Genomic DNA, 72089 nt, shown 5'->3' on the forward strand with positions numbered 1-72089 from the left:
CATTCTAGAGTTTTTGGGCCTCTAGAGTCTTCTTTTTAGTCACATGTAATCTAGAGAATTCTTTCTCTAGAATTCTCTTAAGGCATAGTAGATCATAGTCTCTAGAATTTTCATTTCTAGAGTTTTCTTCACTAGGCCTATAAATAGGCACTCCATGGTTTCATTTTGATCATCAAAAACTCAAGTGAGTAACCAAGTAGTAGAGTGAGAGCTAGAGTTAGAGTAAGAGCCAAAGTGCCTCTTTGTAAACAACTAGTGGAAGCCAAAGTTGCTACACAAACCTCTTGTAACATTTTCATTTTCATATTAATCAAAGCCTCACTTTCCAATTAACCAACCTCTCTTTCAAAATCATTTCCATAACCCATCACATTTCCGCATTGCGCCAACAAATTTGGTATCAGAGCAAAAACCAGTAATCCTAAAACTCTACTCATGGCAATTAACCAAATATTCAAGGTTTCAACTATGCCCAAAGTCTAATTCCAATTTTTGATGGTGAGAGTTACGATTATTGGAGTCTACAAATGAAGACACTATTCATTTCACAAGACCTATGGGATTTTATAGAAGAAGGTTATAAAGTACCAGAGTCGGCAGAAACTCTGTCGTCATGGACGGACGCAGAGAAAAGGAGTATAAGGAAAATAAGAAGAAAGATGCTAAAGCATTACTGTTTCTACAACAGGGCGTAAGCAAAGCTATTTTCCTCGAATTTCGGTGGCAAAAACTTCACAGGAGGCCTGGAATATTCTCAAAGTAGCATTCCAAGGATCAGAAAAGGTAATCTCCATTAAACTACAAAATTTATGGCGAGATTTTGATAATTTACTTATGAAATAAAATGAAACTATCCAGAACTTCTTCTCAAGAGTTACTGGCATAGTAAATCAAATCAGTAGTTATGGAGATACCATTGAAAATAAAGAGTGGTAGAAAAGATATAAGAAGCTTACCATTCAAATTTGATCATATCGTCGCTGCCATTGAAGAATCAAAAAATTTATCGACTCTCTCGGTACATGAATTAATGGGTTCACTCGAGGCGCACGAGAAAAGAATAAATAGGTTCGCGGAGCAACCATTGGAGCAGGCATTTCAATCAAATAAATTTCAGTGAGAAGAAAAATAGAAGCCAAATACAGAAAGCTCTAGAGGGGGATCATCATCCAACTCGCAGTATGAGAAAGGGTCGACGTCAAATCAAGGACCCAGAAATTACTCCCGCGGACGTGGAAAAGGAAAAGGAGGTTATAGAAACAACAATCAAAGGTACGGAAAAAATAACTCCTCAAATCTCCGATGCAATGTTTGCAAAAATTTTGGACATGCAACTGAAGATTGCAAGTATAAGTGCACCAAGTGTGATAAATTAAATCACATGGAGAAAGATTGTTGGCTTAATGAAGCAAACTATTCCGAGAAAAACAATTCTCAGAATCAAGTATTCTATTCCTGCCTCACCTCGCAACAAGAATCGCAAGGTATATGGTACGTCGACAGCGGATGCAGCAGCCATATGACAGGAAACAAAGAATATTTCGTAAAATTGGAGGAACAAGAGATTCCGCCAGTCAAACTTGGAGATGGAAAGTTCCAGAATGTTGAAGGAAGAGGAGTCATATCCGTACGTACAAGGTCAGGTAAAACTCGATACATATCTGATGTTCTTTATGTTCCTGGCCTAGCTCAAAATTTATTAAGTGTTGGACAACTTATAAGAAAAGGGTACTCACTACATTTCGAAGACGGAGAATGCACAATTTACGATAAAATTAATAATCAATTGGTGGCAAAAGTAAAAATGTCAGGAAATTTTGTCTTTCCCCTATCTATGCCATCAATTGAAAATTGTGCAATGAGTACCAACCATATTGACGAAGGAAAGCTATGGCATTTGAGATACGGGCATCTCAACTACAGATCCTTAAAGGTTCTAAAATCAAAAGGCATGGTAATTGGTCTTCCCAATATCGACGGTGGAGATAAAGTATGTGAAGGTTGTATTCTAGGGAAGTTTCATAGACTTCCATTTACGAAGACATCGTGGAGAGCAAGAAGGCCCCTCGAATTGGTGCACGCTGATATATGCGGTCCGACAAGAACAACTTCACTCAACAACAGAAGATATTTTCTCTTATTCGTGGACGATTATACCAGGATGATGTGGGTGTACATTCTTGAGCAAAAGTCCGAGGCATTCACTAAATTCCTAGAATTCAAGGCGCTGGCAGAGAAGCAAAGTGGCCATCAATTGAAAGTTTTCCGTACAGACCGTGGTGGAGAATTTACTTCAAAAGAGTTTATCAACTACTGCAAAGAAAATGGAATTAAAAAGGAGCTCACCGTCCGATACACTCCACAACAAAACGGCGTTGCGGAAAGGAAAAATCGTACGATCGTGGAAATGGCTCGCAGTATGCTAAAAGCAAGGAAGCTACCCAACACCTACTGGGCGGAAGCAGTCAACACAGCAGTGTACATCCTTAATCGCTCGCCAACAAAAGCGGTTCACAATAAAACTCCATACGAGGGATGGCATAAGAAAAAGCCTGAGGTAACTTCTTTCAGAATTTTTGGTTGTGTAGCATACTCACATATTCCATCCCAACATAGAGAAAAGTTCGATGAAAAAGGAGAAAAGCTTATATTCATCGGATATAGCGAGGAGTCTAAAGCCTATAGACTTCTAAATCCAGATACAAAGGAACTGGTAATATCAAGAGATGTTATCTTTGATGAATTCAAAGCTTGGGATTGGAATGATGAACCAGATAACCACGAGTCTCCACTACTCATCGAAGAAGAGCCATATCTGTCACACCAAGAAGAAAACACTCCACCAGCAAGCCCGAGATCTCCTAGTCCAACACAACAAAGTCCAAGCTCATCTGACTCAAGTGCCCCACCTAGAAAGGTGCGTTCCCTAAGAGATATTTATAATGTATCTAATTGTGCTTTTATAGCACTAGAACCTCAAAAATATGAGGAGCGGCAAAAGAAGAAAAATGGAGAAACGCCATGGACGAAGAAATGCGAGTAATTGAGAAAAATAAGACATGGGAGCTCGTCAATCAGCCAGTTGATAAAGAAATAATTGGTCTGAAATGGGTCTACAAGACAAAATATAATGAAGATGGGTCAATTCAAAAGCACAAAGCAAGGCTAGTTGCAAAAGGATATTCCCAGCAACCAGGAATTGACTACAACGAGACATTCGCCCCAGTCGCTCGCATGGAAACAATTCGGATGGTGTTAGCTTTGGCAGCTCAACTCAAAATGAAAGTCTACCAATTAGACGTAAAGTCGGCGTTCCTAAACGGAGAACTAGAAGAAGAGGTGTACGTTGAACAACCTCAAGGATATATCCGAAAAGGAAAAGAAAAAATGGGTATATCGTCTCCGCAAAGCACTATACGGTCTTAAGCAAGCACCGCGTGCATGGAACAGCAAAATCGACAAGTATTTCCGAGATAATGGATTTGAGAAAAGTCCAAGTGAGCCATCACTCTACATCAGAAAACAAGGTACGGACTTCCTAATTGTCTGTCTCTATGTTGATGATTTAATTTATGCCAGTACAAAACAAGAGATGACAGAAAAATTTAAGAAGGAGATGATGAAAGAATATGAGATGACAGACTTAGGACTTATGCGATATTTTCTTGGGATTCAAGTAAAACAATCTCCAGAAGAAATATTCATTTCTCAAGAAAAATATGCGGAAGACTTACTGAAAAGGTTCAACATGATGGATTGCAAACCAATTGCAACTCCAATGGGTACCAATGAGAAATTGGTAAAAAATGATGGAGCGACAAAAGTTGATCCAACCTTATTCAGAAGTCTAGTCGGCTCACTGATCTACTTAACAAATACAAGGCCAGACATCGTCAATGCAACCAGTATTGTTTCTCGGTTTATGAGCGAGCCAAGCAAGTTACACTATGCAGCCGCAAAGAGAATTCTTCGGTATATCAAGGGAACGAAGGATTTTGGCATCAAGTATACAAAAGAAAAAGATAATGATTTAATTGGCTTCACAGATAGCGATTGGGCAGGTTCTATTGAAGACCGAAAGAGCACATCAGGCTATGTTTTCTGTATGGGAACAAAAGTTATCTCTTGGAGTTCTAAAAAGCAAAGCACGGTGGCATTATCGTCAGCCGAAGCAGAGTACATAGCATCAACAAGTGCAGCATGTGAAGCAGTGTGGCTAAGAAGAATAATGACCGACCTACAACAAAGGCAAATGCAGCCGACGACTATCTACTGTGACAATATGTCTACAATTGCAATGACAAAAAATCCAGTCTTCCACGGAAGGACGAAGCACATAGAGCTACGACACCACTTCATCAGAGAGCTTGTAGAAGACAAGGAAATCGAGCTCCAATTCTGTCCAACACAAGAACAAAATGCAGACATTTTCACGAAAGCAGTCACGGTGGATAAGTTCAATCATTTCAGAGAAAAGCTCAACATCACAAATTAAGAGGGAGTGTTAAAAATAAAAATTAATTTGTGATCATTATTCTAGAATAATCTTGAAGTTCCCTAGACTAGGTAAAGCCCAATACATTCTAGAGTTTTTGGGCCTCTAGAGTCTTCTTTTTAGTCACATGTAATCTAGAGAATTCTTTCTCTAGAATTCTCTTAAGGCATAGTAGATCATAGTCTCTAGAATTTTCATTTCTAGAGTTTTCTTCACTAGGCCTATAAATAGGCACTCCATGGTTTCATTTTGATCATCAAAAACTCAAGTGAGTAACCAAGTAGTAGAGTGAGAGCTAGAGTTAGAGTAAGAGCCAAAGTGCCTCTTTGTAAACAACTAGTGGAAGTCAAAGTTGCTACACAAACCTCTTGTAACATTTTCATTTTCATATTAATCAAAGCCTCACTTTCCAATTAACCAACCTCTCTTTCAAAATCATTTCCATAAACCCATCACATTTCCGCATTGCGCCAACAGAGAGTACAGATGCGAAAGACGGCAAGAGTGGATTATAACAGTACTACTGCTGCAAACTTGTTGAGAGCAGTTCAAGCGCGAGAGTTCACTAGGGAGGAAATGGAGGAGAAGGAAAAGAAGAAAGAAGAGAATGATGGGAAGAGGTATTGTATTCTATATTTACCTAAAGATTGCATCTATAAAACTCTTATTAAACTTCCCATTGAGTCACTTAGGAGATCAAGTTTGGTTTGCAAGCCATGGTACAAGATGATCAACAACTCTATTTTCATCCAAAACCATCTTCGTCGATCTGAAATGGGTTTGATCTATCTAAGTCGCCTGGAACAGAAACTAATTCAGATGAGATCGTTTTTCATGTCGACAAACATTATCTCCCGAGTAAAACCAACTGGGAGTCTCGAATTGACCAGTATGAAGTAGAGTTGAATTTGCAATTTATGGAGATTAAAGATGGGAAAAGCATGGTTAGGTCTTTGAAGTTAAGCTCTTATGGAGAAATACGAGCTGCGTGCAACGGCTTGGTTCTACTCGGAAACAGCAGAATTTGTGGTCCAATTGTCATCAATCCTGTGACTCGAGAATACACTGTTCTTTCTCGTGGTACAATAGCTCTCCCGCAGGATGAATCTTATGGATTTGCATTCAGTTATGGAACTGGAGTGTACAAAGTTGTACATTTGTTTCGAGATCATCTGCCGTATTTTGGATGTGAGGTTGTAGAAGTTGGTTCTCATACCTGGGGGTCAGTTGATGGTCCTAGTTTTGGACTTATAAGTCAGATGGGAAAGGCTCCAATTGTTTCCCTTGGAGCTTTTCACTGGATGCCTCATATTGAGAACAATGAATACATAGTGTCAATGGGCATTGATGATGAAAAATTTCGCGAAATCCAGTTACCGAAAACTAGTGGAAGATATGATGGTGTTGATATGGTGGATTGCTTATCGATTGTGAGTCAAGCCGATTATAATCAACTTGATGTTTGGATTTTGGAGGATTTGGATGCAAGTAAGTGGATCTTCAAACAGAGGATTATTGCGGGACTAACTCTGTGTATGGTGCCCTTTGGTTATAGTTCAAGAACCAAGTTAGTTCTGAAGAGAGACATAAATCAAACATTGTTTACTTATGATTTTGAGCACAGGGAGATGAAGGAGATTGAAATGAATGAAGACTGTTCTCCATGTCTGGGATCTAATGTTCCTCATTTTAACAGCTTAGTCTCTTGGAAAAACCGTGTAGGTCAGCGACTGGAACGCTAAGATACATCAAGCTACTATTCTTATGTAAATCACATTTTTAACAACTGCTTCGAAAAGAAACTATAACAACCTTTATCAAAAGATCTTAAAAAGCAGATTGAAAAAGAACGAAAGAAATATAAGTAAATCACATAGAAAGCTATTGTTGCCTGCTGTTTAATCCTTAAGATATCTGTAACTTAGAGAAGTAATTAGGAAGAAAAATGGCAATTAAGAACCCTTCTGCAAAAATATGTGCATCTGGCAAACCCTGTCAGATGACTTTGGAGGAGTACAAGGTATGGTTGAAGAAATTTGATTTGAGACTCATCCACGAAATTTATCACAAAAAATAAGGAGGCAACAGTAGCTTGCAGCTGCAGGTCAGTATGGTTGCAGAAGCTTCAAATAACAGCAACAAATATCAGGCAATTTTTGAACCTTCTGCTTAAAACAACTAAAAACCTCTGACTGAGTCACTGTTTCTTGAGTGCATTCTTTCTATCCCTGAGATGGTAAGGCTTGGCCCTCCTGGTTTTATTCTTGTTCAGCACTTGCATATCCTTTATGTTTGGAGAGTATCTGTTCATTCACAAATTCAGATAGTTTTCCTGAGAGGAGGATCCATAACAATTGACAAAAACAAAGATAATACCAAAAACTTGTTACGGTAAGTCTGTAAGATTAAAATTTATTGCAAATATTTATTGCAGCATGGAATAAATATTCTGGAATCAAATGAAATTTCCCACTCAGTATGCCAAGCTTAAAAAAAAAAGAATATTCTGGAATCAAATGAAATCGTTTTGGTGTGTTCCCCAATAACAGATTGTGGCAGGATATTTTGCAGGGCAAGCTTTGATGCACTTATTTCTTCTAGCAACAGCTTGCCAAGGAAACAAACAATAACCGAGTACTGAATCTTGACAACCCAACAAAAAAAGTTTGATACTTACAGAGGGAAAAGAGATTCTATCCCAACACCAGCTATCATCCTTCTTATTCTAAATGTTGATTGTAGGCCAGCATTCCTTCTTGCAATAACAGTGCCTTTCAGAGTAGAAACTCGTCGTTTGTTCTCTGGAACTTCCTGTTCATTTCTGGGGTCAGAATGTTTCCCCTATTTTTCAATCAAGTGGTGTCTTCAGCAAACAAAACAGATATTTTTTTTGGATAAAGACTAACCTAATAACATTAATTAAGACAACTAAGCTTAATTATACCACAAATTACAAACATTTGGGCTGACATTATTCACTTCCGGCTCACCTTTAGGGTAGGGGAAGGAGATTCAAGTAACTTTTACTGGTTCCAGGAGCAACCCCCATACTTCAGCTCACATCATCTGAAGCAATAACCACCTGCATTTTCCCTGCCCAAATCTCCCTGAGTGTCTTGCTGCAAATAAGGGACAAAAAGTAACAATTTATTCAGGAGATTCTAGGATTAAACTGACTAGAGCAGTCTGAATGTAACATTATTAGGTAAGCAAGTACAAATGAATTAGAAGTCTGGGTTCGGAATAACACTTAAGAACCCGTTAACTTTTGGGATGTAAAGTTTCTTTGCAGTGCCAGAGGCAACCCCTGTTAGTGAACCACATGTTACCTTCATAAACTCACCTCTTATCACTCTATAATGATTCTCAGACTCAAAAGAACATTGTGGATGAAAGCAATTTCCTGGATATCAGACCTTCCTGCAACAAGAGACTGTCCATTTTTTTCTATCGTTTTTTATTTTTGGTATATCATGGATCTATAGTTGACATTAGTTAGCAGGTAGTGTATCCACGGCGCTTATGGTGTGCTGGTGGTGACACCATGTTGGCACTCACTAATTCAAGCAATTGGTTCCAGGAATATTCCTCTGGGTTTTAAACACTTGTAAACAGGTGATTGTCAGAGACTCCTGCCACTGGACTAGTTATTTGTTTCGGTCTACTATGTTCCAATTTTTCCAGCAACTCAACTTTCTAGAACTCCTAGAACATACTCTTTTATAAACTTCATTGAAATAAACACTCATCAGTCATATTTAAAGGTGACTACATTGTAAAATGATGCTTAATAAGACCCTTAGAGATTGGAACTCTGTAAAATGAACACCAAGGTATAAACCTCTTCTCCAAGCTATACTTAAAATTCGTTAGGCATATTAGGCACAAAAGAAGAGAGATTCTTAATATTATTCTCGGATATCTTGAATTAAACATATCAAAATGTATACACATTATCCCTTTAGTCATATATAACTAACATTATGAAAGCATAAATTATCATTAACAAAAAAGATGGCAAGTTTAATACCTTAGCTACAACGTATGTATCTCTGAACATCCTCCAGAAGTATTACTAGGTAGCTCTAGATTTAACTGCACCTGGGTATAGCTTCAACAGTTCCGGAGCTTGTACTTCAAACTTGATCACAAACTCCTCCAAAAAGGCTCATCACCAATTTTCATAAGCGAAGATAAGGGAATCTGATCCGTAACCAAACCTTTGGAGGTTAAAATTTTGTAAGCAGAACACCTAGGTATAATCCTCTTCTTCAAGCTACAACTAAAAATAGCTGGCCATTCAGCTGGATTGCAACCCATTTGATTCACAAGGTAATCCATTACGGAGGTAATCTTTTTCTCAGATTGCATCATGCACTGAGGATATGACCTAAATGCTCTATGAATTTCTTCTTCAGACCAACCCAATCTTCTGTAAAAGTTCACCCTTGACTCCATGGTGGATTTGCTCAACCCTGCAAATAACTGGATAGCTTTAAGATATGTTGTTTTATAAGGATCAATACCCAACCCCTTAATCTCTTTTACAATCTCCTTCAATCTGCCAGTTCTTATTGTAAGTGCCCTTGGTTGATAGATTAGAAAGTTAATAATGTTGGGTTGAGGGACTCCTTCATCTCTCAGAATATCAATATTTACCATCATAGCTTTTATTCCCAAATTTGACATGAGAAGCCATGAATTCCATTTAATGATGGTGACTACATTCTTATTCTTGTCACGATGAACAATGTTCTCGAGGGTATTACAGCAACGGATTATTGAATCTTGTAAGCTTCTATTAAGGATGCTTGGGCTACCAGATATGAACTTGGCTAGGTCAAGTCCAGAAATCCCTTTGGATTTGAAAAAATCTAATTTGGGTTGGAGGGTTTTCTGAGGATTGTTTAAGAGTAATGAAGGAAGCTTAGAAATGGTTTTGGAGATGTGAGGTTGAGTAAATCCGTAGTTTTCAAGTAGGTTTAAGACTGAATCTGGTTTTGTTGTTGTTGTGAAATTGAGCTTTCTAGAGGCAGTAATTGCTTGATTCTCTGTTAACCCACATGAACTGATTAAGTAATTGATTACGAATGAAGAAGATGATGAAGAAGGCTCCTCGTGTTTTGGGGGTGAGGAACTAAACCTAATACCAATTGAAAAAGATGGGTTCTTTTGATTATAAAGAAAAGGAAGCAAATTTATGGTTGCTGAGTTACCTCCATTGAAGCTTGTTGTTTGAGATAAGATACGGCGGAGAGAAGACAGCATCGTTTGAAGGTGAAGAAGAAGACTGGAGCAGGAAGTAGGTTTTTCAAATGGAACTGCTGTCCTGGGTGCAAATGCTGATATGTAATCAGGTCCTGTGGTGTCCCGCCATCCGACCCTGGGACCGGGTGTTATGGCTCTGCTAATCGAAAATCATCGGAATCAAATTCCCTGCAATTACGGTGGGGTTGGTGGGTTTGTCCGTACAATTCACTTTTTACAGGGATTTATAATTTTATGGGATTACAAATTTTGGAATTCATGTAAAGTTTTTGTGTGTTTGATGACTCAATTGAAATTTCTATGATTTATAGAGTTTTTTTTTTTTTTTTTTCTGTTAAAGTCTTTGTATCGTTTGGCATTACCCATAAATCTAAAAATCGTACATATATGGGATTTACAGTTAAGAAAAAAAATGGGTCCATAAGTCTCTTGATAATTTTCCCAACAAATCTTAGGGGTTTGGGGTTAGACTCCAAATGGAGAATTTGCTGGAAAACTGAATCCCATAGGAAATGTGATTCCAAAGATTCGGACAACCAAACGTACAGAGGGAAACGTAATCCTACCAAATCCCCTGAACCCATAAATTCCACCTTTAAAATTCTATATCCAAGTAAATAAATAATATAGTATTTTTTATTGGTTTTGCTATGATATTTTAATAACAGAACTAGTGACCAAACACCAAGGTGACCAAATTTGGAGTACAAAAACTCCGTTCAAATATTGAGATCCATTAAAACTCCATATTAAACAAAATTGATACAAAAACCCAATTTTTGAAAAATTGATACAAAAATCCCAAATTTCAAAATTAGTTTCATCAAATTCTTTGGGGTTTTTATGTTATTTTTGTTTTGATGGGTTTTTGTGGATGGATAGTGACACCTTTGGGGTTATAACCCGCGGACCGTTATGCCTAAAATATCCACAATTTGTGTTAGTGAATCGACGAAGGGCATATGCCACGCTCGCTTTTTCGTTTTCCAGGGTATCCTACGGTTAAGAATCATCTATTATTCGTCATATGTTCCATGGATAGGAAAACATTGTTTACGGCTATAAACTGTGAAGCGGAAATTTTATACTCACTTCGTCCTTAAACAGATGATTTACTTCAAGTTTACACAATTCTTAAGGCAATGAGGAAAGAGGAGTATTTTCAAGTATTTTTTACAATTATATCCTTATGGATAATAACTAGTAAAAATTAAGAATTGGTTTCTCTCTAAACTATACCATGAATATTCGTAACCTTTATACTCTCAAAAAGTATTTTAAAACACCTAATTAACGAATATAAATATGGCTATGAAATTATACATATATCTTTTACAAACAATAATCATCTAAAAATGTGATTTTAGAAATACTCATTTGTTTAGTGATATAGGTTATCTATTAGTGGGATAAAATTTAAAAATGGTTAGGTCATCTATTTAGGGACGGATGGGGTATTTTCAAAGTCATTTACGATTATGAATTCGTCATTTCTCAACGTAAAAAACAAAAAATCACTAGCCTACGGCTGGGAAATGATCAATTCCTAGTCGTAGATGAACTACTTACGATCAGGAACAAATGAACTCCTAGTTGTAGGAAGTGTTTACGGTTAGAATTCAGTTCTTCGTAGCGTAAGTAATTCTTGAAACCGAATCCTAATTTGATCATTCTAACCTATTTAAGCAATTAGAAACAACAACAAAAATAGTGGATTTGCCGACACTTACCTAGTAGAAGTTATGGATGGAAAATTCTCTGGGTGTTGAGGTGTTTAACCATATTGATTTATTAATCCTATTTTTCTTCTTCAAAGTTTATCATCTTCATGATAAATATGAAGAGGAAGAGAAGGAAAGAGTAATAGATTTAGGTTTTTTTCTTAATCAATAATTGTTAAATTAGATTTGTTTCCATTAGGGATTTTTGTTATACATTAGGTTTTCCCAATCCACATTCAAATCATTAGAATTTTGTGCACCCCTCAAAGTTCAATTTCTACAATCCCAGGTTCTTTAGATGATAACTAAATGGAATATGTCCCAAGAAAAAATGTGTCAAATTATGTTCAAAATACAAAATTTGTTTGTAAGTGCAATGTTAAACCAAATTTATTTTACCTTATTTCTTTACTTATAAACTACGGGTCTGCTACATTAATAAATACCACCTTCCGTCCAAAAAAAAATGGTATGTTCACTTTTCCAATTTGAACGGAAAGTACTTCTTTTCATTCTCGGGACACTTTACCTGGTAGAACTGAGGGAGTAAAAACTTAAAACCTTAAACAATCTCCCGCGGAGGTTCCGCACCCCAAGACTTGTTTCACTTGCAGTATTCAATGTATTGTCAACAATATGATTACTGTCTCTAAAATGATGATTCATGTCATTCAAGATCGTAAACTCAACTAATTCTCGAAAATATGTGATTTAGTGAACCAAACTTCTCAATCACTGAAATCACTGCATCAGATTGTCATAAGCTATAGGCTTTTTAGATACCTGTTTCATGCTAAAAAAAATTCAAATTTTATATCAACCTAACCTAATTCATCAAAACACCAAAAACCCGAAACTCGTACATACAACAGTGAGTCAATAAAATCAAAAAATTAAATATTCTATATAACCCAGAGTCAGTAAACTTAATTCATGATGAACTGCAAGAATAAATGTATTTGGAAACAAAAAAACCAAATTTATACAGTGATTATGAACGCAAAACCCTAAGAGATTGAATCGAGTAATACCCGTATCCTTTGATGAAATATAACCCGCAACTGTGAAATTTAAATGAAAAATCGGAAAGAATCAAGAATGAAAGATTATAACTTGTTTTGCTTTGTTGAGTGTTCAGGATCTGGATTGTGAATACATACCTTAAGAGTGTTCAGCATATCATAATTCAAAAGCTACGTCATAACCCTATTTTCACCGAATAAATTTCAAATATAATCATCAAAAAGATAATTAGATGCAAAAGCATAGCGATGCCCTCTTATGGGATAAGGAGGAGGAGATTCGAGAGATGTTGCAGACACAGAGGAATAGAGATATATGGATGAAAGGTTTTTTACAGGAGGAGGGGATAGAGACGATTGAAAAGCATAAGCTTTTTTTCCTATTACTCTTATGTATCTCCCTTCGAAGTTGAGGCGATTGAGTGTCCCTACAGATATCAAAAACTAAGGGCAATTTCATGGCAATCAAGAACTTTATTATTTTGTTGAGCCACGTGGATGAAAAAACTGCATTTTCTACTATGTTAAACAAGGTAAAATGAACAAATCTGATATTTTGGGATCCCACTAGTGATTTTATTAATATAAACTAACAACAGTTGGGTCCCACTAATGATTTTATTTACATAAACTAATAAGAGTTTGGGTCCCACGAATTATTTAACTGATAAAATAAATAATAAAAAATAAATCCTAAATATAAAAACGGGTTTGGGAGAGAGAAAAGCAAAGAGCGTTTTTTCTTCAATCTCCATCGATCTTCCTTCCAACTCCAGCGTCTCTAACATGCTCGCCCGCTCTTACATCAAGCGCGCGCTAGATGATCCAACTTTATGGACAAACCAACAAATTTGTTGGTTTGTCCATCCAATTTTCATGTTTGTTGAGTTCATAGTGGGAGAAAAATCAATCCATAAGAACTGCTCTAAGACGATTGAGTATTTTGGGTAGCTATAGAAAACGACTCGGGGACCATGGTTAATCTTTCATCTACCAAAAGCAAAGGCACACGTGCAGAGAAAGGGTGTGATCTGGACAACCATGGCCTGGGATTTATCTTTCCCAGCGGCAAACCTGACCACTTTTTATCTAGGATAGCTTATCCAAATTATGCTATATATTATAGATTGCAGGTACTTTTAACCTTGCTAATCCTTTTGATTTTTTTTGTAACAACTTCATCGTCGCTAATATCGACAAGAAATGTGACGCATGCTGAAATGTTAACCATATATAAGGCTCTTTGGTGGATATTTCCTTCTCAACTCTTAAATACAATTGTCAAATTTGATTGTAAAAGTTAGTCCATGGTTTGTATGGGTCTAAAATTAATGTGCCTAGGCTTGACAAATCTTTGTTATTTGAGTGTATCGAAATGTTAAATAATTTGTCGAATTTGATTGTTCATCACATTCGTAGAGTCCACAATAAAGCAGATGATCAGCTGTTTAAGTTTGTGAGGTCTCGGACTTGTAATATAATGGTGGTTTACTCCACTGTTTGTGAGGTCTCAGACTTGTAATCTGTTGTCAAATGATGTTGTCTATTTTCCAAAATAAAAGAAAAACTTATTTAAAAGAAAATCGTAATATAATAAATAAGGAGGATTCCTTCACTCTATCTTACACTTTGAGGGATATTTTTCTTGAAATTTTTTCAAGGGTGATGGATTTGAAGTTAAAATTTTGAGGATATGTTCCTCTTACAAGGGTTTACATATCCACAAAAAATGGGCACGTTCGGAAATACCGAATTTCACTATCTATCAATCTTAATTTCAACGATTGAGAATCCGCTAATTTTCGACGGTTTATTTTTAATATAATAGATTGTAATGTTATAAGTACCTAAACGTGTTCATTTTTTATAGGAACATCGATCTTTATCATAGAAACATACCTAAAAATATTAGTTTCAAATTCGGTTTAGGTTGTATTAAAAGAATTATCTCCCAAGGTGTGAAATAATGTGAATACAACCATGTAAGTGGATACATCATCCAGAATAAAGCCCATTTGACCAATAAGAGCAAGTCTTATGGTGGAATCCATCCATCTTCCATCTTCCACGCCACCTCACCATTTGGAATTGTTGATGGAAGCGCAAATGTAATGGTGGAATAGTAGAAACACTATTCTTAATGGAACTAAAAAAACGCAATTAAGAATGGAGCTAAAAAAACGCAATTAAGAATGAAGCTTTTTTTTTTCCAGCCGTTAGATTTCAACAACTCATTTTAAATCTACGGATAAAAAAAACGCAATTAAGAATGGAGCTAAAAAAACGCGAATGGAGCTTTTTTTTCAGCCGTTCGATTTCAACAACTCATTTTAAATCTACGGATAAAAGAAAACGCAATTTTTAATTGCGGTTTTTTAGCTTCATTCTTAATTGCGTTTAACGCTATTCTTATTGTCGTTTAGATGGATTTCACGGACCCTTCCACCATCATGAAACCTTACTTGGATTTTCGGTAGAATACCCAACTTAGGAACCACTAGACTTACATTTCATGAATTTTTCACACTTGGAATAAGTTGGATTCCACCGTAAGACTTGGTCTAAGTCAAAGTATTAACGAGAAAGAAAAACTATTTAGACTTTGTCGACGTCCATTTTAACTACACTTCATCATATTTTCCATCAAAAAATACAAAAATCTAGATGATTGACTTAAGAGCAAGTCTTGCGAAACTCCAAATCTTCTCTAATAAGGTGTAGAAAGGCGTTATAAGTTCCGAACCCTTGAACCATCATTCAAGGTGTAGAAAGGCGTTATAAGCCAATAAGGTTTTCAGACAGAGGCTGTGGAAGGAATTCCAGGAGAAAATACAATCAAAAGAGAGTGAGACGGACAAGAAAGAGTATCTCAGTTACTCACTGGACTGAACCCCCATCAAGAACTTCTTCTATCGGTGAAATTTGGGTTGTAAAGAGTTGGTTCATCCTGAAGCTTAATTTTTATGGAGTTTGACAGATCCATTGGTATGTATTTCCTAATCACTTGTTTCTGTTTTTCTCATTTCTTTTTTGACATTGTTTTTTCCCATTATTAATTATTTTTGCTAGTATCATCAAGCTGCAAGATTTGTGGAAATTGAAAATCCCGACCTCTAGAATTAGTGATTTTGGAACATTCAGCCACTTGAAAGTTGAAAAATTAGAATCTGGGTCTTACCCCTTTCCCTAATTTGTTTAAGGTTTGTGCAATTCGGTGTAAAAAAGAGGAACTTGTCCTTCAGTGTTCTTGATGTCAACGACATAATAAGTAACCAGCAGCATCTGTTAAAATAGACTATGAACAAATTTTGCACTACTTTAATTTTGTAGCCCATAATAGAGAGGTTTGGAATTGCAGTACTTTGTTTAGAATGATTTATATGGTTGTTGATATATTTATTCCCTTAATCCAAGCAGATTAAAGATGTGAAAGACGGCAAGAGTTGATTATAACAGTACTACTGCTGCAAACTTGTTGCAAGTTGTTCAAGCGCAAGAATTCATGAAGGAGGAAATGGAGAAGAAGGAAAAGAAGGATGGGAGGAGATATTGTATTCTGGATTTACCCAAAGATTGCATCTACAAAACTCTTATTAAACTTCCCATTGAGTCACTTAGGAGATCAAGTTTGGTTTGCAAGCAATGGTACAAGATGATCAACAACTCTATTTTCATCCAAAACCATCTTCGTCGATCTGAAATGGGTTTGATCTATCTAAGTCGCCTGGAACAGAAACTAATTCAGATGAGAACGTTTTTCATGTGGACAAACATTATCTCCCGAGTAAAACCACCTGGGAGTCTCGAATTGACCAGTATGAAGTAGAGTTGAATTTGCAATTTATGGAGATTAAAGATGGGAAAAGCATGGTTAGGTCTTTGAAGTTAAGCTCTTATGGAGAAATACGAGCTGCGTGCAACGGCTTGGTTCTACTCGAAAACAGCAGAATTTGTGGTCCAATTGTCATCAATCCTGTGACTCGAGAATACACTGTTCTTTCTCGTGGTACAATAGCTCTCCCACAGGATGAATCTTATGGATTTGCATTCAGTTATGGAACTGGAGTGTACAAAGTTGTACATTTGTTTCGAGATCATCTGCCGTATTTTGGATGTGAGGTTGTAGAACTGGACTTACAAGTCAGATGGGAAAGGCTCCAATTGTTTCCCTTGGAGCTTTTCACTGGATGCCTCATATTGAGAACAATGAATACATAGTGTCAATGGGCATTGATGATGAAAAATTTCGCAAAATCCAGTTACCGAAAACTAGTGGAAGATATGATGGTTTAGTTGATATGGGTGGATGCTTATCGTTTGTGAGTCACGCCGATTATAATCAACTTGATGTTTGGATTTTGGAGGATTTGGATGCAAGTAAGTGGATCTTCAAACAGAGGATTATTGCGGGACTAACTCTGTGTATGGTGCCCTTTGGTTATAGTTCAAGAACCAAGTTAGTTCTGAAGAGAGACATAAATCAAACATTGTTTACTTATGATTTTGAGCACAGGGAGATGAAGGAGATTGAAATGAATGAAGACTGTTCTCCATGTCTGGGATCTAATGTTCCTCATTTTAACAGCTTAGTCTCTTGGAAAAACCGTGTAGGTCAGCGACTAGAAGACGTCTGACGTTAAAATGCATCAAGGATACTATTCTTATGTTGTAAGGGATGGCAAAACATATGCAAGTATCAACAAATACTACATTTTACTATGGGATAGAATCAAGGATGTTGTTAGCTTTGCCACTATTGGGATAGGCTGTTGTTAATTGTCATAAATAAAACAAGTCATTTTTAACAACTGCTTCTAAAAGTTACCTGTACAGTTTCCTGAAACAATAACAACCTTTACTAAGAGATCTTACAAAGCAGATAGAAAAAGAAGGAAAAAAATACAAGTAAAACACATAGAAAGCTATTGTTGCCTGCTGTTCAATCTTGCCAAAACTATATATTCAGACTCATCAACAAAATTTATTACAGAAAATGAGGAGGTAACGCTAGCTTGCAGGTCACAGTGGTTACAGAAGCTTCAAATAACTGCAACAAACATCGGGCAACTGTTGAAGTGTTGAACCTTCTGACTGGGTTACTTCTTGAGTGCATTCTTTCTATCCCTGAGATTGTAAGGCTTCGCCCTCCTGGTTTTATTCTTGTTCAGCACTTGCATCTCCTTTATGTTTGGAGAGTATCTGTTCATTCACAAAGTCAGATAGTTTCCCCGAGAAGAGGATCCATAACAATTGAAGAAAACAAGGATAATACCAAAAACTTGTTACGGTAAGTCTGTAAGATTAAAATTTATTGCAAATATTTATTGCAGCAAGGAATAAATATTCTGGAATCAAATGAAATATTCCCACTCAGTATGCCAAGCTAACAAAAAAAAAAAAAGAATCTGGAATCAAATGATATCGTTTTGGTGTGTTTCACAATAACAGATTGTGGCAGGATATTTTGTTGGGCAAGCTTTGATGCACTTATTTTTCTAGCAACAGCTTGCCAAGGATACAAACAATAACCGAGTACTGAATCTTGACAACATAACATAAAAAATTTGATACTTACAGAGGGAGAACAGATTCTATCCCAACACCTGCAACCATCCTTCTTATTCTAAATGTTGAATTTAGGCCAGCGTTCCTTTTGCAATAACAGTGCCTTTCAGAGGTGAAAGGCGGTGTTTGTTCTCTGGAACTTCCTGTTCGTTTCTGGGGTCAGCCATGTAAGAACTTCACCTACCACTTTGAGCTGAACGGTATAACCAGGTTGTATATCAGGAAAATCTATGTGCTCTTTCACTGCTTGCACTTGTTCTTTACTGATAATCTCTGTATAAGAAATGTAGATTACATTCTCTGAAGCAATGAAATGCATGCCTGCATATATGTCTGGCTGTTTTATCGAGCCTCTTGAATTTTATACGCAGACGAGCTATGTCAGAGTGTATAAGCAACCCCCAGTATTCTCTGCTATAGTAGTCCAGCCTGTGCGGTGCTTATATGTCCGAACAAGGGCAGGCATGGCATAGTTAATTGCATTCCTCACCCTTCCAACATCCGTATTTTCCCTGCCCAAAACTCTCTGAGTGTCTTGCTGCAAATAAGGGACAAAAATTAACAATTTATTCAGGAGAATTTCTAGCATTAAACAGACTAGAGCAGTCAAAATGTAACATTATCAGGTAAGCAACTAGAGCAGTCTGAATGTAACATTATCAGGTAAGCAACTAAACTGAGATATTGTGGTTCATAGACCCTACATTTAATATTCCTCTGGGATTTAAACACTTGTGCATAGGTGACTCTGTCAGACACTACTTAGTTCCAATTTTTCCAGCAACTCAACTTTTTGGAACTCTACAACATACTCTTTTCCAAACTTCATTGGAGAAAAGACTCATCAGTTACTTATCAGTCATTTTTGAAAGTGAGTACAGAGTAAATTGATGCTTAATCAAACTTTTGGAGACTGATATTATGTAAAGTGAACACCTAAATATAAACCTCTAATCCTAGCTATAATTATAATTCATTGGGCATATTTGGCACAAAAGACGAAAGGTTCTTAATATTATTTTCCGAGATCTTAAATTCACTCTACAGACCTGTCAAAATGTGTAATATGACCCCTTTAGTCATATAACTAACAACAGGAAAGTATGAATTTTCTTTAACAAAAAAAGAACTCAAGTTTAATACCTTAACTGAGACATGCTACAACATATTTATCTCTGAGCATCCTCCAGAAGCACTACTAGGTAGCTCTAGATTTAACTGCACTTGGATATAGCTCCAATAGTTTTGGAGCTTCTAGCTCACTTCCCGAAAAAGAATCATCGCCCATTTGTATAAGCGAAAATAAGGACATTGATCCTTTGACCGACCTTTGGAAATTAATTTTTTTTTAAAGGAACACCTAGGTATAATCCTCTTCTCCAAGCATCTCTATTCAATTTTCATTTAGTGTTTGAACTATGTAAGCATTAATAGCGAACACAAATTTATTTATATAGTCTGACATATCAAGAACAAGATCTTAGATTTAGACTCGATAAAACTGCTCATATCAAGAACAAGATCTTAGATTAGACTCAATGAAACTGGTCATTCGCGAAATTAATAGTAAGCCCCACGAAGCACCAGCATTTTTCTACTCAATTATCAAAGCTCATATTAACAAACTACGGATACAAACCTCTCTCTGAAATGTTTTCCTCCCCCCACCTCTCCCCCTCCCCAAATTATTAAGATTAGAAGGCCTAATCTTACACGTTGATCATGACAAATGTTAGAGAATTTAAACAAAATGAATCATTGAGGTCATTCGAGTCAGTTCCCCACAGTCAGTTTTATGGGACCTAAACGCGAAATTTCCTAGAAACAAAGACCAGTTGGAAATTGGAAAGAGATGATTCAGTAATCCAGGAATCCACAAAAGGAGAAAAGAAGAAGAAGAGAGAGCAGTAACACAATCTGAATCAATAACGAGTTGTGGCAAAGGTAAGTAATCAGAGCTAGGTCAGGGTGCTTAGGATAAGGGCATTGGCAGCGCCTTCATATGGCGTAAGGATTTACTCAATTGAGGTTTTGGGAGGTCTAGCTGAAACTGAAAGGGTGCAAGATCTCCGCTGCATAGCACTATATAGCTGCTGGCAACACTTACGCTAGATGATTTATATCGAGACTAATTTATAAAACGGAGATGCAAACTGACTCGACCAGACAAAAAAACATTATGGACGGAAGAAATTTCTTGGCTTTCAGATCATTCCTGCAACAAGAGAAGGTCTTTTTTTTCAACCATCTTTGGTATATCATGGATCAATAGTTGACATTAATTATCAGGTAGTGCATCCACGGCGCTTATGGTGTGCTGCCGGTTCCAGTGACCAATGAAGCGAACTATTCAGAAATAGTGATCGCAGAATCGCGGGTCCAACATTTAATATTTCTCTGGGTTTTAAACACTTGTGCACAGGTGATTCTGTCAGATACTCCTGCCGCTGGACTAGTTCTTTGTTTCGGTCTACTATGTCCCAATTTTTCCAGCAACTCAACTTTCTAGAACTCCTACAATATACTCTTTTACAAACTTCATTGAAATAAACACTCATAAGTCATTTTCAAAAGTGACTACATGGTAAATTGATGCTTAATCAGACCCTTAGAGATTGGAATTCTGTAAAACGAACACCAAGGTATAAACCTCTTCTCCTAGCTATACTTAAAATTCGTTAGGCATATTAGGCACAAAAGATGAGAGGTTCTATATATTATTCTCGGAGATCTTGAATTCACTCTATAAAGATATCAAAATGAATAAATATTACCCCTTTAGTCATATAACTAACAATACGAAAGTATAAATTATCATTAACGAGAAAAATGTCAAGTTTAATACCTTAATTGAGACAAGCTACAATATTTTTATCTCTGAACATCCTCCCGAAGTACTCCTAGGTAGCTCTAGATTTTACTGCACTTGGGTATAGCTTCAATAGTTCTGGAACTTCTACCTCAAACTTGATCACAAACTTCTTCAAAAAAGACTCATCACTCAAACTCAAAAATGTAATTAAGGCAATTTTATCCTTAACCATACCTTTGGAGGTTAAAATTTTATAAACAGAACACCTAGGTATAATCCTCTTCTCCAAGCTATAACTAAAAATAGCTGGCCATTTGGCCATAGATGAAGGGTTATAACCCATTTGATTCACAAGGAAATCCATTGTTGACATTATCTTCTTCTCAGAAAGCATCATGCACTGAGGATGCTTCCTAAATGCATTCTGAATGTCGTCTTCTGTCCAACCCCATTTTCCGTAAGCATTCACTTTTAATTCCCAGGTGGGTTTGGTCATGGCTGTCAATCCCTGGAGACCACGAAGAAATGCAGCTTTTGAAGGATCAAAACCCATACCCTTAATCTGTTGCACAATCTCCTCAAATTTAGTAGTGCTGATTGTAAGTGAACTTGGTTGGTTCATAAGAAAGTTCGAAACATTGGATTGAGGGACACCTTCATCTCCCAAAAGCTCAATGTTGACCATCAAGTTTTTTAGATATACGCTTCCGGTAAGAAGCCATGGATGGCGTCTGATAATTACAATAACATTCTTGTCAAACTGAACAATGTTTTTCAGGGCATCACAACAAGGAATTATTTTGTCTTGTAAGCTCGTCTCAAGGACTCTTGGGTTGCAAGAGAGGAAGAACTCGGCAAGGTCAATTCCAGAAAGTCCTTTAGATTTGAAAAAATCAAATTTGGGTTTTAGGTTTTTTTGAATTCCAAATTTGAGAATTTTTGGATACCAAGTAATGAGTTTGGAAATGTAAGGTTTAGTGAATCCGTGGTTTTCAAGCAGGTCTAAAACTGAATCTGGGTTTGTTGAAGTTGTGAAATTGACAGTTTTAGAAGCAGTAATAGCTTGATGTTCAGATAATCCACATGAATTGATTAAGTAATGAACTACAAATGAAGAAGAAATGGAAGAGTTTTTATGATTTGGGGGTGAGGAACTAAACCTAATAATACTGATCAAAAGAGATGGGTTTTTTTGAGTATAAATAAAAGGGGAGAAATGGATAGTTGCTGAATTACCTCCATTGAAGTTTCGTTTCCGAGATCCGATACGGCGCAGAGAAGACAACATCGTTGAAGTTGAAGAAGAAAAAGACTGGAAACACTACTAGGTTTTGGTTTTGGTTTTGGTTTTGGAGGACCAAATGGAATCTATCCCCAAGCGCTTTGTGACAAAGGAAAAATGGATTTCTATGTCGTGCTACTAGCCTACTACCATATCAAAGATACTCCCTCAGTTGCAGTAAAAATAATATTTTCCCTTTGTCCTACTTTAAGCAAAAATTAAAAATAAAATAAAATGAAAGTATGATTTTTTGCTGAGACGGGAGTTGCATTCAAACCTTGACTTGGAGTATGGCCAAGTGGCAAGGCACCGATTTTTAATATAAGTAAGGGTGCACAGGAACCGAGCCGGAGCAACGGACCGTTCCGAAATCGGTGGAATCGTATCTGGTTTTGTAAAGAACCGAGAACGGGATACAGGTACCGGTCTAAAAAATAGGAACCGGGGCTAGGGAGGTACAGGTACACGGTCCTGACCTAGTCCCGTGCCGAATCGTACCGTTTGTACCGAGTAGTAGTAGCCGTTAGATTTAGGGGATGATAAATCAGTAATAGCCGTTAGATTAAAGCCTGGTATATAAGCGAACATTATAGGGCTAGGGTTTCTCTTCTCATTTTCGTTTTTTTTTTTCCGTCTCCTCTCCTCTGTCTCTGAGAAGGAGAAGAAGTGAAGACCTCCATTACAGGGACGAGACAATTTTCTTCTGAATCTTCTCTTCTCCATTGTTAACTCCATTACTTACCACCTCTCGATCCAGAAGAAGAAGGAAAAATTGTTTACCAAAGGTAAGTGTTGAATCAGTTGATTCAGTTCTCCTATTTTGATTTTTGGAACCTAGGGTTTTGAAGTAGTGATGATTTGTATTATTTACCAAATTAATTATTGTTGATACATTGTTTACCAACTGGATTAACTTAATTCAAGGTTTCACTTTCACGGGGTAAGACAAAGGGAAAAGATTCAAGGAATAATCCAACTCAGAAATTGAAATTGTTAACCAAGGGTAAGTTCATCAAAATCTTTGATTTGTTTATCTGACTTGATCAAGTGTATTGTTGCAGGTAATCTTGATTAGTTGCTGAAATCTGTTATTGGACTAGAGACAGGACAAGACAGCTAGTTGCTCTTACTGAGGTTGGCATTTTACTTTTTTGTTGTGTTGTGTCATGTCACTCATGTGTGTAGTTTACTAGTTTGGCACTGTGTAGTTTACTAAGGTTATATGGAATTGTTTGTCAGTGATGGATGCATCAATTCCATCTAGGGTTCAGAACATAATATGGCGCCATTTCACTAGGAGAAATGTTGCAGAAGCCACTTGCAATTATTGTGGAAGGACATTTAGGGCTAACATCTCCAAAAATGGAACTGTTGCCTTGTGGAAGCACATTAAGAGATGCACCCACAATCCTAATCATAACAGAGCTCACATAATTAATGCTTATAACTTATATAGTTATGCTTAATGCTTAGAACTTTGATGTCTTTAATGTTAATGAACAATGTCTTTAATGTTTATGAACTTTTATATGTATAAAACAATATTAGACTTTATTTTCAAATAGACTTTATTTTCAGTTCTTAATTTTTATTTCCTTTGAGGTTCGCCATTTCAGTTCTTATTTCTTCGTCACTTTATAAATATGAATGTATGAAAGCCCTGGAAATGTGAATGTATTTCAGTACTTATTTCTTCTTCTATTTATAAGTGTATGAATATATGTTTATGTTTATTTGGGATTTCTCAGTGATCAAGCTCAAGCATGGATGCATCAAGTCAAGCTCATGGAACAACTACTCCCACACCTGCTTCAGATGCTACACCTACAACTACTACAAATACAGTTGTTGGATCCTCTATCCAACCAATAGATGGAGAAGCAGAGCCACCAACAATAGATGTATAAGCTACTTCTACTCAAATTGGTGGTAAGAATAAGATAACTTCTGACATTTGGAATCATTTCACTAGGAAGAATGTTCAAGAAGCTGAATGTAATTACTGCAAGAAGATAATAAAGGCTCATACTGGAAGGAATCGTACAAGTGGAATGTGGAAGCACTTTAACAGATGCAAGCAGAATCATAACAAGCCAAAGCCAAAGGACAACAAACTCTGTCATTAAAACATGCAACACTGGGTGAGGATGAAGGTCAGTTAGTCTCTACTATTTTCAGTCAAGACAAAAGTAAAAGGGAAGTTGTTGAGTTTATTATGATTGATGAGATGTCCTTTAGAGCAGTTGAGGGTGAAGGTTTTAGGAGAATGATGCATGTCTTAGAGCCTAGATTTGTTGTACCAAGTAGAATGACAATTTACAGATGTTTATTAGAAATGTATGTAGATGAGAAAGAGAAGTTGAAAAATTACTTCAAGTCAAGCAAGCAGAGGGTTAGTTTGACAATAGACACATGGACTTCACCAAATAATTTCAACTACATCTGTGTAACAGCACTTTATTGATCAGCATTGGAAGTTAGAAAAGAGAATTATTATGTTTTGTGAGGTTAGTGGTCACAAAGGAATTGATATTGGTGAGATGTTGGAGAAGTGCTTGTCTGATTGGGGGCTTAAATATGTTTTTTCTGTCACTTTGGATAATGTTATTGCCAACAAGGTAACAATTGATTATTTGACCGCTAGTATTGTTTCAATGATAAGGGCAGAATAGAGATCTAAGTACTTTCATGTAAGTATATGTATATGATTTTTTTTTTACTTCCTAGTTAGAGTTGTGTTTATTAGTTATTACTTTGTACAAAAATCTAATACTTGTACGAATCTACATCTTTTCAGGTAAGGTGTGCAGCTCATGTACTTGCACTTGTTGTAAAATATGTTGTAAGGGTCTACAACAAATCAATTGCAAGAATAAGGTCAGTTGTCAAGTATATGAAGGGTTCTCCATCTAGGTTGGCTAAGCTTAGGCGTTGTTCAAATTTAGTTGGAATAGAGTTTAAGATAGCATTGATATTAGATGTTAAGACTAGATGGAACAACACATTCTTGATGCTAGAGGCTGCACTAGTGTTTGAAAGAGCTTTCACTAGGTTAGAAAGGTATGATAAGGAATATCAGAAGTTGTTTTATTTCCCACTAAAGACAATGAGAAAGATTTACCCGATGCTAATGATTTTGATATTGATGTTAATGTTGGTGAAGAAGAAGAAGAATTTAGTGAAGATGATGTGAAAGGCAAGAAGAAGGCACAAAAGAAGAAGAAGAAGGCTATAGTGAAGAAACCTGCTCCATGTCAAGAGGACTGGATCTTTGCCAGAGGCCTTGTGAAATGTTTGAAGGTATTCTTTGATGTCACTGTTGCATTTTTAGCCTCAACTAAGGTAACAACATATACATTTTTATGACAATTAGTTCTCATTTATGAACAACTAGTTGAGTTTAGATATAATGTAGATGAAGATCCTTTTATTGCAACTATGCTGCCAAAATGTTTAAGAAGTATAACAAATATTGGGGTGATTATGCAAAGATGAACTCTATAACTTTTTTGGCCATGTTGTTGGATCCTAGAGAGAAAGAGAAAGGACTAGAATTTGCTCTTGAGTGTTTGTATGGGAAGAAGTCTCCAAAGGTTGAACTTGTTATGAGGAGTGTGTTATTGGATTTTAAGATTCTATTTGAATAATATAAGGATGTGTATTTAGTTCATGAGGAGGAGTCAAGTACTTCTATGCAGGGACAAGCCAAATCAGTGGTGAGTAAACCAGGGGCAGGCCCAAGTCGTATGAAAGAGTTGATCTCAAGGAGTAAGAGGTTCAAGAGCAACCCAGATGATGATGTGGGAAAAACAGAGTTGGATAGATATTTGATAAATAAGTTTGAAGAAGGTGAAGGAGAAGATGGTGATGATGATGAGTTTGACTTATTGGGTTGGTGGAATACCAACAGTAAAAAGTATAAGATACTTGGACATATGGCTAAGGACATACTAGCCATTCTTGTGTCTTCTGTTGCCTCTGAATATGCTTTTAGCACAGGAAAGCGAGTGTTAAGTCCTTGTAGAAGCTCTTTATCTACAAGGACAATTGAGGCATTGCTTTGCACACAAAGTTGGCTAAGGAAGCCAATACAACTTGATCTTTTATGTGACTACATACCAGATGACGATGTCGAAGTTGAAGAAGGTAACATATTCTATTCACAAATTTCTTTTTCTTTGTTACTTTTTTTAGTAATAGTTACTAACTGCCTAACTTGTTGTTACTTTTTATTGCAGAGTTACTGGGTCCTATCAAAAATAATGCCACCACCAGTGCAGCCATGGAATAGATCTCCACAACCACTTCAACCATGCTACAACTTCAACTAACTTTCTATTAGTTGTTAACTTTCTATTATTTGTTGGTCAGTCATCAGTGTGTGTGTTTGTGCTAATCCTACTTGATTACTTGTTATTTTGTTAAGACTTTGCTACTGCTACTTGTCAAGACTTTGGTTGTTTGGCACTTTGGTTTGCTAGTATAATTATTGCTACTTTTGGGTTGTTACTTTGTTCTTTGATTGAGATATTGATTAATATATTGGAAAACAGGTACATAATTTGTCTGGAAAACTGACAGGGAAATCTGTATGGAATTCTGACAGAAAAGAACCGATTGGAACCGGAACCTTACCTGGTACCGTACGTGTACCGAATGGTACCGGAACCGAGGTACAAGGTACAGGTACCGGTCCAAAATTTTGGAACCGAGGCTAGGGAGGTACAGGTACTCGGTCTTGGCAATAACCGAGCCGAACTGTACCGTGTGCACCCTTAGATACATGCATGCAAAGGTTCAAATCCTTTTACTCCAGATTGACTCGCCTGAAAGCTGAACACTTTCTCTTCATTTGACGGCCTCTCCAAATGCAAGCAATAGCTCAAGGTTGTCTCTACTGGATCGCATTTGTTTTGTATATAGTTCATAGTGGGAAGAAACTTCCAGAATTTATATATCTTTTGGGGTGGATTGGGTGTATTCTTCGATGTATTGGACGTAGGATTGGGTGTATTCAAGGGTAATGCAAAATTTTAAAACGCTACTCTAACATATAGCTCATTTTTCTACGAAGTTTTCCCCAGATGTTATGAAATTGAAGGACTAGTATTCAAACGAGTTATATGGAACAAAATACCTTATTTGCTTGCAGTTCCAAAAGTTGTTATCTTTAACAAATTTAGGCATCGGGATAACAACTCAAAGACTATCTTGGTTATTGAGGAATCTCCGATTAAAGTTTCCCAGTCTTGAGTTTTGTTGATGTCCTCCAAATTTCTGAGCCTCAGACCTCCATTGATTTGGGTTCAATCAGCTTGCTCCTGTCTAACCTACAAAGTGCATCTTTTAATCTTTATTGTGTCCTCGCCAAAAGGACCTTATGGTTCAACTTAATCTTACCAAAGTAGCTTTAGAATCAAGCACGAAAACCAGGACAATTCAGATCAAAGTAGTTCCACCTGCATAATTAAGAAAATACATTTTCCACCCAGCAATTTTGGAATCCGCTTTCTCTTCTAGGAATTTAAAAAGAAGCACAAGTCTTGTCTGATTTTAGAATATATGAACATGAGTATTTATTTTTTGACGGCTTAATTTGAATCCCGAGTCTTTGAGCTATCTCCAATATTGGAGTGGCATCTACATAATTGACGGAATGAATTGAAGACTTCTGGAAATTAATCTTATTCCCTAATCAACTGGTGTATATGTTGAGGATGCCTTAACCACTCTTAAAGTCATCAGGTCATCTGAAACATGAGATGACTGCAACTGCATCAGAAGCACTAGCCATCAACAGGGCAGCAAAATGGTCCTAGGAGCTGAAGCAATTAGATCAGATTGCAAAAATGTTGTTGTTTTTTTTCTCTAATAGGATCCCTCTAGCATTGGTTGGAGGACAAAGTCTATTATTAATGATGTGTTTTCTATGTTGGATCATAAATTTGTGGTAGATATCAAATATGTACATATGGACTGTCATAGTGAAGAAGATAAGTTAGTTAGTGTTCTATTTGGCACCCGCTGTTCAATTTCTAGGTAGTTCCAATAACCTTGAAATCTAACTACCTAGAAGTTAAACTGCCTTCATTCAAATATTTGTTGTTTGGCATCAAAGTTAATGGGGAGAAATTTAGACAGAAATCAAAATCTAGGTGTTTGTCATGCGATGGAATTCGTCATTTGGAAATATATCCTCCCAAGTTTTAATATTATCTAATCATGATTATTACGTACCTAAACAATGAAGTTGTAACAAACAATCACACAACACAATCACATATGTGAATTCTACCATTAGTAATATTGAGCGTTACCATAATCGTTCAACACAAGTCTGCAAATACATTGGTAGGCATTTATTACATGTTCTGCAAGATTTACACTATAAATAAACACAGTAAACACAAGCACATGATTACAATCTGGGACTTCTAGTCGGATATTAATTAGCGTCAAAAACTTGGAAATTATGTTCTGGTGCTATGATCAATATTGAAAATGAGAGGTTACCAAGTATACTACCAACTTTTCGTCCGGAAACCTGTATGGACAAAACCTAATACAATATGTATATAGACTTTTCTCTTATCTCTTCCATAATCAATATGTCTAGACAAAAAGTTCGTGAACCTGATTGTGTAGAAGAGTTCTTGGACAATCTCACAAATCAATATCCAAGATCAATCTAATTTTATCCAAATTAAGAGGATCTGAATTCTTCCAAGTATGAAACTTGTTATCTATCTTTCAAGATACAAATTCTACAAGAAAGAGTCTTGTAATTGATCACAAATAATAAGGACTTAAACTAACTAGATTGAAAACGTACTACCTTGGGTAATCTTATTATAAAAATAAACAATATAACACAGAAAAAGAAAAACACAAGATACCAGAAGTTTTGTTAACGAGAAAAAATGCACATGCAGAAACCCCGGGACCTCGTCCAATTTTAAACACCAAACTGTATTAATCCGCTATAGACGCTAGTCTACTATCATATTTCAGATCGTTGAAACAAAATCTTCCAAGCAATTCAGTTATAGACGTGCTCCTTACGTCTCTTAAACCTTGCAAGGCTCTACGTAATTGATTCCCTTAACTGACATCCTTTACATACTAAGAGTTATTTTAATCAAAGTGAAGAATTTTGATACCAATCCACCTCTAATATATATTCCCATTTAATTTCCATTTAGATCGTCAAGTCTTGGAAACATGTTTGAAATAGACAAAGAAAGCAAACCTCATGAATCCGGGCCACTTACGCTCAGTTAGATGAGAAGCCTAGATTATTAACCACCTCTCAAGAACAATCTTAAACCGATCAACAAAGAAGAGTTTTGGATATTTATCTTAAAGAATCACAAAGTATGATATGAAGAGAACTTTGCAGTTTCTATCAATCTCGCTCTCGATTTGAGATAACTAGAACCTCGAATATCAATAAGAACAAGATCAGAATACACAAACTATCAAGGTAAAGATAGTCAGATCAGGTTTCACGAATCCCTAAGTGAAGTCTTTAAGTCGTAAACCTAATTATGTTTTTCGAAGGAAACCTAAGTTAATAAAGGACGACTCTGACGTACAACTAGGATATAAAAGTGTCAGGAATGGAATTCCCAGTTGTTTGAGTCTTTCTATTTATAGACTTTCAAGACTATGGGTAGCTTTGAATTCAAGATTAGATCGAAGAATATAATGCAAATACTTTCTCAGATTAGATGAAACTCTTGTAAGGAGTTCGTGTAAGCATGTGAGAAGTTCGTCTTGAAATTACATAAAATAATATACATTATGGTCCAGGGTACTGGAAGTGTACAATGATAGTTGATGGAAAGTATATTCCATATAAAAATATAAGAATAATCGTGTTCATTTAAAACTTAATACTTAAACCATGAATCACAAACACAAAGTGATTTAGTGATCAAAGTTGTCTTAGAAGTGTTTACGAGAATTATAACAATAAAAAACGTATTTGTGAAAATAGTATAAAATCTTCTTCCGAATACGTACTGGATAGGTATGTGTAAGGGTACACGTACCTATGAACCAGTTCGTGAATTCAGGCTCCTTGGGTACGCGTACTGGATATGCATACCCTAAGCCATTCACGAACTCAGGCCCTTTGGCGTACGCGTACCTTTACCCATTCACGAATTCATAACCTCGGGATATGCGTACCTCCACACATTCACGAATTAAGAACCTCGGGTTACGCGTACTTGGTATGCGTATCTAATTTGTATTTCAGAATTCAGATATCTAGGGGACGCGTACCTACCGTATGTCCAGAATTTCATTAAGTTCTGAAAACTCTATTTTCATAATCCGAAACATTCCCAATCTCCATAGATATCAAATACCATGGCTTGGGAAATTCTCAAATGATCAACTTAAAATAAATGTAGTTTTTGAACAATAAATTGTTCTAAACCATACAAGATTGTTAAGGATCTACGATGTCCAACGGTTGAATCATATTTCGAGATATTCAAAAAGACAAATCAAAACTTCTTATTTGCAATATTAAATCTACTAGATTCATATGACATGGTATCATAAATATATAATGGTAATGCCGTGGTTTAGTCTTCACATACCTCTTTGTCGATGAAGTTCTCTGAATGTATTCTTTTGATCTCCAGTCTTCAATCTTTGAGGGTTATTCAATAATGTCTGATACTTCACTTCCATACTGTAATCCTACTTCGATACTTGACTTTAGTGGACTAGAAATCAACATATAGGTTTGTGCAAATAACATTGACAACAAGCTTGAGATAACAAAACTTGTGAGTTTGACCGAGCAGTTCTCTAACAGATGCATACCCTTGAAATTCTCTATGAGAGGATGTAATTCATTTCTAAAACGAATGTTATAAAAACCATACAATAGCTTTACACAAATCATTGAAGAATTAATGTTATTATTAAAATAAACTCACGAACAGGTAATAAATTTTGTTAGCCAGAAAACTATAGTAGTGGTTTATACTTGCAGTAATCACCATCTTCATTGGACGTAATACTGTAGGATATATTCACATATCCTCCTTTTATCATCTAGCATCCTAAACTTTTATATTTTCATTGATAAGAAATAACAAGAAGTTTCATATAAACATATTTTGTGACTAAATAAGAGTCTGACGGACAAGAAACTGGTTAGAAAGTTCAGAAGATTTGGTACTTTAAAGTCATTGTTGACAAGCATCCCAACAGTGTACAAGATAGTTGGAAAAACATATATAGTGTGAACTTCTTCAAAAACTGCACCATCCAAAAAAATTATATACTGCACCATTCGAAAAGTTATATACGAAAGCGTTCAGGATATTACATACCTCATCGTCAAAAAAGAAAAAAAGCGAATCCATCCATCGGTGCAGGGAAGCGAATGCTACACCAATCCAGCTGCTCAGTTTCGTTCATATTGAAAAACACCTTAGTTTTTGTAGCGTTATTCAACATATACTCTACAAGTTTCACACGCATGACAGAGTTTATATGTGTAAATTCTCCTACTACGCAAATAAAACATCAACGTCAGGCTTCATATCGCGCTGAATCATATGATTTGGAATGCTAGTAATGACTTATTCAATTTGGTTCATTGATTATTTTTTTCACAATGCATCCTTTCGGTTCTTCCTTTCCCTCCTATTCACATTATCTTTGCAGTAGCGGGGTTGCATTAGACCTTGAATTGAGTTAATTACCAGTTCCTTCACTATTATTAGCATGACCAGTAGCTTCACCATTGTTAGCGTGACTAGTTGTTTCATCATAGAAAGTTATGGGTATTTTTGGCATGGTATCATAAGCTCTGAGATTATTTCCGGAGACTGCGACTGTAACGGGTCCAGCTCCGAGTATTGAGTTGAGACTCATTAGTTGATTTAGTACCTGTCGGGTAAATCCAATTAAGAACCAATTAATATCGGATGGAAAATGTTCTTTATACGTGGGTGAAAAATAAAGGAAGGAATTGGAACTCTCATGGGATAGGGTGTCAATGTTATTTTTATTGGGGGACAGAAAATAAGTCGAGGGGAAAACCAAATCGTCCATTGAAAAAGTACGCCAAACACTGCACCATTTTCATAATTAGTAACTAGTTTTCGCAACAGCTTTGTCCCTGTTGCGAAATTCAGTTGAAATTTTTCGCAAGAGGTTACCTTCATTATGGAACTCGCAACTGTCAGAATCTGTTACGATTCGCAACAGATTGGAGTTGTACGCGTGCGGCTCGCGAGTGTGGCTTCTCACACTCTTAGATGACTCGGTTTAGTTATCTTTTCATCTCATTCGGATCAAAACTGACTCATCTGATTATTATCATCGATAGAAATCTCAATCTTATCTCACTTCTCATTCTTTTTCTTTTCTCTTCTTTCTCTCGTTCTCTTCTCTGGTTATTAGGGTTCCATTACTCTGATTTTAGAGAACTCATAAGCTTTAAATCAGTAATATCTCCGAAATAAAGGTCGAATGATTTACTGATTTCAGAGATCTCAAATCATAAATCAAGGCCTAATCTGAAGTCCTAGAAATGAACTTGCAGTGCCGTTCTCCACCATATCAATGGAAGTAAACACGTTCCACCATGATTCGTTCTCAGTTTTTGCATTATATTCTTCGATCTATAACCATCTTCTTCGATCTATAAATGTTTTTGGCGCTTTGAGATTGCGATAGTTTCGGGTTTTATCAAAACCCTGGAAAATTGAAATTTTGGTAAGTTCAAATTGTCGTAGTTTTTTTCTTTTGAGATTTTGATAGAAAGTTGAAATCTTTCAAAGAAATTGATATGATTTTGGCCTTTTTGTAGGTTGAGATCCTGTGAATAAAATTGATGCGATTTTGTCTCTTTGAGATTGATTTTGTTTTGTTTTGTTTTTATTTTCGAACTCTTGTAGTGTGTTAAATTTAAAACCCTAAAGTTTGAGACTAATTTGAATTTTGTGGATGGTGCAGGGTGTATGTTGAGATACACAGTTCTGGATTCAGAGATTTTCTATTAAAGCCGGATCTTCTTAGAGAAATTGTTGATTCGGGATTTGAGCATCCATCTGAAGGCATTTTTTTTACTTGGATTCTTTTATGTTTTTTATTTGAATTAGCTATTTCTTTGTAGTATTTCGTTATATCAAGTTTTGTATTAAGATTATGGTTCAGTTGGATAGTTTTGGTATAGTCCTGTTGATTCTTGAAATTTAGTAGGTGTTGTGACGATTATATTTTACTTATTTTATACAACTAGGTAATATATTTTGAGATGTGTTGTTTGACTTGCAGGTAAAAAACACTTGTTTTGCACTCCTGGTTTTGAAGGAAAAAATTTGTTGATTACCATTTTGCATTAGAGGTCTCAGAGATCTTTCTTAGTCACCGAGGTTTCTAGGCTATAATTTTTCTTTTGGTTCTCTATCAGTTCAACATAAATGCATGCCTAAAGATATTTTGGGTATGGATGTTATCTATCAAGCAAAATCTAGGTGGCACTAACGGGATATGCTTTCATTTCAAATTTTGTGTAGTCGGTTATAGTTGGTGATATTAGTGGTCCTCTAATCCATCTGCTTCAAAATGTTGAGTTTGATATTAAAAAGGAGGCTGCTTGGGAAATCTCAAATGCAACTTCTGGGGGATCCCATGAGCAGATCAAGTACGTATTCATTCTCTTTTTCTTGGGTTCGGTAGCTTTGTGCTCTGGTTTAGTTCTTATTTGATGAGTTTAATTAAATCTTTTATCTTAATCTTAATGCGTGATAGGTACTTCGTGTCTAGTTATTCTGATTTGGCTTCTAAAGTGTAGATCTAGTTATGCCTGACAGGTTGAGTCTTTATCTTATTATCTCGGATATTTGTATTTAAGGAACTATTTCTGATGACTGATGTGTATGCTTTTGTCCAAAATTTGTTAGAGCACTGCTCGGTCGAACTCGCAAGCGTTGCTATCTCAAGATTGTTTGTCAATGTTAGTGATCAAAACTATATGTCTTGATTTATAGTCTACTTATAGTGATGTCTCGGACTAGGATAGATTGTATCATTGAGCATTAGACTTCACGACGTCATCAATTGAAGACGAAGAACTACTAAGGCGAGCTTTTGGAACTTCATCAGCAAAAGGTATGTGGAGACTAAAACTCATTTATCACTTGGAAAGTTTATTTCTACTCTTTCTCCTACATTGAGACAAAAGTCGTATTACTATGGTTTTGTATTATACACATTTGAGATTTCAAGCTAAGTTTAACTCGCTTACATATTTCTCGAAATATGTGTTGGTAAGATGCTTCAACCAAGTTCATATTATATTCTTGACGAAAGTCAAAAGATGATCATGTGAAAATCGCCGAGTAACATCTTACATAGTTTGTGTGATACAATCATTTGGTGTAGAATTGGAATGTTTCGTTATGATTATTTCAATATCTTGAAAATTGCTTTGATACTAATAGTGTGTGAAAACGGCTATTGTCATCCTCTAAGAAAGTTTCAATGATTGAAATAGAGTTTAGAATATACTTAACCATCATTGGATTATAAACATAGTGTCATGTATGTGATCCATGACCGGAACTAAAGTATGCATACCCGTATGTGTACTTGAAGTTGTGAAATTCCGTGTACCAAGTACACATACCGGTACACGTACTTGCATAAGGTATAGGTCCGGGAATTTCTGTTGGGTTTTGGAAGTGTACTTAAGTATATGCGTACCCGTTCGCATACTGGCGAACCCAAACTCAGAGCGACTACTTAGGAATACGTACCCGTATGCATACTTGAGTGGTTAAAGTTCTAAAATCGGTTGGCTCATGAACTAATACATTTATGTATTAAGGAATGCATTCTTTGCAAACCGTGGCTATAATGTTCATGAATTGATTCGAGTGAATCAAACTGATTTTGCTTCAATTGTGTTTTTGTATACTTCTATGAGAATATAGCAATTGAACAACTCTTTAACTAGTTTCATTTGAGTCATTTGAACTAGTTATGGTTAAGAAGAATAAGGTTGATATGAGAGTGTTCATATAGCTAACCTCGGTTAAATACGTTTGAGTCAACATGGTGTACACGTTTAGGTACGGTTACATAAACCTAAATTACGGTACATTTCATTTGTGTATAACAAGCTAAGTTCGATCTCACGGTTGAAAGATATTAGCTTGAATCTAATCAGGTTTTCATCTAACGGTGAATGTCGAATGCTTTGTTACCAAGGTAACTTAGATTGCAAACCCTGATTCAGAAACTATATAAAGGAGAACTCTAGCAAATGGGAAACCTAATCCCCACACCTCCTGTGTGATACTAGTTGTATAAGATAGAGTCGATTCTCCTTTAACCTTAGGTTTTTTACGAAACCTTGTAAGTTAACGACTTAAAGACTTCATTGGGATTGTGAAGCCAAACCCAACTATTTTCTTTGTAGTTGTGTGTTCTGATCTTACTTCTTCTATCGTGATTGAGTATTATCTTTGCTAATATTTGCTTGAGATTTATCTCCGATAGGTAAAAGTAGTCACAAACATCTTCATCTCATCGTTTGTGATTCTGCAATATCTTGTTTTGCTACCATATGATTAAGATTATTGTGAGGTGACTGATAATACTAGGCTGTACTTCAGGAATATAAGTCTGTTTTATCAATTGGTTCATGTGCACCTTGATTTATCAAAAGACGGAAGAAAACTCGTAGGTATTTCTGTGGGAGACAGATTTATCTATTCCAATAGACTTTTCTGTGTGAAACAGATTTGTTTATCAAGTCTTCGACTTTGGGTCGTAGTAACTTTTAGGTGAGTGAGATAAACTAAGGGAATCAAGTGCGTAGTATCCTGTTGGGATCAGAGACGTAAGGAGCGCAACTGTACCTTGACTCGGTGTGAGATTGATTAGGGTTCAACTACAGTCCAGTCCGAAGTTCATTGGTAGTAGGCTAGTGTCTGTAACGGCTTAATACAGTATGGTGTTCAAATATGGACTAGGTCCCGGGGTTTTTCTGCATTTGCGGTTTTCCTCGTTAACAAAATTATGGGGTCTGTGTTATTTCTTTTCCGCATTATATCTTGTTATATAATTGAAATATCATAGGTTGTGCGTCGAATCGATCAATTGGGAAATCCAACCTCTGGTTGCTGATTGAAATTGATTGATCCTTGAACATTGGTATTTGGTACCGCTCAAGTTACTTCTCTAATATTCAACCGGGATCGCAAATTCCTATTTGCTGATTGCAGATTGAATTGAGAGATAGAGATATAAAACTCTTTGATATACTTTTCTCTAGATTGAGTCTGATTGTCTAGTTGATTCTCTTGAAAGTATATTGGAGTTTGTCTATTGATCAGATTGCCAAACGAAATATTGGATGTGGTTGTTAGACCCCCGTTTTTTTTCAAAATTGACAGGCAGTTGGATGTGCAAGGGATGAAAGTTAAAAGATGGAAGAATGTGTCCGTACTTAATTTGTATATTGTAGATGAGCTATAATTTCTTCTAGTGTGTATTCTTAGTAACGTGTTTTTCTATAATGTGCAAGAGGACACATAAACTCAGCCAGGAACAATCGGTAGTGCACACTAAAAGGAGATAAGTCTTTATCTTTGTATCTTTTCCATTAGTTCAATTTTTCGTTATCCACAGACAAATGTGCTCGAGTTCAACAGAAACTATGGAATTCTAGTAGTTGTTGTAGATGGAGTTGGCACCTGAGAGAAAGAAAAGACATTTGAGTATGATTCTTATTAATGTTTGTTTAGTTTTTATTAATATCGAGTTTGCTTCTAATGGTACCTGTTAGGTGTTATGTTTCACACTTTTATAGTTAACATGAGATTGGTGATAGTTATAGGTTCATCTTCATATGAAGATAAAACAAAAGAACTTGAGATGAAACAGTCATGTCTACTTACATCAAAGCACATGTATACTTTGAACTTATCTTGTTTTACGTGTCGTCATTAGACAAGCTCATTAAGATCAATTACTAATGTATTGATTTTCTTGTGTTCACACGAAAGTATGTTCAACAAGTAGCTGGTAGTCTCTCTTGGTCAATATTTTTGCAAGTCCTTCTGCGAGTCCAGGTTCACCAATGGTTCATGTTTTATTTTTTCATATATTTTTAGTAGTTTCTCTATAAGAATGTATAGTTCTTAGATATACATAGTGTAATGTAATTGTTCACATTTGGAACTTGAGAGATTATAGTTCGTTGAGCTTGTAAAATGTATTATGTTAATAATGTTCAATCAATTTCAAATTTTTTTGATAGTATTGTTGGATTATTTTGATTCCCGTATAAATAGGGGTTACTTGATTATTTTAGGGGGACTCTGGTTTTGACCAGTCAAAACCATTATTTTTTCGATGTTGTAAAAACTTCGCAACTGCAACTAGTTGTTGCGATCATTTAATTTCGCAACTATTTGAAACAGTTTCGACCTTTAAAGTTGCAACAGTTATGAACTGTTGCAACTGAAAATTTGCAACGGAAATATAGCCGTTGCAAAAAATTGCAACATCGACTTTCGCAACAGAGCTGAACTGTTGCGATCCCACTTTGCAACTGTCAATTACCGTTGCTAATCACTAAATTTGGTGTAGTAATACCCCAAAAATAAACTACCTCCCCTAATTCTCCGTCCTTAATTCCTCCGGTGCAAAACTCGCTCTAAACGAAATCGTGTAAAAAAATATTTTTGAGGAAACAAACTCCTAACATGTTATATTGAAAAGCAAAGCGTTAAATGAATTTAAAGCATGACTGTTAATAAGGGGTACCAGTTTATAAGGTAGTGTACCAAAATCCATACTAGAAAGTTTTTTGTTTTATATGAATTTTTATACGGTCTTCAGTGATTTGACGTCATCATTAGCAATTTTGTTGAAAAGGAAAAAACATAGTGTTGTATAACTTCTAGTTTCTAATTTAGAGAGAGATCCATGTATACTCTTATATGTGCACTATCCTCCACGGTTTGCGTCATTTTTACCATAAAACTCAAAAAATAATAAACTTAAACTAAGATATTAATGATATGTTCTTTTTATAAGACTACATATTCTTATCAAAAATGAGTAAAATCCAAGATATCAAACCTCCCCATCTACCGATCTCAATTTCAATCATTAATTTTCAACGATTGATTTTCAAAATGATAAATAATAGTTTTTATACATCTCGAATTATACTCATTTTTGATAAAAAAATATAAAATTTTATAAGAAAAATATATCATCAAAATATTATTTTAGTGTGAGTTTGAATATGTGCACGGACCTCCTCTTTAATTTATACTATATATATTCTTTATTTAAAAAGAAAGTACATGCATATGTGTCACCTATATTACCCATAAAAATGGGCTGTGTGTTCGCAACTTTGCAATTCTGCATCATTTATATGGTCAACGTTGTCAGTATGAACTGTATGAAAACAGTGTAGTAAAATATTGTGAAAATAGCTGGAAACTGCGGTTAATCATAAATTCTAAGGTTACTTGTGCCTTCTTTCTATAGTTGGCCCAGATTTATAATTTGCTCATACCAGCTAGTTACGCTAGTTCACTCCCAAGTTTTGGATCATATCCAATCCAATGAAAGGTGGAACTGATCAGTATAGTTATGTCCAAAATTCCTCTCTTCAGGTACACACTCGTTCTCCCTTTTCGTTGTCCACAGATCATATATATAATATTCGTTACTTGCTACCAGTGTTTGTTGTTTACGATTGTGTTGATGAGTAACTTTTTCTTGCTGCATGCAGAGACGTGGAATTGATCTTTCACAAGTGATGATAAATGAAGCAATTGCTAAAGATATCAATGTCGAAAACCAACTAATGAACAACCCAAACACCATTTTTCGCGTTGTTGACTTGGGTTGTTCGGTGGGATCCAATAGTCTTGTTAATGACATAATCGAAGCCATTGATCTTAAGATCAAATCATATTTTCAAGGGCTTGAACCCATGCAATGTATAACATCTGAGTTTCATGTATATTTTAATGACAAAACATCTAACGATTTTAACACTTTATTTGCATTGATTCCTTTAAAAAAGCGTTACTTCGCAGCGGGCGTACCGGGTTCATTCCACGGCCGTTTGTTTCCTCGAGCTTCTCTTTATATTGTCAATTCATCTACTGCACTTCATTGGCTCTCTAGAGTTCCGAAAGAGGTTGGTGATATCAATTCCTCGGCATGGAATAAAGGCAAAATACATTATAATAACGCTTCAAATGAGGTCTTACAAGCTTATTCAGCGCAATATGTTATGGACATGGAAGCTTTTCTTCTTGCTCGTGGACATGAAATTATCCGTGGTGGATTGATGTTTATTTTGGTTCCACCTATGGGTGACGGAACTTTAGTTTCTCAAACAGGTCTTGGTTTACAAGCAGATGTTTTGGGATCTTGCTTCATGGAAATGGCGAAAATGGTAACCTTTATGTATTCAAAGTCACATTATTGCAATGGCCAATGAGACTATATTTGTTCTGCACTCATTTTGGTACTACACTGTATTCCACAACACAGCATCAAAATTTTCAATTACAATGAAAAAGTGTGCGCAAATTAACTTAGTTTATCGCGTGCGCGCAGGATATTGTGGATGAAACCAAAGTGGACTCCTTCAACTTGCCAATGTACTTCACATCACCAAAACAAGTGAAAGAATTGGTAGAGAGAACCGGGTGTTTCACTATAGAAAGATTGGAGACGGTGTTTCCACTAGCTAGTGGTGCACAAATAATTAGTACGGAAAATGGGTCATTTGTCCAAAAAATTTTAAAACATGGTTCAAATGGACGAGTAAAAATTAGTATGGGTGAAATGGCCAAATTTTTTTTAGCAAAGATGAAACTGGATTCATCGCGGCTTAATCTTAAAAAATAGCAAGGATGAAACTGGATGCATCCTGATATAAATTAAAAATAAGAAAAGATATTTGAAAATTGGTAGGATGAAACTGGTTACATCCTGGCTATTTTTATATTTTTGTCCATTTGAACGATATCTTTTTAATTTTTGACCATTTAAACAGTATCAAAATGTACAAATCTTTTTCACCCAGGAATTGTTAATTTTGGTCTTTTTAACCAATTTTGTGTAATTAGTAACCATACGAGAGCACTACTTGAAGAGAGTATCAAACAACACTTTGGGTTCAGTGATGATGATTTAGACACATTGTTTGATCTATACACCAAAAGACTTGTTGATTCTCTCCCAATCTTTATTAAGTCAGAAGACAAGTCTTTTCAAATGTTTCTTGTTCTGAAGCGCAAGGACGTTATCACGGCAAACTACTAAAGCGGTTATGATCGAGTTGTTAATTGTTCTTCTGCGAACAGTTTCAAACCCCTCTGGTAGTCTGGTAAATCAACGAGTTAGTTGACAATTTGTGAAAAACACAAAGATTGAAAGGAGCAATCTTACATGCACTTTATTTTATGTTTTAGTCGTTTCGTGGATCAACAATATAGTTTCTTGAATGTATCGTTAAGTATTGTTTGTTCCAAGGTTGATTGAATGTATTTTAGTTTCTTGTTTTAGTCCTTCATTTTCTAGAAGTTGTAATAGTTAAAGGTTGAAGTGAAACCAATAATCTTTTATCCGACTATTTTTATTTTTGTTATGGCTATTACGTTCCTCACTAATCAGTGTTAAGCAATTGGGTTAGTTGTGAAATTAATTGTTGTTAATAAATATTCAAAGTATGAAAATGTTTGAGAAAATTTGATTTTTTTTTTTAAGAACATCAGGCTAGAATCGGTAGATACCAAGGTAGAGCAATATATGCCACACGGTTAAAGGCATGCCCAGTTATGCGACTTCCGGATACCAACAACAACAAAAAAAAGCTTAATGCTCTCAGAAATTACTGATAAGAGGCGGAAAACCCAATGCCACTTATTGCAAAGCAAAATTTTATTGATAACGAAGACCATGTATGTGGTGCAGAACAGAGCAGTGGTAGCTGCTGCTTCTACTATGTAAAATCGTATTCAATCGACGACTTTGACTCTATCGGCTAGAAGAAATGAGTATCGTTCTTCGATGCATCACATTTTATGATCCTGTCACGAAGACAAGTCTTTGGTCTGCTGTGTTTGTCTGCTTTTTTTATTGATAAGAAGTCGAATAAGAAGAGCACAGTAATACAGGTTTCCGTACACTTAACAGAAAAAGAAAGTAAATACGAGTGACCTAAGCAATGACACATGTAGGAGTGAAGTATCCCGAATGTTAGTAAACATGTGAAGTGAAGACTATATAACTTAAACGATGGAGATCGCACACATCAAGATTGAGATGACGCACCGAATGATGTCAGCAAAGTCACGAGTAAAGTGTAAGGATCTGTGCGAAGTATAGTCTGCACGAGAACGAGTGATTGTACATGAACGAGTGTATCGCATAGAGATTCCGAAAATAAAGGATCTCTTAGCTGTCATCCACTATGTAAGATCTTATATAAAGATGAGAGGTTATTACTTGTAAAGGTGAGTTCTTTTAGCGAGTGTTAGACAAGAAATCAGGAGAGAGAAAGTAAATCTAGGAGCAAGTAAGATTGTTGTAATACTTGTATCCACCTTGTAAACCGACTTAAGTCCATGATAATCAATGAAGATTTTAATGATGATTACCTAATATTGATTATAGTTATAGTGGAGTGTGGTTGTGAGGAAACTTGCAACTACATTTTTGGCGCCAGAAACAATTTTGGGTGATAAATCCTGTTAGTAAGTTTACAAAATCTTGAACAAGAAGATAGATCTGAAGATTTAAGGAAAACTAAGAAAGAACAATAAAGAATCTATGGAAAAAGCAAGAATCGTAACAATACAAAGAAGAGGTAGAGATATGCAGTGTAATTTTATTACCAAAGAATCAATCTCTGATAAGGATTTTCAAGCGGGAATAACAGGAAGGATTCATAAGAGAAATCACGAAGGAAAGAAGGTGGAAACGATAGAAAAAGAGCCTTCATTAAAAGAATGGGAAAAAGTAGAGATTACAATTGCAGCAGATGAAATTCCAGAAGAAAATCTAAAGCAAATAAATCAATTGGTAATCACAGTTACAGCTGAACGAGGAGAAAATATTTCGATCAAAAAGAAATCAGAGAAATGGATGATCGATAGAACGCTAATAGATACAGGAAGCGGAGTTGATATCTTATTTTGTCGCACATTCAAAGCAATGGGATACGAAGATGCAGAGATGACACGTCCAACTTACAATGTCCATGGATTCAATAAAGAAATTACCAAACCGAAAGGGGAAATTGTGATGCGAATATTACTGGGAGAAATAGAAACAAAGATAACACTATGTGTGATTGATATAGAATCACCGTACAACATGTTATTGGGAAGGCCATGGGTGCATGCGGTAAAGGCTGTAGCATCAATATTGCATCAATGCATCAGATTCCCAATTCCAAGTGGTATAGGTGAAATTAAAGGAGATGTTATGAGTGCGAAGATTTGCAATCGCACAGATGTACGAAATTATGAAGGAAGAGCAAAAAAGAAAAAAGAAAGTGGGAGAAAAGCAAAATAACTAAAAAAGGAGGATGATCTTCGGACATATATGATCATAGCGAATGAGGGAAAAGGAATACCAAGTGAAGTACCAGCGAAGGAAGGTGAACAGATTAAAGAAATTAAAGGACCAACACCAATGAGAGAACCAAAGGAAAACTTTACTGCAGTTGAACCAACGAAAGAGATAAACGTTGGATCCGAAGACAAGCCAAAAATATTAAGAATAAGAACTAAAATGGATAAAGAAGAAGAAGAAGAAAAGACGATAAATATCTTGCGAGCATATAACGATATCTTCGCATGGAATATGGAAGAAATGCTTGGAATAGATCCATCTGTCGCATGCCATAAATTGGACATTAATAAGAATGTAAAGCCGTTCAAACAAAGAATACGGAATATTGCAATTGATTATCATCCTCAAATAGAAGCAGAGTTGCAGAAGATGCTGGGTGCAGGAATTATAAGGGAAGCAAAATATACAGAATGAATAGATAACATGATGGTGGTACCTAAAAAGAATAAAGGGGTAAGGATTTGCATAGACTTCACTGATTTAAATAAAGCGTGCCCTAAAGACAGTTTTCCTTTACCAGATATTCCTCAAATGGTAGAATCGGCGTCGGGAAATGGTAGAGTCTCAATGTTGGATGGATATAAAGGGTACAATCAAATTCCTTTGGCTGAAGAATACCAAGAACATACTGCTTTCTTCGCACCAAGAGGTTTATACTGTTATACGAAAATTTCATCCAGATTGAAGAACGCGGGTGCGACATATCAAATAATGGTGGAGAAAGTATTTGAAAATTGGATACATAAAACATTATAGGTCTAGGTATATGACATGCTAATTACGAGTAAAGAGGAGGAGGATCATGTTGACGACTTGCGAGAAATATTTGAACAGATGCGAAAATTCAATATCAAAGTGAATCCAGAAAAATGTGTCTTTGGTGTATCGTCAGGAATTTTTTTAGGTTACATTGTATTCAAAAAAGGAATAGAAGTTGATCCAGAAAAAGTACAGGCAGTTAGAGATATGCCACCCCCTGCAACGGTGAAAGATGTTCAAAAATTAAATGGGTTGATAGCATCGTTGGGAAGGTTTATCTCGCGTTCTTCGCACAAGTGTAAACACTTTTTCAACATATTAAAGAAAGGGACCAAATTTGAGTGCATGGAAGAATGTGATAAAGCATTGCAAAGCATAAAAAATTACTTGGTGAATTTATCCATTATGCAAAAGGCGAAGCCAGTAGAGGAATTGTTACTCTATTTAGTATCAACATCGCATGGATTAAGTGCAGTATTGTTACATTCGGATGAGGGAATAGAAAAATCAATATATTATATAAGTAAACATATAAATCAGCAGAGAAATATTATTCAAAAATTGAAAAATTAATTCTCGCACTGGTATATGCATCATTCAAGCTTCGCATTTATTTCCAAGCTCATAAGATAAAGGTATTAACAAGAGTACCAATTGAAGCCACAATGAAAAATTCAAAAACATCAGGGAGAGTTGAAAGGTGGAATACACAATTAGGAAACTATGAAATTTTATCTTCACCAAAATCTCAAGTTATCGCAGAGTTTCTCGCAGAGTTTCCAATAGAAGAAGATGAATATGTAGAAGATATGATGGAAGTGGATGAAGAACATGGGAATCCTAAATACTTATTAACTGATTGAAATCCAAATAAATGGAAGATATTAGTCGATGGATCATCGAATGGAGAAGGGAATGGAATTTGTATTGTATTCATTTCACCAGAAGGAGCGAGAATAGCTTATTCATTCAGATTGGACTTCGCTTCCACAAATAATGAAACTTAATATGAAGCAGTGGTGCATGCACTAAAGCTAGCCATTGAAATGAAGATAGAAGATGCGCGAATAACTAGTGATTCCCAGTTGGTAATTCGTCAGATGGAAGGTACATATAGTACAAATGAATTATCTTTACAAAAATACAGGAAGCTGGTTATGGAGTTAGCAGTGCGAATTCCAAAAATAAGATGGAGACATATAGACAGAAAGGACAATAGACTCGCAGATGCATTGGATTTCATACTATCCATGTTAGTAGATCCGGTTGCAAGGGACATCAAAATACAAACACTTCTTTTACCATCTATAGAAAAAGGTGAGGAGAAACAAACAGATGTGATGCTAGTAGAAGATACGTAAGAAGAAAATGTGAGTGAAGATAAGGATTGGAGAACTGAGATCCATTTGTATTTTAGAAAAGGGAGAAGTACCAAGAAAAAGATTAGAAGCACATAAATTAAAAAGTCGTGCGACAAATTACGAATTAAGAGATGGTGTGCTTTATAGAAGATCATTTCTTGGACCTTCGCTCAGATGTCTTACGCGAAAAGAAGGCATGGAAATCTTAAAGGCATTACACTATGGAGATGATGGCAATCATAGTGGAGGAAGGTCACTCGCAAAAAGAGCAAAGATTCAAGGGTACTATTGGCCGTACATGCATGAAGAGGCAAAACAAGTCTCAAGGCGATGCGAAGAATGTCAGCGTCATGGCAAAAAGATACATGCACCCGGAGCAATGTTAAATACATCAACAAATGTATGGCCCTTTGGAAAATGGGGAATTGACATTGTTGGACCGTTCATACCAGGAACAGTACAAAAGAGATACTTAATCGTCGCAACAGATTACTTCACAAAGTGGGTAGAGGTAAAGGCGGTTCAACATATTCGATACAAGGACATATTCACATTCATTTTTGAAAATATTATATGCAGATTTGGCATTCCTGCACAACTGGTATCTGATAACGGGAAACAGTTTGAGGGAGAAAATATAGAAATGTTGCTTAATGCGGTAGAGGTAAGCTTCCTTAAAGGGGCAATCAGAGGGGAAGATAAGGACGGCACCCTCCATTAGGGAGCTGAATTGTGTCAAAAGACGTAAATGTCATGAGACTTTTTACTCACGGGAGTATTAAGACTTGTCATATTTATGCGATAAAACCTGAAGAGGTAATAATACAAGAAAAAGGTAAGACGAGATGAATGGGTCGATACACTACAGTGTAAAGATTTCCTGCGATCTCGTCGCACAAAAATAAGGAAAGCTAAGACCTTTACGTATGAAGGCAAAATAAGACCTCATAAGAAAAATTATACTGCACGCTCGTTTCATACAAGAAATATAATAAGAGGCAAGTATGGGAATTGAAGTAACAAAATATTATCTTTCTTGTAAAAAACAAGTTTAAAATGTAAGTACATCGAAACAAAGAAGGGAAATCTAGATGAAAAGAAAATTAAGAATGCTCAACAGCGACATTTTGCTCAACCAAGGACTTTTCAGCATCCATACTGGGCCTAGGATCCTCAATTTCAGCATTGGTTTTGCGCTCACAGGCTTGTCCTTCTAAAAATGATCTTCTTCACCCTCTTGCTCTCTTTCATCATCACTCACAAAGTCATAGTCACTGTCTGCTTCGGGATATTCTTCATCTTCGCCTATGGTAAGAGAAGGGAGCTTTACTGCAGGAAGAGAGTTGCTTAGAAGAATTCCATTGATTACAGATTGAGAATTAGCATGAGCCTTGCGAATATCTCCTCTTTCAAGGTTTCTAGCATTGATCTCCAAAAAAATTTGTTGATATGCGAGTCTTCTTCGCGCTCTGCCACGAGAAGCAGAAAGAGAAAGCTCTAGATTCGTACACTCTTTGTGAGCCTTGGATAAATCAGATCTCAATTGGGTAACAGGAGACTGATGCAATCTTTCAGAATCTGCGAAGAGTAATAAACAATATTAAATAAAAAATCTACATCAACAAAATGCGAAGAAATGACTAAAGAATAATGAGGCAGTCAACTATAGCTGACTACCTTCACAGAAGTTAGAAAGATCAAGGGTATTATCCTTCATATTTTCCATAGTCTTGTCAAACTCATCACCAACTGAACCACGAAGATGGGATCGAATCTTCTTTTCATCAGCAAAGAGAGACTTATTTTTTTTTCTTAAGAATATCGTGGGAATGCTTTAGGTGATCATATTGTTCTTGAAGCTGATTCTTCTTCACAGTCAGATTTATTTTACTTTTGATAATTTTCTCATTCTGGGACTTTAACTCCTTAAACGATGTTTCATACTGCTCCTTTAACGAGCGAAGAGTTCGCGCTTGGTTTTCGTTTATTTCATGAAGAATTGAATATGGTGCGAAAACATCGCTTCCCTTTTCAAGAAAGAACGCTTCTCCTTAGAAAGAATACGATTTTCTTCTGATAAAGTTTTGTGTACCAGATCAGCCTCGCATGACAATTTAGAAAAGTGGGATATTTGACTATTTAATTCTTTTATTTCTTGAATGAGAAGATTATTTTCATGGGTTAAATTGTTAATATGATCAAGTGAATACGAATGATGGTTAGCCAATTGATCTAGTTGAGTCTGCAACTTCTGTTATTCGCTTGGGTATCCTCAGCAAGATATTGAAAATTATATTTTTCCCATATTTCTTATGGTTTAAATCTTAATAATATGCATGGAGAAATTTACAAAAATGTCGAAAGGGAAAGAAATGTATAATAGAGTACGACAAGCAATTTGGATATGATGATAAATACCTCTAAGATTTCGATTTTCGTTACGAAGATTCTCGGCATCAACATTTGCAACTTCGAGTTCTCCTCTCAACTTTTGCACTTCCTAGAGTTCCCCTTTTAGTCTACTGACTTCCTTTTCTAAAGAAGCATTTTGTTGTGAAAGTTCCAGCTGGGAACAACTATATTCAGAAATCCCTTCAGCTAAAATCATGCGACGATGAGAGTTCTAAAGAAGAAAGAAGATAAAATTAAGAGATTAAGAAATCATAACTAAAATAACATGAAAGAAGATAAAGTTAATACATGAGAGATAGTTACCAAGACATCTAGAGCAACGTGGAATGAAGATCAATTTGAGAAAGGATCTCATTCCTTGTAGCTCTATCAGAAGGGAATTCGCACATAAGTTTACTCAAGGCTGAACATATGCGAAGTTTGCAAGGATCACTGGTTAAAGATTGAGAAGAATTGATAATTTCGGATAGAGCTTGAGAAGCATACTTCACACTATCCAAAGTTTTCTTACTCAGAGAAAGGGAATTTAGTAAAAAAGGAGAAGACGAAGAAGAAGGACATACACAGAAGGGGAAGGCATGGATAAATCTGTAGGGATAGAAAAGTCAGCAGGGTTTGGTTGAGAATCGGTATTGATGAACGAAGAGGAAGTTTGATCCACATTCTCAGAGGCAATAGTAGAATCACCCTTTACCCCTTGATCAGCAGCATGTTCCTTTCCAGGAAAAAATTCTTCGAAAGTAACAGAGGCATTCGCATCAGAAGCTTGAATTGGAGAAATAAAAATATTTACCTCAGGAGTTTGAGTTGTTACATGAGTAACAGAAGAATTTGTGTGCGAAGGTTGAACTGTTGTTATAGGGGTGACATCTCCGACATTAAAATCAAGAATAGAGAGGTTCGACTTAATCATAGTAAGCTTGCGATATTTCTTAGTTTTAGGTCCCTTGACATCACCCATCTCAGAATTGGAAGTCTGCGAAAACAAAATAGATAAGAAATAGAGGAAACAATATTGTTTAAAATTTTTTTTGGGTATTTCTTACTTCTTTGTTATGCGAAGTGATGAGTGCCAAATATTGTATATATCTATCCCTTTTTGTTGGCATTTAACTCATCTTTTGTGCAGTAATTATACATTTTATCCCATATTCTGTATTTTCATTGTTTTCAAGAATAAATATTTTTCTTACTTAATTTTGCATTTTTAGGTAATAAATAAAGTCTGGATAACTTGCGGAGCGGAAAAGAGCTGAAGAGTGGTGAAAAGCCGGAAGAAATTACGCAAGGAAGCCGCAAAGAATGGAGCGCACGTCCAAAAAGCTAGGAATGGGCTCAAGAAGGAAGAATTGTTCTTGAAGAAGATATGGGCTTGGCATACCCAAGGCCCAAAACCCTTACCCAAACCCATTTTCTATAACCAAAACCGCCTCCATTCTCAGCCGTCAGATTGGATCCAACTCATCATCCTACGGTCGCTCATTCATAGATCATCAAAATCTGAAGTCTCTGCCAAACACCACAGCGCCTAAATTCCAAGCCTTCAGATTAGATTGTAGTTGAATCCAACGATCGCTTCTAGGCCTGTGCATCAAATCCCGATGATTCCGATCAACACTACAACACCTAACCTAATCTTGCAACGTTAACTTCGTTGTATTTTACATCCAACGGTCGCTACATGCTCTGTTCCATCTCACCGTTGGATCTACCTACCAGGTTCGCATCCAGCGGCTTCATCTCGCTGGAAATCAAAAATTGATGAACTCGCCTCACACCAAAACAACCCTAGGATATATTAGCCAAAAATTGAAGAAACCCTAATCTTTTCTTCTATCCTCCTTCTCTTTCCTCCCTCACCCGTACCACCACCTTCCTGCCGCACCAGTTCCATCACCACCACCTTCTCCATCAACAACTCCACCTTCTCTACCACCAACTCCTCTGTCTCAATCATCATCATCCCCTACTCTCTAGCCATCTATTACATCAGCCCATCACGCCCTTTTCTCGCTGGAACCCTAGGCGTGAAGAGTTGATGAAATAGATGAGGCTATAGATCACAATTGGAGGCGGAGAAGGACCGAGAGAGAAGAAAAGAAGCATGGGCTCGGATTGTCCAATCGAATTAGGTAAAATAGAAAACCTAATTTCACTGTTTTTTTGGATTTTTGGGAATTTTGGATGAACCCTAATTTAGGGTATAAATACTGGGGTTTGTAGAACGTGTGGGGGTGTGCTTGGACTAGCCAAGTCTCCAATTAGGTTTAATTTCAGTTCTAGTTTCTTCAATTTCAAATCAAATTCAAAATTAGGGTTTCAATTTTTAGTTTAATTTTAATTCAATTTCAAGTCCAATTTCTATTTCAGTTACAATTAAGTTTGTTTTAATGTCAATTTCAATTCCAACAGTTCAATTTAGGTTTTAATTTTGTGTTTAGCAAGTTTAATTTTGATTTAATTTTCAACTGTTAGTGCAATTAGGTTTATGTTAGTTTAATTTTAATCTCAACTCCAGTTTCATGCCCTATTTAGCTTATACCCCTGTTTTGTCTGATGTTTAGGATATTTGATCTCATGCAATGTTTTAATTATGTTTAATTTTAATGTCATGTTAGTGCCATGTTAGTTCACTGTAAATGTTTAATGTTATGTTTAGTTCACTGTTAGGTTTAATTCACTGTCAAGAAGTGGAATGCTAGGTTAGAGCTTTGAAGCATTGGATTGATTGGGCAGTGGGGAGAAACTAGTGCTCACTAGTGACTGTGAGCAAACTGGTTCTCTTCCCACTCTAGATGTATGCCTAGGCTCTCTTGTTTTGTCATCTGTTAGTTCCTCAACTGTTGTTTCAATTCTTTGTCAAGAAGTGATGGAATGTTAGGCTAGAAGCCTTAGAGCATTGTGTTGATTGAGCATTGGGGAGAAACTAGCGCTCACTAGTGACTGTGAGCAAACTAGTTCTCTTCCCACTCTAGTAGTATGCCTAGGCTCACCTTCACCATTTCACCTTCACCATCTCCCCTGCCCTTGGCTTAGGCCTTGGTTTACTTCCATTGTTCTTGTTTAGTTACCTTTGTTTCACTGTCACTTTTCCACCACCACTTGCTACTGCCTTGTTTTCTTCCCCTTGGCTTGCTGCCTTTTCCTTGCTACTACTTGCTGTTGTTGTGCTGCTCCACTGCTGCTGCCTTTTCCTTGCTGCTGCTGCTGCTTTCTTTCCTCTGCTGTGCAGTACTGCTGCTGCTGCTGCTTTCTTTTCCTTGCTGCTGCTGCTGCAACCCTGTTGCTGCTGCTGCTTTCCTTCCTCTTGCTACTGCTGCTGCTACTTCTTCTCCTGTTGCCTTCACTTCTCCAGCCTTGCTGTGTTCCTACCAGGCCCAGCTCATCATTAGGTTACCAAGCCCAGTTCTCAGTTCAATACCAAGCCCAGGTTAGAACCAAAAGTTGAAGCCCATTTCATCATTGGGTGAAGTTAAGCCCAGTCTACTGTGTACATAACTGAGGCCTAGCTCCCAAAAGCCTCTGAGGCCCAGTTCAGTCCAAGCCTAGTCAAGCCCAACTCCAAGTCTGAGGTCCAGCTAGAGTTCTATTAACTGAGGCCCAAGCCCAGTTTATTGTTTAAAAGTTTAGTAGGTTAAGGGCCCAGTCCAAATTTATTTCTTGGGTTAGGCTAAGAGTTCATAAGCCCAACATAAGGTTTTGAGACCAATAGACCATATTTTCATGTTCTCAACCTTAAGACCATAGTCCATTTCAAGGCCCAATAGCATTTTAGAGCCCAAAATAGCTAAACACTACAAAACACACCCAGTCTCTGTGGATCGACCCGTACTTGCACGAGCTACAACTGACGACCGTGCACTTGCGGTATTACTGTAGGCCCCCGTTTTTATTATGCTTCAATTTTTACACATCTCCGGGCCCACCAAGTTTTTGGCGCCGCTGCCGGGGATTGGTGCTGTGTTTTTCTTGTAGTTTTATTAGCTATTTTTGCATTTCACTGCATAGCATTTGCATCTGCATCTGCTTCACTTCATTTGCTGTTGGACCTGCTGTTCTGAACCTGTTTTTCCTCTGCTGGGACGCCACCAAGGAAAAGAACCAAAGCCCAACTGGGTTTTTGCAACAATATCAGAGCAGCTGGGCTGTGCTTAAAAGGTAACCCATTTAAGAGAACCTGAATTGTGGGCTTCCAATTTTTTAATTGTGGGCTTGTAATATTAAAGCCAATTTTTGGGCTTCTCTTATTTTCTGTTGGGTTTGTAATAATTTATTTGTGGGCTTGTGTATTTAATTTTTGTGGGCTTGTTTAATTTGGACTAGTAATTTGTATTCTGGGTTTTTAAACCCAGCTGAGCTTGTAACCGATCACACTAGTTGAACTCGTTAGTGGGCCGAGTACCCAAATTCTAGGCCGAGATTTTGGACTCAGTTCCACCAAAAGTTTTCAACCTAGCTGAGCCAAAGCAGACACAAAACAAACAGTGGGCTTGCTCCCATTCAAAAACCAAATTTTATTTTCTTTTTCTAAAAAAAAAAAAAAAAAAAAAAATTCTTTTGCTCCCGATTTTAAAACCAAATTTCTACTTTGCTCCCATTTTTAAACCAAATTTTCTTTTTCAAATATATCCCATCAAAAACCAAATTTTTGAAAACCCATTAAAACCAAATAGTGGGCTTTGTGTCTTTTCAATATGGGCCAACCTCGTGCTCTCCATGAATACATGTATCCGACAATAAAAATTCCATTATCATGTATTGTATTACCTCAAACCAATAACCCTTTTAAAATAAATGCAAGCATGATACAAATACTTCCTATATTTCGAGGGTTCGATTCTGAGAACCCCTATACTCATGTAAGAGAGTTTGAACAAATTTGTCGGACTATGCAACCTGATCATATGTCCGAAGACTCTCTGAAATTGCGTTTTTTTACATTTTCTTTAAAGGAAAGGGCCAAAACATGGTTTTACGGTTTGAGACCACAATCAATCAACACTTGGGACCAACTCACAGATCTATTTTTCAAAAAATTCTTTCCACATCATAGGACCATCGTTATTCGTCAAAGTATCAATTGTTTTGTCCAATTGGATGAGGAAACTGTTTTCACTATTTCGAACGTTTTAATGATTTGTTGAGCGAATGTCCGCACCATGGATTTGAGAAGTGGAGACTTGTCGTCATCCTCTATGAGGGACTAGACTTTAAATCTCGAACCATGGTTGAGTCTATGTGTAATGGTGAGTTTATTGATAAATCTGTGGATGATGCATGGAATTTTTTAGCCGAGATTGCAGAGAAAACCCATCAATGGGAATCCGTTAGGGAAACAGGAACAACACCACATGATATGAGTCACCCCCATGAATTAGAGTTTTATTCTTGTAATAGCTCCGACCTTAGGATTGAAAATTATCCTAGATTGCAAAATCCCTATCATGATGATGATGATGATTATGATGTTATGTTAGAAGAACATGTCTATACTGAAAATGTTATGGAACCTTTGAGTTCAAATACATTAGGCTTCTCTGCCCCGACCTTAATGCATGATATTTCTTCTAGTATTCCATGTGATGTTTCCCATGATGTGCCGATACACGAGAATCAATCTGTTGATGATGTTGAGGATTCTGATTGTGATCTTGCCAATTTGATTGATGATTGTGAGCATGATGTGACATGTGTAGATGAGTTAGGAGATTTTGATTTGATTGATAATGATATGCCTATTCTTCTACCTAAGTCACAATCTGATGGCCTTCCACCCAACCTAGATTTGGTTTGTACCCATATTGTCAAACCGATTTTTCTGAAAATTCCTAATCTAGGATTGGAACTGTGTGCCTCCCAAGTCCTCTTGGACTATTTTGTTTCAAAATATAACACTTTTAAAGAGCCACAATTGGAATGCATTTCTTTGCCCATCCCGAACAAAGTCCATTTTCAGTTAGACCTTGTGAATCCTGCACCGCTAAAATTGTTAGATTTTGTGCTTAAAAGTGAACCTGTTGAAAAATTTTGGTTTAGGGGTGATTCATTCGGTTTTTCACTCTCACTCCCATTTAAGTCCAATTTTAGTGTTTTGAAACTGTCTATGTTTCAACACTTTGTCTTTTGGGTTGATCCTCAACTCTTTAGATTGTTAGTGTATGGTGAATTTTTTGTATATAATCCAGTAGATAAAAATTTTAAAAATCCTTTTGCTCCTTTTGTATATATTTTGCTAATCCAATATGATCTCGGCTGACATATGTTGGATTCTTGCCTTGAATAACGAAGTTCTAATATTGCTTTCGCCGAAATCGGGTATTCTCTCTCCTTTTACTCTACTCAGCATGTCCCTTTCCATATGTTGCATTTTAATTCTTTCCATATTTTGAAACATTGAGGACAATGTTTAGTTTAGGTTTGGGGGTATAGAGTAGATACTATGATAATTTGCCATAATTGAAAACGAACTCCTTCTTCTTTTTGAAAAAAAAATAAAAAATAAAAATAAAAAATTAAAAATAAAAAATTAAAAAATTAAAAAATCATAAAAATGGAGCTCAATTACCTTGAAATGTTGACTCTTGTGCAAATATGTATTTTTATTAGGAGTCTTAGTCTAGATATTTAGGCACCCTGATTCTAGCACAATTCACATAGTGATAAGAAATTTGCACGCGCACGATCTACCAATACATGTATGGCCTCGATCTTCAAGGTGTTTGATAGGAAGTTACGATTGCCAATCACTTTAGAATACTGAACGAAACTTGACTAGCTTGTTCTTTGGTTGGTTGGGATAGAAGGTGGAGGTTACATTAAGAAAGACAACCATCGAATTTAACTGGGTGCATCAAAAAGGGATACCTCTTGCAAAGTGTCATGTAATTTTTGTTTCCTTTTGTATATATATCAAAACTGTTTCTCCAAAAAAAAAAAAAAAAAAAAAAAAAAAAATCAAGTACTTATCAATTCCATCATCTCTTGTTCCAAAAATAAAAAGAGAGTAGTCAATGTAAATAAGAGTCATGTAAATAGTCATTTTGTTGTTTCATTGTAATAAGCAAGGAGGGTGTATGCCATTGATGTACAACGCGAGTAATTGTGAAATACCTCCAACTCATTCACAATTCTCGTAAAGTCCGGACAGCTAGCTAGATTTCGACCTTGGTTCTTAGCCTGAGAAACTATCTCTTGGTGATTAGTAGTCATAACTTTAGATCTTTCTTTACACATGTGTAGATACACTTTACACTCTTATCACATGTCTTTATTTGTTATCAGTGCTAGGATTGTGCCTTCGATAGCTAGATTGACATCTCCATTTTGCTGTGAGCTTAAACTGTTTTGCACATGTCACATTTGATGGAATATGAGCTTATATTTTGACCTAGAACTTTGTAGGTACGTTCTAAGCAAACCTTCACGAGACTTCAACTCGTCCACTAGGGACACTTAGTGGTTTAAAAGGCTTAGTGCATACGCTAAATGCATTCGAGAGACCAGCGACAGTGGTATAGTTAGGATTTCCTTAGTTTTGTTTTACTTGAGGACAAGTAAAATTCAGGTTTGGGGGTATTTGATGAGTGCCAAATATTGTATATATCTATCCCTTTTTGTTGGCATTTAACTCATCTTTTGTGTAGTAATTATACATTTTATCCCATATTCTGTATTTTCATTGTTTTCAAGAATAAATATTTTTCTTACTTAATTTTGCATTTTTAGGTAATAAATAAAGTCTGGATAACTTGCGGAGCGGAAAAGAGCTGAAGAGTGGTGAAAAGCCGGAAGAAATTACGCAAGGAAGCCGCAAAGAATGGAGCGCACGTCCAAAAAGCTAGGAATGGGCTCAAGAAGGAAGAATTGTTCTTGAAGAAGATATGGGCTTGGCATACCCAAGGCCCAAAACCCTTACCCAAACCCATTTTCTATAACCAAAACCGCCTCCATTCTCAGCTGTCAGATTGGATCCAACTCATCATCCTACGGTCGCTCATTCATAGATCATCAAAATCTGAAGTCTCTGCCAAACACCACAGCGCCTAAATTCCAAGCCTTCAGATTAGATTGTAGTTGAATCCAACGATCACTTCTAGGCCTGTGCATCAAATCCCGATGATTCCGATCAACACTACAACACCTAACCTAATCTTGCACCGTTAACTTCGTTGTATTTTACATCCAACGGCCGCTACATGCTCTGTTCCATCTCACCGTTGGATCTACCTACCAGGTTCGCATCCAACGGCTTCATCTCGCTGGAAATCAAAAATTGATGAACTCGCCTCACACCAAAACAACCCTAGGATATATTAGCCAAAAATTGAAGAAACCCTAATCTTTTCTTCTATCCTCCTTCTCTTTCCTCCCTCACCCGTACCACCACCTTCCTGCCGCACCAGTTCCATCACCACCACCTTCTCCATCAACAACTCCACCTTCTCTACCACCAACTCCTCTGTCTCAATCATCATCATCCCCTACTCTCTAGCCATCTATTACATCAGCCCATCACGCCCCTTTTCTCGCTGGAACCCTAGGCGTGAAGAGTTGATGAAATAGATGAGGCTATAGATCACAATTGGAGGCGGAGAAGGACCGAGAGAGAAGAAAAGAAGCATGGGCTCGGATTGTCCAATCGAATTAGGTAAAATAGAAAACCTAATTTCACTGTTTTTTTGGATTTTTGGGAATTTTGGATGAACCCTAATTTAGGGTATAAATACTGGGGTTTGTAGAACGTGTGGGGGGGTGTGCTTGGACTAGCCAAGTCTCCAATTAGGTTTAATTTCAGTTCTAGTTTCTTCAATTTCAAATCAAATTCAAAATTAGGGTTTCAATTTTTAGTTTAATTTTAATTCAATTTCAAGTCCAATTTCTATTTCAGTTACAATTAAGTTTGTTTTAATGTCAATTTCAATTCCAACAGTTCAATTTAGGTTTTAATTTTGTGTTTAGCAAGTTTAATTTTGATTTAATTTTCAACTGTTAGTGCAATTAGGTTTATGTTAGTTTAATTTTAATCTCAACTCCAGTTCCATGCCCTATTTAGCTTATACCCCTGTTTTGTCTGATGTTTAGGATATTTGATCTCATGCAATGTTTTAATTATGTTTAATTTTAATGTCATGTTAGTGCCATGTTAGTTCACTGTAAATGTTTAATGTTATGTTTAGTTCACTGTTAGGTTTAATTCACTGTCAAGAAGTGGAATTCTAGGTTAGAGCTTTGAAGCATTGGATTGATTGGGCAGTGGGGAGAAACTAGTGCTCACTAGTGACTGTGAGCAAACTGGTTCTCTTCCCACTCTAGATGTATGCCTAGGCTCTCTTGTTTTGTCATCTGTTAGTTCCTCAACTGTTGTTTCAATTCTTTGTCAAGAAGTGATGGAATGTTAGGCTAGAAGCCTTAGAGCATTGTGTTGATTGAGCATTGGGGAGAAACTAGCGCTCACTAGTGACTGTGAGCAAACTAGTTCTCTTCCCACTCTAGTAGTATGCCTAGGCTCACCTTCACCATTTCACCTTCACCATCTCCCCTGCCCTTGGCTTAGGCCTTGGTTTACTTCCATTGTTCTTGTTTAGTTACCTTTGTTTCACTGCCACTTTTCCACCACCACTTGCTACTGCCTTGTTTTCTTCCCCTTGGCTTGCTGCCTTTTCCTTGCTACTACTTGCTGTTGTTGTGCTGCTCCACTGCTGCTGCCTTTTCCTTGCTGCTGCTGCTGCTTTCTTTCCTCTGCTGTGCAGTACTGCTGCTGCTGCTGCAACCCTGTTGCTGCTGCTGCTTTCCTTCCTCTTGCTACTGCTGCTGCTACTTCTTCTCCTGTTGCCTTCACTTCTCCAGCCTTGCTGTGCTCCTGCCAGGCCCAGCTCATCATTAGGTTACCAAGCCCAGTTCTCAGATCAATACCAAGCCCAGGTTAGAACCAAAAGTTGAAGCCCATTTCATCATTGGGTGAAGTTAAGCCCAGTCTACTGTGTACATAACTGAGGCCTAGCTCCCAAAAGCCTCTGAGGCCCAGTTCAGTCCAAGCCTAGTCAAGCCCAACTCCAAGTCTGAGGTCCAGCTAGAGTTCTATTAACTGAGGCCCAAGCCCAGTTTATTGTTTAAAAGTTTAGTAGGTTAAGGGCCCAGTCCACATTTACTTCTTGGGTTAGGCTAAGAGTTCATAAGCCCAACATAAGGTTTTGAGACCAATAGACCATATTTTCATGTTCTCAACCTTAAGACCATAGTCCATTTCAAGGCCCAATAACATTTTAGAGCCCAAAATAGCTAAACACTACAAAACACACCCAGTCTCTGTGGATCGACCCGTACTTGCACGAGCTACAACTGACGACCGTTGATGAGTGCCAAATATTGTATATATTTATCCCTTTTTGTTGGCATTTTAACTCATCCTTTATGCATTAATTCTACATTTTATCCCATATTCTGTATTTTCATTGTTTTCAAGAATAAATATTTTTACTAATTAATTTTGCATTTTTAGGTAATAAATAAAGTTCGGATGAGTCGTGGAGCGAAAAGAGCAGAAAAGTAGTGAAAAGCCGGGAGAAATTACGCAAGGAAGCCGCGAAGAATGGTGCGCACAACCTCATTTTCTACACACAAAAGCGCCTCCGTTCTCAGCCATCAGATCATTTCTCAGAAGCATCCGACGGTCGCTCCTGCATAGAGCATCAAAATCTGAAGTCTCTGCCGAGCACCACAGCGCTGAAATTCCAAGCCTTCAGATTAGATGGTAGTTGAATCCAACGGTCGCTCCCTTGCTGTGCATCAAAGTTTGATATCTCCGCCTAACACTACAACACCTAACTCCATATGGCATCGTTGATTTTGTTGTATCATATAATCCAACGGTCGCTCCTCGATTGCCTCCGAATCACCATCCGATCTACCTACCATCTTCGCATCTCGCAGCTCAGAGTCACAGAACATCAAAACTAGATACACCCGCCTCACACCCTAGTGACCGAGCACCATCCACCTAACCAAACAACCCCTTCTCCCAACCAGTCGACCTTCTCCTCCACCCACCCCTCTGCAGAACCATCACCCTGCTGCAAACCATGTCCGCCACCGCACCACCATCATCACCACCAACTCCACTGCCACCACCACACCACCACCATCATACACACTCGACCCATCACCTATATCACGTTCTAATCTCTATCAAACAACTAATTTCGCCTATTCTCTCACCACTGAACCCTAAGAGTGAGTTGGTGAAATTAGTTGATGATATAGATCAATTGGAGGTATGGGAAGCAAGAGAAGATGACAAGGAAGATTGGGTCGAAGCTATTGAGTGCAATCAGTGATTAGGTAAAACCTAATTTCAATTTTCACCAAACCCTAATTTCACTGTTTTGGGGTTTTTGATTGTTTGTATAAATTGGGACTATGGGTTGTGTTATAAACCATGTTTGGACTAGCCTACATCCAGGACTCTCATGTCCTGTTAATTTTGAGTTTCTGCTTAAATTCAGTTCAATATGTGATATTCCTGTTAATTTCATTTTATGTTACTATCCATGTTCTGCTTAATATTGTTTCCTGTTAATTGTTATGCTCCTGTTATGTTTGTTATGTTATGTTATTTCCTGTTGTGTTCTGTGTGATTGTATTATCCATGTTATGTTTGTCTTAATTAGTTTGTGTGTTTGTTTCTACACATGAGCTTGTAAGTCCCCTGTTCATCTCACATGTTCTTATTCTGAGGTTTGATGCTTGACAACCATGAGGTCTCTTAACTGCAACATGTTCTAATTCCCCACTAGGGTGAGAAGAGAACTGAACCATGATGGTTAGCTATTAGGATGGTTTTTGCTGAGCTTAAAACAGTTTAGGCTAGTTAGATTCTTGAAAGATCACCTGATTTGTGATTAGTGGTGCTGTAAGAAGACCACTAATGCTAGGGGTCAGTGGTGGTTCTAAGGAATTAATCAGCTACATTAGTTAGTGAACCACTGCCTAGTTAGTCTGTGATTGGTTGTGCCTTAAACAGACAGCCAATACTAGGGGTTAGCTAAGGCTGTAAGGTTGGTTAACTAGATATTTGACAAAAACTTAACCTAGGTGAACTGGCTAGGTGAAGGAAACTCTCATCCATCTCCCTGCACTTCCCCTCCACAATTTCTTTTCAATGTTTGTTCTGTCAGCTTCACCACAACCCTGCCCTTGGCCTTAGGCCTTGGTTCATTCTTGTTTTGTTTTGCTTTTGCCTTGTTGTTTCTTCCCTGCCCTGCATCTTCTATTTGCTGCTGCACTGCTTTCTCATCTTGTACATTCTATTGCACTGCTGCATTCTATTGCTGTGCAACACTTTTCTTTCACTGCATTGCATTGTTGCTTTGCATTATTTGCCTCCTTTGCTGCATTGTTCTCTTCAGCTGCCTCTGCAACTGCTGCTGCCAAGCTGCTGTTGCTTGTTCTGCTGCAGTTGCTGTTGGCCTTGCTGTGCAGCTCTTGCTCCTGCTGCTGCTACTACCTGCTGTGTAGCTGCAGCAGGAGCAAGAGCTGCACAACAAGGCCAACAGCAACTGTGTATCTGTGTGTTTTATCTGCCAGGGATTGGTGTTGTGCTTCAAAATATAACACTTTTAAAGAGCCACAGTTGGAAATTGCATGTTTGCCCATCCCGAAAACAGTCCATTATGAGTTAGACCTTTTGAATCCTGAACCCTTAAAATTAAAAGATTTTGTGCTTAAAAGTAAACCTGTTGAACAATTTAGGTTTAGGGGTAATTCATTCGGTTTTTCGCTCTCACTCCCATTTAAGTCCAATTTTAGTGTTTTAAAACTTCCTTTGTCTTTACACTTCGTCTTTTGGGTTGATCCTCAACTCTTTAGATTGTTAGTGTATGGTGAATTTTTGTATATAATCCAGTAGATAAAATTTTAAAAACCCTTTTGTTCCTTTTGTATATATTTTGCTAATCCAATATGATCTCGGCTGAAATATGTTGGATTTTTGCCTTGAATAACGGAGTTTTAATTCTGCTTTCGCCAAAATCGGGTATTCTCTCTCCTTTTACTCTACTCAGCATGTCCCTTTCCATATGTTGCATTTTAATTCTTTCCATATTTTGAAACATTGAGGACAATGTTTAGTTTAGGTTTGGGGGTATAGAGTAGATGCCACGATAATATGCTATAATTGAAAACGAACTCCTTCTTTTTTTTTTGAAAAAATTGAAAAATTCCAAAAAAATTGAAAAATCAAAAATTCAAAAAAATTAAAAAAAAAAAATGAAAAATCATAAAAAAATGGAGCTCATTTACCTTCAAATGTTGACTCTTGTGCAAATATGTATTTTTATTAGGAGTCTTAGTCTAGATATTTAGGCACCCTGATTCTAGCACAATTCACATAGTGATAAGAAATTTGCACGCGCACGATCTACCAATACATGTATGGCCTCGATCTTCAAGGTGTTGGATAGGAAGTTACGATTGCCAATCACTTTAGAATACTGAACGAAACTTGACTAGCTTGTTCTTTGGTTGGTTGGGATAGAAGGTGGAGGTTACATTAAGAAAAACAACCATCGAATTTAACTGGGTGCATCAAAAAGGGCTACCTCTTGCAAAGTGTCATGTAATCTTTTATTTCCTTTTGTATTTGTTTCAAAAGTGTTTCCTTATACAGTTGCAAAAAAAAAAAAAAAAAAAAAAAAAAAAAGAAACGATGTATATATCAGAAAAAAATATCAGAAAAATACCAAAAAAATCAAGTATTTATCAATTCCATCATCTCTTGTTCCAAAAATAAAAAGAGAATAGTCAATGTAAATAAGAGTCATGTAAATAGTCATCTTTTGTTGTTTCATTGTAATAAGCAAGGAGGGTGTATGCCATTGATGTACAACGCGAGAAATTGTGAAATACCTCCAACTCATTCACAATTCTCGTAAAGTCCGGACAGCTAGCTAGATTTCGACCTCAGTTCTTAGCCTGAGAAACTATCTCTTGGTGATTAGTAGTCATGACTTCAGATCTTTCTTTACACATGTGTAGATACACTTTACACTCTTATCACATGTCCCTATTTGTTATCAGTGCTAGGATTGTGCCTTCGATAGCTAGATTGACATCTCCATTTTGCTGTGAGCTTAAACTGTTTTGCACATGTCACGTTTGATGGAATCTGAGCTTATATTTTGTCCTTAGGTTTTGTAGGCACACCTCTGGTAAACCTTCACGAGACTTCAACTCGTCCACTAGGGACACTTAGTGGTTTAAAAGGCTTAGTGCATACGCTAAATGCATTCGAGAGACCAGCGACAGTGGTATAGTTAGGATTTCCTTAGTTTTGTTTTACTTGAGGACAAGTAAAATTCAGGTTTTGGGGTATTTGATGAGTGCCAAATATTGTATATATTTATCCCTTTTTGTTGGCATTTTAACTCATCCTTTATGCATTAATTCTACATTTTATCCCATATTCTGTATTTTCATTGTTTTCAAGAATAAATATTTTTACTAATTAATTTTGCATTTTTAGGTAATAAATAAAGTTCGGATGAGTCGTGGAGCGAAAAGAGCAGAAAAGTAGTGAAAAGCCGGGAGAAATTACGCAAGGAAGCCGCGAAGAATGGTGCGCACAACCTCATTTTCTACACACAAAAGCGCCTCCGTTCTCAGCCATCAGATCATTTCTCAGAAGCATCCGACGGTCGCTCCTGCATAGAGCATCAAAATCTGAAGTCTCTGCCGAGCACCACAGCGCTGAAATTCCAAGCCTTCAGATTAGATGGTAGTTGAATCCAACGGTCGCTCCCTTGCTGTGCATCAAAGTTTGATATCTCCGCCTAACACTACAACACCTAACTCCATCTGGCATCGTTGATTTTGTTGTATCATATAATCCAACGGTCGCTCCTCGCTTGCCTCCGAATCACCATCCGATCTACCTACCATCTTCGCATCTCGCAGCTCAGAGTCACAGAACATCAAAACTAGATACACCCGCCTCACACCCTGGTGACCGAGCACCATCCACCTAACCAAACAACCCCTTCTCCCAACCAGTCGACCTTCTCCTCCACCCACCCCTCTGCAGAACCATCACCCTGCTGCAAACCATGTCCGCCACCGCACCACCATCATCACCACCAACTCCACTGCCACCACCACACCACCACCATCATACACACTCGACCCATCACCTATATCACGTTCTAATCTCTATCAAACAACTAATTTCGCCTATTCTCTCACCACTGAACCCTAAGAGTGAGTTGGTGAAATTAGTTGATGATATAGATCAATTGGAGGTATGGGAAGCAAGAGAAGATGACAAGGAAGATTGGGTCGAAGCTATTGAGTGCAATCAGTGATTAGGTAAAACCTAATTTCAATTTTCACCAAACCCTAATTTCACTGTTTTGGGGTTTTTGATTGTTTGTATAAATTGGGACTATGGGTTGTGTTAGAAACCATGTTTGGACTAGCCTACATCCAGGACTCTCATGTCCTGTTAATTTTGAGTTTCTGCTTAAATTCAGTTCAATATGTGATATTCCTGTTAATTTCATTTTATGTTACTATCCATGTTCTGCTTAATATTGTTTCCTGTTAATTGTTATGCTCCTGTTATGTTTGTTATGTTATGTTATTTCCTGTTGTGTTCTGTGTGATTGTATTATCCATGTTATGTTTGTCTTAATTAGTTTGTGTGTTTGTTTCTACACATGAGCTTGTAAGTCCCCTGTTCATCTCACATGTTCTTATTCTGAGGTTTGATGCTTGACAACCATGAGGTCTCTTAACTGCAACATGTTCTAATTCCCCACTAGGGTGAGAAAAGAACTGAACCATGATGGTTAGCTATTAGGATGGTTTTTGCTGAGCTTAAAACAGTTTAGGCTAGTTAGATTCTTGAAAGATCACCTGATTTGTGATTAGTGGTGCTGTAAGAAGACCACTAATGCTAGGGGTCAGTGGTGGTTCTAAGGAATTAATCATCTACATTAGTTAGTGAACCACTGCCTAGTTAGTCTGTGATTGGTTGTGCCTTAAACAGACAGCCAATACTAGGGGTTAGCTAAGGCTGTAAGGTTGGTTAACTAGATATTTGACAAAAACTTAACCTAGGTGAACTGGCTAGGTGAAGGAAACTCTCATCCATCTCCCTGCACTTCCCCTCCACAATTTCGTTTCTATGTTTGTTCTGTCAGCTTCACCACAACCCTGCCCTTGGCCTTAGGCCTTGGTTCATTCTTGTTTTGTTTTGCTTTTGCCTTGTTGTTTCTTCCCTGCCCTGCATTTTCTATTTGCTGCTGCACTGCTTTCTCATCTTGTACATTCTATTGCACTGCTGCATTCTATTGCTGTGCAGCACTTTTCTTTCACTGCATTGCATTGTTTGCCTCCTTTGCTGCATTGTTCTCTTCAGCTGCCTCTGCAACTGCTGCTGCCAAGCTGCTGTTGCTTGTTCTGCTGCAGTTGCTGTTGGCCTTGCTGTGCAGCTCTTGCTCCTGCTGCTGCTACTACCTGCTGTGTAGCTGCAATAAGCCTGAATTGGATTGGTCCTTAATGAATTTGGGCTTTGGTTTTAATGAAATGGGCCTCAGTGAACTAAATCTTGGGCTTTGGTTTCAGTCAAGGATCTGGGCCTTTGGCTTCTCTGAAGTGAATTGGGCTCAGTTGGATGGGATCTGAGCTTGGCTGCAGGAACTGGACTTGGCTTGGCAGGAGAAGGAATGGCAGCAGCAACAGCCTGACAGCAACCTTGGCAGCAACAACAGCAGCAGGCACCAGTAGCAGCAGTACCAACTCCACTGCCACCACCACACCACCACCATCATACACACTCGACCCATCACCTATATCACGTTCTAATCTCTATCAAACAACTAATTTCGCCTATTCTCTCACCACTGAACCCTAAGAGTGAGTTGATGAAATTAGTTGATGATATAGATCAATTGGAGGTATGGGAAGCAAGAGAAGATGACAAGGAAGATTGGGTCGAAGCTATTGAGTGCAATCAGTGATTAGGTAAAACCTAATTTCAATTTTCACCAAACCCTAATTTCACTGTTTTGGGGTTTTTGATTGTTTGTATAAATTGGGACTATGGGTTGTGTTAGAAACCATGTTTGGACTAGCCTACATCCAGGACTCTCATGTCCTGTTAATTTTGAGTTTCTGCTTAAATTCAGTTCAATATGTGATATTCCTGTTAATTTCATTTTATGTTACTATCCATGTTCTGCTTAATATTGTTTCCTGTTAATTGTTATGCTCCTGTTATGTTTGTTATGTTATGTTATTTCCTGTTGTGTTCTGTGTGATTGTATTATCCATGTTATGTTTGTCTTAATTAGTTTGTGTGTTTGTTTCTACACATGAGCTTGTAAGTCCCCTGTTCATCTCACATGTTCTTATTCTGAGGTTTGATGCTTGACAACCATGAGGTCTCTTAACTGCAACATGTTCTAATTCCCCACTAGGGTGAGAAAAGAACTGAACCATGATGGTTAGCTATTAGGATGGTTTTTGCTGAGCTTAAAACAGTTTAGGCTAGTTAGATTCTTGAAAGATCACCTGATTTGTGATTAGTGGTGCTGTAAGAAGACCACTAATGCTAGGGGTCAGTGGTGGTTCTAAGGAATTAATCAGCTACATTAGTTAGTGAACCACTGCCTAGTTAGTCTGTGATTGGTTGTGCCTTAAACAGACAGCCAATACTAGGGGTTAGCTAAGGCTGTAAGGTTGGTTAACTAGATATTTGACAAAAACTTAACCTAGGTGAACTGGCTAGGTGAAGGAAACTCTCATCCATCTCCCTGCACTTCCCCTCCACAATTTCTTTTCTATGTTTGTTCTGTCAGCTTCACCACAACCCTGCCCTTGGCCTTAGGCCTTGGTTCATTCTTGTTTTGTTTTGCTTTTGCCTTGTTGTTTCTTCCCTGCCCTGCATTTTCTATTTGCTGCTGCACTGCTTTCTCATCTTGTACATTCTATTGCACTGCTGCATTCTATTGCTGTGCAGCACTTTTCTTTCACTGCATTGCATTGTTGCTTTGCATTGTTTGCCTCCTTTGCTGCATTGTTCTCTTCAGCTGCCTCTGCAACTGCTGCTGCCAAGCTGCTGTTGCTTGTTCTGCTGCAGTTGCTGTTGGCCTTGCTGTGCAGCTCTTGCTCCTGCTGCTGCTACTACCGTGCACTTGCGGTATTACTGTAGGCCCGCGTTTTTATTACGCTTCAATTTTTACACATCTCCGGGCCCACCACGAAGCCTTCCTCTTATGCAATTCTTTATTCTCGACACCAGAAGAAGATTTAGATTTTTGAGAGGTTATTCTAAGAGCACTTAAAGAATAACTTTTCCTGCAACAATATGAGAATTGAGTTAGCCAAAAGTAACAACTGTAATAAATAAATCATGATAGAAGAAAACAAACTTTGATTCGGGATTCATGATGATAAAATAGTAGCAGAAACGAAGCAGCAGCAGCAAAAAGGAACAACAGCAGCAAGAGAGAGAATAGAAGAAAAGTATAGTTGCAGAAGATGAAAGAAAGAGGAAAGGATTATATTCGACGAAGAATCAATAAATAGGTAAGAGAGCATGACCGTTTGCAAATGGTTGAACCAGTAAAAAGGAAGAAAATCGACATGTGTAAATGGATAAACTTGAATTCCGGAAAATTGTCGGCAAAGAAAATTGTGAAAAAACAAGCATATGCGATAATATAGGGTGGAAGTTTCTCATATCGCTTACTCTATAGAATAAGCAAAATGAGAAGAGGCAGAATGTATGAGTGAAATATCACACATGTTAGTAAGCATGCGAAGTGAAGACTATATAACTTAAACGATGGAGATCGCACACATCAAGATTGAGATGACGCACCAGATGATTCAGCAAAGTCACGAGTAAAGTGTGAAGATCTGTGAGAAGTATAGTCTGTACGAGAACGAGTGATTGTACATGAGCGAGTGTATCGCATAGAGATTCCGAAAATAAAGGATCTCTTAGTTGTCATCCACTATATAAAGAGGAGAGGTTATTACTTATAAAGGGAAGTTTTTTTAGCGAGTGTTAGACAAGAAATCAGGAGAGAAAAAGTAAATCTAGCAGCAGGTAAGATTGTTGTAATACTTGTATCCACCTTGTAAACCGACTTAAGTCTTAATAATCAATGAAGAGTTTAATGATGATTACCTAATATTGATTATAGTTATAGTGGAGTGCGATTGTGAGGAAACTTGCACCTACAACACAAGCCTAGTGACAGAAGCAGTGACATAGGTAGTGATAAACAGTCTTCTAACAGATATATTGCCGTTGGAAAACCAAAATACTTGTGGGACAATAAATTTTTACTGCTAATCTGCTATAGTACAGATATAAATATGCATGCACGAGTGACTCTCGTACTCGCACATATACAAAATCAAAATCAAAATATGTTTCTTCACGAGGGATTTTCGTGGACAATTTTCTCCCGAATGAGAGAGACCGTGGGACCTGATTCCCGTTGCACATATCTGAGAGCGTAGATCAAGGTTCCCCAATCGGAAGTTTTCTCCCGAGTGGAAACCGGTGGGTCTAGCACTTCCCATCGTACTTTGAGAGGGAGTATTAAACATCCCATCTGTCACTGCTTTGACTAGGATTTATTGTGTTAACAAATGATAGTCTGACATGTGTACTGTGTGAGGTGTTTCCTAGTCTAGTCTAGTCATTTTCATTTCTTATATCTCTTGAATAAAAAAGCATTTTCCCTGTAATTGAAAATTACACCGAAATGGATTTCATAGAGGATTACATTAAACCTGCTGAAAAGAAAGTTGATGATGAAGAATTTGTGCTGGTTCCAGAAGAGAAAATGAAGAGGTCAAGAGAATTTGGATTGGTAGAAAACAATCAGAAACTAAGAAAGATTAACTGTGAAAAGGAATCTATGCTCAACGAAATTCAAGGGATTAAAAGAAAGCTCTATCAACCCGATTGAGCTTCTGAAAGAGATGGAAGACAAGTAAGTTTAAAGAGAAAGTTACTATAGCCAAAGCTTTGTGGAGCAGCAAGAAGAAGTTGACATATGAACAGAAGAAAGCTTCCCTGATGGTTGATAAGGAAGAAGAGGAGATGGAATTGATGATTCAGATGCTGAAGTTAATGATTCAGTTGAAGAACAAGGAAGAGAAGAGTAGTAACATGGAGGTTCGTTTTCATTGAATTCGATCTTCTTGCAGTGAAATCTGAATGGAATTTGGGTTCGGAATTTTGATTAGATCATTCACTAATTTCGGTTTACTCTTCTTTTTAATGAGATTGTTCGTTTCGTCTCATGTTGAATTAAATTTCTAGTAGTGAAATCAATTTTACTGGGAGTTTCATTTGATGTTTTTTTATCAATTGTTCCTTTAACCCAATTGTGAAGAAAGGAGGATTTATTAGTGGTACTAGATCTGTTTCTCGTATTTAGCTGAATGATGTCCATGGCTGTCTTCCTAGATCAACAAGAAGGTTATTTTTTACTTTGATCCAGCTTCCCTGCCTGGTATTTACTGAAACGGCAGCTGGCTTCCCATACTGGGTTTTATTGAATGTCACTTTGGATCTGGGGATTTAGTAAATAATACTAGATGATGATAACCTTGGTATATTTTTCATTTACCATTGTGTACTGTTCATTTCAAAAAATTACAGGCTTCTTAATCTGTTTTCAAATCATAGTACGAGCCATTAGTACTTCGTTTGGATCAACTTCCACTGATAGAATGCCTTCTTTTATCACCAAGTCGTAGAGCCATAAACTGCATGACTAAAATTTGTTGATTTAGGAGTCTTGGAAGTAAAATATTTTTACAGTTAAGTAATGAATATTGCTGGTAATATAAGTTACCGCAGTAATGATTTAAAACGTCTGTTACCATGGTTATCGGTTAATTTCTTGCACTTCTGGTAGAATTCCGTATCTGCACACCAGTTTGTCATAAAATCCCACCTCTCAGGTACTCGTCATTCGTCCCTAAGCAAATGATACACTAACTGAGATCCGACCAGTGGTCAGTGCAGATCTCCCTTGTCAAGTTTTTTTAAGATACAAAACAATTCAGCTGCTTAGCGAGGCCGCAACTGTAGCGGTGCGCAAAGTTCAGCTTTTTACTTCTAATTGTAATGCTTTGATGCCAAATACTTCAACAGTCGATGATAGGTTGAACAACTAAATGTAAAAGAAGAATGATATAATCAAACAAAAGAATGAAGCAGGAAACGCTTGACCATAGCATAAAAAAGTTTTACAAGCCAAATGGTGGTAAAATATTTCATAAGTTCAGAGGAAACAACGAACACTACGCCATTAGGTACAAGAAGAAATAGTGTCAAGCACACTTTGCCTATCTCTCCTTGAATCGGTGCGAATCGGCCTCACCTAATCACTCATTGACAAACTTTTCTTGAGATACTCGTACCCGTCGAGAGGATCATCTGGATTAAACGGAGACAATTCATGATTTAGGGCATCGGATCTAGAGCCGCTACCATGTTTGTCCCATGTGTTCTTGAAGAAGCAATCAAATTGAGAGATTACTTCATCTTCCTCGCAGTTAAGTTATTTGACCAACATTTTAGCTCCATATGCAAAAGCGCTGTGCATCCTAAATAAGTTAACTGAAATGCAAAAACATAAGTTTGCAGTTTGACATGAGTTATTATACCACATGCATTATAAATTGAGGAATGGAAGTATGAACAATCCTAAAGGAACACGTACGGTAAAACCAAGTTGGAGTTTAGAATGCGAAATTACCTTTACTAACTTTGCGACCAAGATTGTTACTGTTACAGAATGGATCGATAACATTGAAATCCTTAGAGATAAATGTTTCGGGCCAATTCCTCCTAAGTTGTTTATATTCAGAAAATGAGCTGAAGAATCAGTGCTGCTTTGTTTGAAAAGATGTAACTCTCCGCTATCGTTTCGAGGAGATTCTGCTGCAGCGGTAGTTGTTATAAAGAAATTGGTATTTCATGTTGTCATAAACCGAGAGAAGCAGACATATTGATACACCGGAGGAATAATTGGTCATACATGTCATATCTGGAGGTGCAGAAAGGGCAATAGGACCCGAGAGGCTAACGCACAAGTTCTCCAAATCAAAATTACTATAGAACTCTAGAAAACAAAAAAAGTGTTCGAGTTTTTGGTATAATGCCTTCCCCTCTTTTAAGAGATAATTATTATTTTGGTCAATTAAGGAGAATATCCTGTGACCGTAAATAAGGTAGAGTATCTTCGTAGAGTATCTTCTATTAAAAAGGACCTGTAAAACAAAGATAGACGAAATGTGGATAAGGCATAGAAGCTGAAATCCAATATTGTGATGAACAAAATGAGATATATGGTGAATTGGATAGTACATACCTCAAGCGGTCCGGCAAAAGACTCGCTATCGAAGATTTGAAATATGTATAGAATCATTGTCTGGAGCGCATAAGGTGAAATAATTTCGTCCAATATTTGGCTCTCGTGATAACACCATGCTTTGATCAATATGATGCTGCGCTTGAGAAGATGATTTTGCTTGATTTTTAAACGGTCGGCCTACATAAGAGATTTATTTGCTAACTATTAGCCCGGACAATATGTAATAGAATTCCAATTCTTTGAGCCCAAAAAAATTAGAGTAACCTATATTTACCCGCTCAAACATACAGTATGACCCTAAGGCAGTCCTCATGTTAACAGATATGTAGCATCGCGGAACGAAGCCATAATAAACAGTAAGAGCCCAGAACTAAGAATCGCATTCATCACTAATGAAGTCAAACATTATACGGAAGTATTGTGAATGGTTCATCGTAGCAATTCTGGATTATCCAACGAAGAATTAAAAACCATCGCTCAGACCAAGTTTACCGAAGAAAGCGAGAGAGAGTTTAGGCATTTTGAATGCTATGAACTTTACAGAGAGAATGTCGTTGGATTTGATGTAGTTTGATATTTTTGTTGTGGTTTATTAAAATGTAGTTTGATGTTATTTGCAAGTTTAATAAATTGTAATAAATTCCACTTAATCTGAAGTGGAAATCTATTTTAAAATATAAAATTTTCATTCATTGATATTACTGCCAATTCTTTTACAAGATATAAACTTATTAGATAATAATAAAAACTTCAATAAAAATCAAGTACAAGTTTTGGCCTCCTGTTTATCTTCATTTGACGTATTTTCCATTCAACACGCTCTTTGACAGTTTCACCTTTGTGTTTTGAATTTTTTATTATTAACTTTCAAAACTGGAGCTCTTCTTTGCCTTTTAGCGGAACATTTCCTTGGAGCAACTTCAAAAACTTGCACTTCCCTCTTACAATTTTCAATCTTTTTCAAACTCCCACATATCTTAGAAAGAACGGCTTCAAGTTTGGCATCGCAAAAAAGTGTGATCGCCTTTTCAGCCATTGAGAAATAGATTTTAGAAGAGAAAATTCAAGAGAAGTGAATTTTGGTGTGAGTGAATTGTTTGAATTCGATGGTAATTTATAGAGGTAAAAAGTGAATTTTGAATTTAAAAAAAAAAACGTTGGCGTTTTTGCTACAAACGCCAGTGTCATATGTTAAGACGCCGCGTCGAAGTTTCGATCGCCGGCGCTTTGCCTATCAACGCTGGCACTTTTCTCGCAGACACCAGAGTTTTCCCCTCGGCCACGCGCTTAGTTATCTAACTCTCAATGCTTTACCATAGTGGAAAAACCAGTTTGACTAACATTGAAAAAACGTTCTCCCAAAATAACTGTCATGAGAAATAACAACACCAATGATTACCCTATGAAAGAAATATGCTTTGCATAGAGTTATATCCTCTTCTTGAGTTAACTTGGGACCACGATTTCTAACAGACATTTCTTCAAAGGAGGAGAGATGTAGGAAAAAAGAAGAAGAAGAAGAAGATGTGATTTTGGAGATAGGAGGAATGAAATTTATAGGTTGAGAAAGAAAATTTTGACGTTGGAAATGGAAATTTTGCCGTTGGTGTTCAAAGTAAAATCGCCCGCGAATTTCCTTTGAACGCCCGTTTGAATTACCAACGCCTATTTTTTATTATAAATACATCACTAGGTTTTATTCTAAACTAAACCAACCGATTTATTTCTCATCACCCACCATGTTTTCTAAAGGCAAAGCGAAGCAAATATTATGTGTCGAAGCAAAAGTGGTTTTCCCATTATGTTTCATGGATAACCACAGTCTTATGCAATGTCCTTGGATTATTTAAAGTGTCCGCGGGAAGGTTGTTCACGCATCAGAATGGTGATTGAATCACAACCGGAAAAGCTCAGGTATTTGCAATGTCAAGATCCCAATTGTCCATAGGAACCACATATGCTAGATGATGCTATGAAGATTAAAAAATAAGAAGAAGAAAAGATTGCAACACTCTGCAAAAACTTCAAACTTAAAGCCAAATTGAAGAATGAGTTATTACACTGCAAGCATTGTGGATATGGAGATCACGAATACAAACACTGTCCACATAGCTAAATCCTCTTGTTGAGTGAATCTAACAAGACGAACTCTGGGAGGCATTTTTGTAGATGCTTTGAGAGTGAAGAATGTGTAGAATGTGTGAATTTGGAGTTGAAATGAGGAGTATTTATAGAATTCAAAAGATTGTAGCCGTTGGATCACAAGAGTTTTCAGCCGTTCAGATGGAGCAGTTGGCGTTTTTGGGTCTGACGCTGGCGTTTATA

General features: G+C 36.9%; 4 protein-coding genes across 5 annotated transcripts; 2 read left to right on the forward strand and 2 right to left on the reverse strand.

The window, feature by feature from the left end:
• The first annotated feature begins 4929 nt into the window (after window positions 1–4929).
• Window positions 4930–17953, forward strand: LOC113321719. The gene is made up of 2 exons (XM_026569626.1): window positions 4930–6217; window positions 17118–17953. Exons 1-2 carry the CDS (start codon window positions 5413–5415, stop codon window positions 17138–17140), a joined length of 828 nt encoding a protein of 275 aa, XP_026425411.1. The 5' UTR covers window positions 4930–5412; the 3' UTR covers window positions 17141–17953.
• On the reverse strand, window positions 6335–9939 carry LOC113321718. Of its 2 annotated transcripts, none has more exons than XM_026569624.1 (4): window positions 8526–9939; window positions 7486–7614; window positions 7173–7306; window positions 6335–6798 (listed from the first exon to the last, which is right to left on the reverse strand). In XM_026569624.1, exon 1 carries the CDS (start codon window positions 9761–9763, stop codon window positions 8642–8644), a length of 1122 nt encoding a protein of 373 aa, XP_026425409.1. In that variant the 5' UTR covers window positions 9764–9939; the 3' UTR covers window positions 6335–6798; window positions 7173–7306; window positions 7486–7614; window positions 8526–8641. The 2 variants fall into 2 exon arrangements, with proteins under 2 accessions (XP_026425409.1, XP_026425410.1); XM_026569625.1 differs by having other exon boundaries at window positions 7173–7336.
• On the reverse strand, window positions 17313–22249 carry LOC113321717. Its single transcript, XM_026569623.1, has 3 exons — window positions 20917–22249; window positions 18082–18609; window positions 17313–17705 (listed from the first exon to the last, which is right to left on the reverse strand). The coding sequence occupies exon 1, from the start codon at window positions 22169–22171 to the stop codon at window positions 20972–20974; it is 1200 nt and encodes a 399-aa protein (XP_026425408.1). The 5' UTR covers window positions 22172–22249; the 3' UTR covers window positions 17313–17705; window positions 18082–18609; window positions 20917–20971.
• Window positions 22250–38793: 16544 nt separating this feature from the next.
• On the forward strand, window positions 38794–39683 carry LOC113324715 (probable S-adenosylmethionine-dependent methyltransferase At5g38780). Its single transcript, XM_026573006.1, has 2 exons — window positions 38794–38844; window positions 38964–39683. The coding sequence occupies exons 1-2, from the start codon at window positions 38794–38796 to the stop codon at window positions 39681–39683; spliced, it is 771 nt and encodes a 256-aa protein (XP_026428791.1).
• The last annotated feature ends 32406 nt before the right edge of the window (window positions 39684–72089 follow it).

The sequence above is a fragment of the Papaver somniferum genome, chromosome 11 (genome assembly GCF_003573695.1).
Source record: "Papaver somniferum cultivar HN1 chromosome 11, ASM357369v1, whole genome shotgun sequence".
Taxonomy (NCBI): Eukaryota; Viridiplantae; Streptophyta; class Magnoliopsida; order Ranunculales; family Papaveraceae; genus Papaver; species Papaver somniferum.

Bases quoted from the DNA above. Each gene is read 5' to 3' on its own strand.
- LOC113321718 (XM_026569624.1), bottom strand. From the start codon at position 9,763: ATGCTGTCTTCTCTCCGCCGTATCTTATCTCAAACAACAAGCTTCAAT.
- LOC113324715 (XM_026573006.1), top strand. From the start codon at position 38,794: ATGAAAGGTGGAACTGATCAGTATAGTTATGTCCAAAATTCCTCTCTT. The intron at 38,845-38,963 runs GTACACACTCGT...TGCTGCATGCAG, and splicing joins TCCAAAATTCCTCTCTTCAG to AGACGTGGAATTGATCTTTC.
- LOC113321719 (XM_026569626.1), top strand. From the start codon at position 5,413: ATGGAGATTAAAGATGGGAAAAGCATGGTTAGGTCTTTGAAGTTAAGC. The intron at 6,218-17,117 runs GTCAGCGACTGG...AAAACCGTGTAG, and splicing joins CTCTTGGAAAAACCGTGTAG to GTCAGCGACTAGAAGACGTC.
- LOC113321717 (XM_026569623.1), bottom strand. From the start codon at position 22,171: ATGTTGTCTTCTCTGCGCCGTATCGGATCTCGGAAACGAAACTTCAAT.